Source organism: Telmatherina bonti, assembly GCF_933228915.1.
Source record: "Telmatherina bonti genome assembly, chromosome: 10".
NCBI classification, from domain to species: Eukaryota; Metazoa; Chordata; class Actinopteri; order Atheriniformes; family Telmatherinidae; genus Telmatherina; species Telmatherina bonti.
This window is the reverse complement of record NC_136628.1, coordinates 29,038,111-29,109,782: the sequence shown is the minus strand read 5'-3', so window position 1 is coordinate 29,109,782 and position 71,672 is coordinate 29,038,111. Positions and strand designations below refer to the sequence as shown.

Sequence of the window (71,672 nt, the reverse complement as noted above, 5' to 3'; positions counted from 1 at the left end):
TTTAGTTCAGTTGCCTTGCCAATAAAATTTCCCAAAATTGTAGACATAATTCCCCTTTGTACTCTGCAACTTGTCAGAGTCTCTCTGGAAGAATTGCGTAAAAAAATCTCTTTTTTCAGGTGTTAACTTGTTTTATTAGCCTTGTCGGGGTAGTTTCTTCAGAAGTATGAGTTGGATAAACGGATGGGATCAAAATGTGTGAGCCTCCATAGCCACATAAACCACTCGATGCTGCATGTTTGCATATAGAGATGCAACATCAAATCATCAAAAGACTTTTAAAAGTAGAACAGCACTGCTCTGTCATTCTGCTACAAGGAACTAACTCTGTGGGAACTGTAGTTACAGCATGTGTTATGACCCTAGAAATTGCACATTGTCTTCTTCTATACCACTTGCACAATATTAAAGCTCATTTTGTAGCATTATCAAAACATATGTACAGCTTTGGAATAAAAGATGTGATTCTGGAGTTGTATGTTAATTTGTTTAAACCAGTAACTTGAACAATCCCAACCAGATCAAAGAGGCTTTTTTGGGTATAACTATGTTTTTTGTTGCTCTACAGGTGGCTGCTGTGGTTCAGATGAGAAAACGTATGTCGTGGGAGGCTGGGCTTGGGCTTGGTGGCTCATCTCAGACATCCAGCGGTAAGACCTGTCAGCTCTGAAACTCAGTCTAAAACCTTAACTATTGGATATGTGTGGGTCTACATATATAACGTTTTCTTTAATGAAATCTTAATTTTATTTTATGTCTTTTTTTATTTAAGTGTGGAGTTATGCTAAATATTTTGGAGTAGCTAACGTTATACCTGCAGAAAAAGTGTTCAGCTCATTCTTAAGAAGGAGAATCAGGGATGATTAGCAATGGAGGAACTAATATTCCTGCTCCTCAGAGGTAATCTACATCACTAGGATAGTATAAGATAAACAGTTTAAAAAAAAAAGAAAACACACTGACTAAAATTTTGTAGCTGTTTAAGCGGATGGATGGTACGTTGAGGATTTTTTTGTAATTGGGCAGCTTGTTGTTGCGTGGTTGTCTGGGTTGCAACATGGTCATCCTCAGCCTTAACATCATAGGAGCTATTTTTCTGTTATGCTTTCTTCTGTAATGTATGCGTTTCCACAGCTCAATTGCCAGTCAAGCCATTCTCCCTTAAGTTTTCCTGTTTTTCTCAGACAACAAAACGAGGTAGTGACTAAAATCCTGCCCTTTAAGACTGCTCATTTACCAGCAGTCCCAGATTCTTCAAGCCACACTTTGTTTAACAAAAGCACTAAAGAGAACAACTTCATTTTTTTTGCTTTTGGCTGTGTTTACATGTGAAATTGGAGGAAAAGTTTGGTCACATGTTCGCTGTGGTTTAGTCAGCTGAATGTGTGACTGCCAGCAGAGACGAGACAGCAGATCCTGACTCTAGTAAAGCTGTTCTGTTTCGTGGTTAGTAGCAACAATGAGGCCAAAAGAATGACATACACCCATACTGAGTGCTTCTTTTACAAAAATTCTGTTTGAAAAGTTTTTAAGTTGGAAAACATGAGGAGAAAAAAATGAGTGAGGCTGGGAGGTCTGGGTTGTTTGGTGTGTTAGAGCAGATACTAACACTGCCAATGGTTGAAATGAAGAGACAAATCGTACATTAAACTATAGTTAGCTTAATGTATGCAAATTAGAAAAAAAATCTGAACTTTGCAAGTTAAAAGCCTTAGTTTTAGTAGATTTGCATTTTTTTGTACAGATAGCAGAATCTTTTTTTTTTTTTTTTTTTAGATAAAAGAAACATTTGTCAAATCTAAAGGCTAAATAAAATGACTCTGATTCACTGTTGCCTTCCTTGATAAGACCGCCTGCAGTGCAGATGTGTGCTCACTTACTTTTTTGGGGGTTTTTTTTCAGAATGATTTTTAAAGCATGTTCATTTTGAATTTATTCTTTCCAAAAGCTCTTTACACAATAAGAATTGCAGTTATTTCCCTATTTTATTATACTTCACTTAAAATCACTTATTGATGATGGATAAGAACAAATATCCTTTAAAAAAAAAAGAAGACTGTTTATGAAATGCGTAAACATAGCTGCTCAGTGTGGCTGTTTCCCTTAAAGGCTGCCCCAGTGAATTAGCTTCACTCATGCCATTGGAAAGATAAACAGACAGATTATAATGCTAACGAGAGAGAAGAGTAAAGACATACGAACTAAACTACCGTCAGCCATGAACCTTGTTGTTTTCTGAACTTCCATTCTGAACCACTGAAACAAAATGAACATAATATGGCAATAAATTGTATATTCTGTTTGTTTAATTATGAATAATTTGGTATATTTGCCTTTCTGTCAGGGTTTACTACCAGACAAAAACAATATGTTTTATTTATTCTTTTTAAAAGATCCTGTAGAAAAAACAAATTCTGCTGCTGACCTTTTCCAAAAAGCTGGTTATTAAAATCTGCTTTATGTAGACAGTGCTAAATTATGGGGAACATTTTTTAATCCTGTATTTTTATGTGTGTTAGTGGTTTAGAGGCAATTAAAAAGCATTTTAACCATAAAAGCACTGATAAATGTATTCTTTTAAATGGACTGTGGAAGACAGTAAGACTTAAAATAAAACAAAGACCCCCACTCTGTCGTATGTGTTGATGAAGCTCCTGTTATGAAATAATTTGTTTGCCTACCTCCTCTTCTGCTTTTTAACTCGCTTTGCTCTGTCTGGTATTGATCTCTTCTGTCTCAACGTTACGACATCTTCCTTCAGCATAGTCCACCTACATTAAGTGCTGCTGTTGGTCTTCATTTGCTAGGACATGTAATGGCAAATGCTAATGTTGATTCATGTAGTTTTCTCTGTTTCGAAACAAACTTTGCCAGTAATCTTTTGGTCACATGGAGTTTGGACAATATCTCAAATGATTCCTTGACAGCGATGCTTTGGGTCATTCCAGAATAATGATGTATGCTAAAAGCCCCGTGTGCTGGACAACATATCAACAGCAGTGGGAGGAAATGCGGCCTCCTGCTCGTGATGTAGTAATCATCTTAATGTCCAGGCCTGTGACTCATTGATCCAGCTCTTCTGGAAAGCAAAGGAGGTGGAGTGTTTAAGCAGAGCGTCCATTATTAGAAGCTATATTCAGCCTACCTTCTCTTTTACTCTGAAGCTACAACAACAGATAAATATCCAAGTCAGCGCTTAGAATAAAAGATCAACTGTCTCCTTCATAATCTCTGAAACTTTATCTCATATAAAGAGGCCAGATGACTAGTCTTGAAACAGTGGATATGATTACTTGGGAGGGACTCTGTGTAATCTTCATGCAAATTTCATCTCAGAAGAGCGAGTGGGGATCAAGAGTCCTGTCAACACGAACTCAAGTATTCATCTGTGAATGATTCTGTCTGTCACAGAATCTTTAAGTATTTATCAGACGCAGAGTTAGCTGTAACAAGTCACCAGCAGCACATCATTCACTGTTTTGCTGGTTTTGGGATTGAAACCAGCAAAACAGATTGTGTCTTTTGCCTCTTCTCTCTTCCCTCTTCCTCTTGACGTTGGTTACTGACATTCCTAACAGCTGTTGTCCAACTTACTGTTTTGCCTCTGCCGTTCCCGCTGCCTGCCTGCCTGCATAGAATGTCTCTGGAGGTTATGACCATCCTCTGTCGCTGTGAGAATATCGAAACCTCGGAGGGTGTTCCCCTGGATGTGACAGGGGTGGCTCAGGTAATGCACTTTAAAAAAAAAAAAAAAAGGCCAAAGGAGGAAGAAGGACAATTGCTGCACTAACAAACTAACGGTGTCAGTGTGTGCTCTCATCCCTCATTTTTGTCCAGTCAAAGGAGGCAATCAGCTGTCACTTCATGGCTTTTCTAATTATCTGAGCTCTGAGTCACCTTTGGCAACGGGGTCTTTGTCAGATATTTGCAGATTTTTATATGAAGATCTGAAGAGTCCATTGACAAATCACATCAAAACCCTGAATTACGATTTTATTCAAACATTTCGATCTTGGATATCTTCATGTTTCTCTGTTGCTAGTGATCTGGAGTCCTTGGGTGAATGGTTTCACTTTGTCTTGTTTTTTTTTGTTTTTTTCCCTGTTTTGTGTTCTTGTTTTCTGTTCCTTCCCTTCATTTGCTTTCCCTGCAAACATGTAAATTTTTATTTTGATATTTTCCAAATTCTTCACAGGATAACGCTTGAGATTATGACCCTGCAGCCCAAGTGTGAGGATGTAGAGACAGCGGAGGGTGTAGCTATTACTGTCACTGGGGTGGCTCAGGTAAATCATCACACTTCTCTGGGCATGCCAGTTCAGACTCCACTAACCCCCACCCCTTCTTCTTTTCTCTGGCATCAGCCCATAATCACAGCAGAAGTAGTGTTTTATACACAGGGCTCAAGATGCACACACAGATGTTGGGTCAAATTGTTGATTGCATGATATACCCTCATATTTGGGTCGATTCACCTTACTGAACTCCGACAACCAAGCTGGGGCTAGTGTTCTGTTTGCTGTTTTGTTTGCTTGTTTGTTTATTTTAGGGGATATTTGGTGTTTGTTTTGTGTTGCTTTTGATTCAAAGTCAAACATTATTTTAAATGTTTGAAAGAAATATTTGAACTGTCATGAATAGTTCAAATTCATAGTCATTTTGGCACTTAAGACACCAATATCTGGGACAAAAACCACTGCCGAAAGCTGATTTATTGCCAGTTTAAATTAATTGTCGGATCTATCTTGTTTAATGCCAAAATAATCTATTTGTACATTAAAAACATATTAAAAGCAAAATCCACCATAATACAAACCCAATTCTAATCCTCTTCTCCATCATGTGCTTGACTACATCGGGTATAGAGAGAATAAAAATACGTACCAGCAGTTGGAAAGGCTGCGTTTGTGTTGTTGTCAACAGCTTTTCCATGAGCCAAAGAGGCACCTCAGTCATTATCCCAAAAAAAGGCTCTGCCATTCCTGCCGTTCCCGAGCAGGTTCTAGATGTAGCATGGCAAAGAGCCAGAGATGAACAAAAAGTTTACTGTGAAACTATCAAATGCAGCGAATTGGTTCAAGATTAAAAAAGGTTAAAGATATAAAGTAGTGACAGAAGCTTCAGGTGCTTTCCCCCATCCCCCCGCATGTTTCTGAATCTGCTGACAGTTGTCAGAAAACATGTGGGAAGTGTGCAAACTATCTATCTCATTTTGTGATATAAACAAAGTTTATTATAGTGAGGGCACAAAGCAAACATTTCATCATCACACTATATAACGTGGTGTCTGGCAGACAGGGAACACATGTTTGTTGAGAGTAAATTCTAAACCCAGTTAAGCCCTGATGTTGTGCAATCTTTGTGTCTCCATGCAGCTATATACTAGTTTTCATATCTACGGAAAAGAATAAATTCTTGTCTATGGTATGTTTGTTTATTTATTATGGCAAGACCTCATGTCATAATCTTTTAATAACAAGCTGGGCCCAGCTTCTACTCAGCCTCAGACATGTTTTCTCACGTGGAAGCTTGCTTTTTCTCCTAAAGAAGTTGTTCTCGTAGCAGTAATCTCTGCATTTCTGTCTCAAATGAAATCATTTCCGTTTCCTTTTTTCTTTTGATTTGTCTGCATGCCAGTGATGTTCATTATTAGTTCCCTGTTTTGACCGCGGTCTTGTCGATGTTCCTCTGTGTTTTCCTACATGTGTGTTGACAATGAAGCTACTGTCTGGAGCTGAACAAGCCCTCTCTCTCACATAGTTCAATTCACAGAAAGGCTTATCATGGGCACTATTTGATTGGTCCAGAGCCATTGTGGGGCGTCTGTGTCCCATGGTAACAGTCCTGTATTCCTCCTGCGCTACAGAGACACTGGACTAAAGGGGGAGGCACCTAGCGGAATTTATTTAAAGGAAGCAAGAACAGAATCTTAATTTAGGATATTATCCTTATAGAGTAGATGATTTAAAATCCAACCACATGCAAATTGCAAAGAAATTAATTATGTCCTTTTATTACATTTAGCCTCATGACTTTTGTTTATACTTTTTAAATCCACTTTGACTGCTCAGTGGATGATTCACAGTAAAAACTTCTCATTGCAGACTTAATGAATCCATCACCTCAAGAAAAACCTGTTGCTGTTGTGAAATTGAATCTCTTCTGTCACAGTGGAGTTTGAAGAGGCAGGAAAAGGAGTGATATAGCACAATGTTTAAGAGGGTGTGGAAGCAGAACAGGAGTTAAGGTCAACAGATTACATTACACCCAAATCATTGTGAAAGGCTCAGCCATGGCACGACTCCCCCTACTGTCCGTTTGAGCTAGTCGATGTGTGTTTTTTAGTGACTGGCTTGCAGCCTTCTCTGTTTTTTGACTGAGTTACCTTGGAATGAACACAATCTTTCCCGACTTTGTGTTGCCCCCCATTTCTGGTTTGAGTGCATGTTTCAAAACAAAACCATGTGCAGACCTCTCGCCTAAGGACCCAGCTCACTGTGTTTTTTTGTTTTTTGATTATTTTTTTTCTTTTTTTACAGCTCCTGTGGACTCCAGTGTTAACCCAAGTGTTTTAAAATCTTTTTTTTATTTCTTCTATGTGAGCTCTTATAATTACTAACTGCCCTCATTTGTATTTTTTGATTCTCAGGTTAATGTTGCTCATATTTCTTGGGTTTATATTAATTCAACGTGCCAATATGTTTTTTTTTTCCCCTTGCATCATTCTTTGAAATATAAATTATCTTTTAAATTGTTTTTGGCCTTTTTTTTTGACACTGATGCCCTTTTGATTGAGATGTTAAATGTTACTCAATGTAATTATTGATCAAATTAAGTATTTAGTAGAGAGTACAGTTTGTTCTTTAATATTTTAGTTTATAAATAATTTAAAGTTTGTACTTATCATAAATCTCAAAGTAGCACGTTTTAAGTTACGTTGGAAGCTGATTATTAACCACAGCTTGACAACCTGATTAAAATCATGGATGTTGCTGCAACCACTATCAGGTTTAGCCAGTCATATTTTCTCTTTAGTCTTCTGTTTGTTTGCCAGGAATACAGAAGTTTTATACTTTTGAACTTCACATTGAAGAAAGCAGATTACAGACAAGCAGTCCTGCTTTTGCAGCATCTGCTGTGAGACTCCAGCTGTGCCACAGATATACTGTTGAATTAGAAAGATGTATTCACTGCTTCCCATCCTCTGTGCTACTCTGTAATATCTCCCAGCATCTTTATAATGCAGTTCTGATGGTTTAAAACTGAAGGTGGAAGAGTGATGTGTTTGTTGTGTGATGGCACAAAAACTAATATTTGTTATGTTTCCATGTGTGCCACACCTTTGTCGATGAATGTGTGTTCAGCTGAAGATCTGTGTCCATGTTGGCGCTAGGTGAAAGTGATGACGGAAAACGAACTGCTGGGTTATGCCTGTGAACAGTTCCTGGGGAAGACTGTAATGGAGATCAAGAGTGTCATCCTGCAGACCCTGGAGGGTCATCTGCGCGCCATCCTTGGTACGTAGCTTCTCAGTCTGCTTGGTCACCATTTGGTGCTGATAGAAAGTACCAAAGTTATAAATCTGTATTCATTTGAACATTTTGACAGCCACATACTTGACGTTTCTACTGTATTCTATTTGAAATAAATGTGTAGTACACCAGCTTGTTGTTTTGCTGTATCTGTTGATACACAATGTATACTGTGTCTTAGTAAAATTATGCAAGAAATAGTAGTATAGTAGTATAATGTTTCACTTTGTTAGCCACAGTCTTGCTTTTAAATTAGTTTGTTTTGTCACATCACAGCACAAGTAAACATATTACTGAGGGGATTGCCACAGTTGTATTACATTATGCTAATAGCAGTGATACATGAGACTCTAATTAGTCTGAAAATATGCATACAGTTTTGAACTACTTCAAAGTATAATACATAAACATTAAGATAAATAGTGAGTATTTATCATATGGGATTTATCTTCCAGGCACCCTCACTGTGGAACAGATTTACCAAGACCGAGACAAATTTGCTTCTCTGGTGCGAGAAGTGGCAGCACCTGATGTTGGACGCATGGGCATAGAGATCCTCAGCTTCACCATCAAAGTATGAGATGTCGAGTTCACTTTAATCTGCCTCTTTTCGTATTTGTAGTTTGAATATTTTTGTTACTTGCTGGACCTTAATATTTCTTTCCCCTTCTGGCAGGATGTGTATGATAAAGTGGACTACCTGAGCTCTCTGGGTAAAACTCAAACAGCTGCTGTCCAAAGGGACGCAGACATCGGAGTGGCAGAGGCAGAGAGAGACGCTGGCATAAGGGTAACAGGAACTTTATTAAGAGATAGGAGCTTAAAAGAAAAGCAAGTTGTTGCTAATTGTTTGCAGGTGTTGACTTTATAATGAAACCAATCACCGGTTTCGTCCCACCTCCTTTATATTTCTGCAATCTGACATCTTTAGGAAGCTGAGTGTAAAAAAGAAATGATGGATGTTAAGTTTGTTGCGGACACAAAGATGGCCGACTCCAAACGAGAACTGGAAATGCAGAAAGCCTCCTTCAACCAAGAAGTGAACACAAAGGTATAAAGTTCAGCCCAATGACTGTCTTTATGTTTTGATAATATGAAAGTGGATATGAAAAAAACTTAAATCTCTTGTTTATCTAGAAAGCAGAGGCTCAGCTGGCATATGAGCTTCAAGCCGCCAAGGAGCAGCAGAAGATCCGTCTGGAGGAGATTGAAATTGAGGTGGTGCAGAGGAAAAAGCAGATCACAATTGAGGAAAAGGAGATTGACCGTACTGAAAAGGAGCTCATCGCCACTGTGAAGAGACCTGCAGAGGCTGAGGCCTACAAGATGCAGCAGCTGGCTGAAGGCCAGAAGTGAGTCCTTTAAACTTACCAGTTGTTGCCTTCATGAATCAGCTGTCACGGTCCTCAGCATGTAGGCAGCTGTGTTTTAAGATGTTTACATTGACTTTGTCACAATCCGGAAACAAAAGCAGAGATGTAGCGTTAACAGTGCCCTGGGAAGAGAGGAGGGAGGAGGCACATGAAAGAAAGAGGGAAAAGTACCAAGAGCTGGTGGAGGATTGTCAGATTGGAGGACCAGGTTTATGCCAGTGGAGGTGGGCTGTCGGGGATTTGCTAGTCTTTCCCTGAGCAGGGCTTATGGCATATTGGGCATAACAGGTGCCAATAGAAGAAGTGCTATTGGCAACAACGTAAAGGCAGCAGAAATAGCCTCCAGATGGCTCTGGTTGAGGAGGGGAGAGCAGTGCGAGTAGTTGAATGCCACTTGGACACAGGCCGGGGTTTGACCAGCCCTGGTTGGGTCACCTGGCGGAGAGTGAGCCGAAACACCCAGTTATGCCAGAATACAACACTGATGATGTGTCCAAGGTCTGCATCTGTAGATGTTTTCTTGAATGAATTAGTCATCATCATACATAAAATACTACCCTGTTTATCATAATAAATGGTTTTTACTCATTTAAATACTCTGTTGCATTTAACACACTAGTGGCCATGTTTACATGAGAGTTTTAATTTGGAAAAAAAAAATTAAATCTGTTTTAAAGAGATGAAAAATGACCACGTAAACTCCTAATTCTGAATGAAAATGACTGTTCCAAATGACACTTTATACTAGTAGTAAACACTGAACGCTGTTGCATGCTTCGCATCAAACTACTGAATAAGAACAGAGGATCTACATTTCACTTCAGAATAAATAAAAACACTGATCTTTATGTACACAATTAATAAAGAAATGAAAATATGCTGAGTCAGTAAAGATTGATTGATAAAATCTATACAGTGCTTTTGAATATTGATATTGTCACACAAAATATTGCGATATATCAGTGTTTTCTAACACCCCTACCACCATGTATACTAATCGTTCTGCGCATCCTCTTGTCCCGTCGCAATGACGAACATATTCCTCGGTACTATGTCTCCCTTCTCCTCCTCCTCGTGTTGAGCTAGTGCTTCAAAATTATCATAAAAACCAAAGCAAAAACAGTACTTATTTTCTGGCCTTCCATGTTGTAGCTGAAAAGAAAAGAAGCAGGAAAAGGAGTTTGTTTGTTTTTTCAGTCCATGTAGGTACTTCACATCCCCCTGTCCAATCAGAACCCTTCCCAACACTTGGATCTAAATGGAAACGAAGTAAAGGCGAGTAATTGGGTTTCCCATGTAAACATTAGTTTGGAAATACTATTTACATGGAAAGCCAAAGGAAAATAGTCTAATCTGGAATGATTTCATTCAGAATAATTAAATCTGAATGAAAAACGGTCGTGTAAACGTAGCCAGCGTGGGATTATGTTTCACAGCATCACTGTTGTCAAACAGTTTCTTTCACTCTTCTCTGTTCTTTCAGAGAACCACTTAAATCTATGTGACTGGTTAAAACTAAGACAGCAGCAGGAAATGAGTAAAAATCACAGAAACCACAGCTTTTCTATTTATTTAGAGAAGTGCGTAAAAATCCCGTGTAGTCAGAAGAGCTGCTCTGGCATCAACATGCTTAGTCAAGTCAAAGAAACAATATAACTTCCTACATTCAATTTTGTGTGTTTTGTTTTTAGTTTAAATGCTAAAGGACACTATTGACCTGCAGTGTGCATCCCACTGCCGTGATTTTCTGCTTGGAAACACTGAAGAGTATGTCTGATAAATGTCCTTAACCCCTTAAGGATGAAGAAGGTGCTAACCGCCCAGGCTGAGGCTGAAAAGATCCGCTGCATCGGTGAGGCGGAAGCTGCCTCCATTGAAGCAGTGGGTAAGGCAGAGGCTGAGAAGATGAGGCTGAAAGCTGACGCCTACCAGCAGTACGGCGAGGCTGCTAAGACTGCTCTTGTCCTGGAGGCTCTACCCAAGGTTTGTGGTTTCCTTTAAATTTACAATAGCTTTTTAAAGAAATGCACAACACTTCTGGAGCTTAGATGCAATGATCTTCACCACCAAAGTATTTGGTCCAAAGTCTTTCTGATTTTCTTGTTTTTCTGTGTTAACTCAAACTGTTTCATCTCGAGCGTGGAGCAGCATCATCTCATCATATTTCATAATATTTTAGTTCATCTGTTGGAGAAGATACAAGATTTAGTTTTGCAGCAGCCGTGAACAAGGCCTCCATCGCTCAGAGTGGCCTGAGGTGCAGGCCTGTTGTAAATTGTGTTTGAGGAAGCAAAAAGATATAATCTGTACGTGAAGAAAGAGCAGTGGTCTGTTCGCAAGATACAAACATCGGTGGCTTGCTAGTTTGACAAATTCAGGTCATGTCTCAGCAGCACAACAGACTTTTGTCACAGCAGAAAATGAAAAGAACTGGTTTAATGAATGACAACAATGGCTACGTTGGTCCTCCAGTAAACTTCACAATATCCCTGACAATGGCGTTGAACCAGTTCCAAGTTGGGTTTGTTTTGTTCCACAGCAAGATCCTTCTGTCTCTTTAAACGTTCAATACATGTTTGAGTCTCCTGCCAGTGACTGTAGTGCAGTGACTGTTTAGCCTTGTTTCCTCCTACTGGTGAGTGCCAGGACAGGACCAGTAGGGTGTGGAGATGGTCTGTAAACTGTGAGCCCATTGTGTTCCCACAGTCAACTGTAACCTTACCTGAAGGAGTATCAGCCAGTTAGAAGTAGACATCTCAGCTACATAATAGCATAACGCCTTAAACCTCCTTAAAGTATAGCACGACTCAGACAAGGAGAATGGCGACCAACCAACAGTCTTTCTTCTTACAGCACATCAAGCTCCACCCTTTCAGGTCAGATTGGTTAAAAATGCATCTTGACCCGAATCGCACCAGTTGCTGGAAATGCAGCTTTTACCTTTTCAAAAGCAGCAACCTGTCTGAATATCTGCATTTTAATTCATTAACATGGATGTAAACAACTATTGGTGTTTGCGAAGGTTCTCTGATGGCTGGTGGTAAAAAGAAATCAGGATTTACAAACACCATCTTCAAGCAACTTTCTGAACACCAAATAATAATATAAAAATACCCAACATTGTCAATAAACGGCTTCAAACGCTGCTTAAATTTTAGGTTGCAAACAGTGATTGTGAATCCGGCTATTTGCTGCACGTTGGGCATCTGAAACTGGCACAACTGGTGGAATAAAAGACCAGAAGTAAAATGAGAAGATCACAGAGCTCGTGTTTGATGTTGTTATTTTCTGTTTTCCTTGTGAAGCTGACTAAAACACTAAACTCGCTCTGGGACATTTTATTTTATAATATTTTATTAGATTTGGTTGATCTCCCCCATCAGTATAAACATGGGAAACAAAATAAATGCTGAATACACATCCATAGAAAACTTAATTATCAGGGTTTGTTATATAGAAATGATGGAAAAATGAAAACATTAGTTGTTGCGGGCTACTTACAACCACACCTTCCTCATATCTATCCTCAGTAAGTACAGTACAGTAAGTACAGTAGTGTTGCTGTGAACGTTGCAGCCATGACGAACTGTTGGATCATCTCATTTATTTCATAATGAAAAGTCCAGAGTATTTGATGCTAAAGGAGATAAAAGAGAAAGCACTGCAGCTCACTTCCTTTGTATTTTGAGAATTGGAACAGTTTCTGGGTCATTCTACTCAGTTCAGGAGGTTCCTGAACAAAACACGCTATCCAGACATTTTAACGTTAGTTTCCTCACCCCTCCTTGATGGTTATGAGGATTTTTTTGTCTTTAGAAGAACTAAAATGCAAAATGTTTTGTTTTTCAGATCGCTAATAAGGTGGCGGCACCTTTGTCCAAGACTAACGAGATCGTCATCCTGAGTGGAGAAGGCAGCCGTGTGACTGGTGAGGTAAACCGTCTACTGGCTGAATTGCCCGTCACCGTCAACGCGCTGACTGGGGTGGATCTGACGAAGGTGAGAGGAACACTGCTCTGCAGGGGCGGATGATATTTCTTTCATGTCATTTTGATGGTCATGATCAGTTTCATACCAGGCTTCGAGTTGCTGGAGGTTTAGAGTGACTGAAATAAAACAACATGCAGAGCATCTTCAATTTACCGTGGTTACCAGTACTTTAAATAAATGTCAAATCTGAGGTTGTGATTCATAAAATTAATACTTGTTTCAGTTTCCAAAGAATGAAATAATTTAACATTTTATATTTTTACTTCTATTCAATGAGATTTATTTAACTAGAGACACCTGATTCTTTATATGGTGAAAATATTTGGATGTTGATGATTTCCTAAAACGCCACATGCCTTTTCACAGCCCCATATTTCAACATCTGGCGATACTGAAGTCATCCGTAGAGCATGTGACTTTTGATTCAGAGCAGGACTCTAATCCTCCTCATCCAGTAGATTTGTCATGGATTCAAGTTAAATTTAGCAATAAAAAAATAAATTAAAAAAATAGAGCATTCATGCAAGCAGAAATCACATGAATCTTCTCTCGGCCTTGGAGTCTCAGAGCAAACTTCTGTTAGAGAATTATTACTATTATTATTATTATTATTGCTCTCAATTTGAAGTGTTCTGCCCTGTGATCCCACAGATCCCTCTGCTCCAGAAGATGAGCGGCACTCAGTTCCCAGCAGCCGTGTGATAAATCAGGTCCAGGATTCTGAATCTTGTTCTGTGTATCTGCCTCAAGCAAGACAAACAGATTTTTTTCCAGTCAGAGATCCCTTATGCAACTGCCTTTGACCAGAAACACTTGACACCAATGAACCAAGAAGTTTTTTTATCATTATTTTTGAAGAGGTTTTAATTTTCTACAGGAGTAAAAGATAATAATAAAAAAAAAGATGTATGTGATGTTTATTGTACTGCACTAGTTAGTCAGGTTAAAATGCTGCAGTGCTGTTAAGTCATCTAAAGCAGATGGATGTTTCATGCAGATGTTCGAATCCAGAAATATAAAGTAAAGAATATAGAGAAAAGTGTATGTAAGTGCTGTAAGTTCCCACCCGGAGTTTATGTGCACCGGATTCCTCATGTGATGTGTCATGCTCACATTTAGAGGTGGTGCAGAGAGCCAGCTTATGCCTCTCGTAGACATTTGTTTAATGCCTAATGCTTAATTAGCAAAGTAGCTAGCAGTACATAAAGCACTTCTTTTTTTTTTCTTTTTTTTTAACGCAGTGAATGAATATTTTTTTGGATCTTCGTTCAGAGCGATTGCAAAAGTTAGTTTTTCCACAACATCGATGATATTTGAACCAATAATCCTTACCTTGTAGTGGATTATCATGTCGCCTGTCTTCTTGTTCTGACATTCAGTGCCTGTCCGCCACTCAAGTGTCCAAACCTTAGAACAGTGGTTTAGGTTGGATTTAGATCACTGTTTTTAGATGGATGATGTTTAGAAATTGTACTTTATACCTGTGGTATAAAGTTACTAGTGTTTGCTCTTTTCTTTGCCATGTATTTGGACACGTAGGTAATCGCAACTCAAACACAAAACCCAATTTATGGTAGCCTTAAAAGAGACCCTGGATAGCTGCCAGGACTGCTAACCTCTTCTGTAATTACCTCAAGGAGCTCACGTTAGACTATCAGGAGCTGAGATTTTAATGTCTTTATGAGTTCTCTCAGTATTCCAGCTCACAAACGTTGTCGCAAATGCTCACTTTTTACTCTTTCTGTTTTTAATTGCATGTTTTGTAGAAAGTCTCGTTGCTCTGGCCTTTTGGGGGGTTAGAAGTGGCCATTGGCCACGTGTTTCCAAAGGAGTGTTTGAGTGTAAACCTCGCTTAGGGGTTATTATTTCCATTTAAACTCGTAGGAAAATACTGTTAATTTGGAAGTATTCAATTCCAAATTATTAACTCTGAATGAGAAAACATCATGTAACTGTCCCCATTGTGTTGCAGATTTAACTTCTTCCAGCTGGTGGTGAGGAAGCAGGACTTTAAGGTTTTAAAACAAGCATGTGATCAGGCTGTAAACACTGCGTTTGGTGTTTGTGCTCGGGTAATCTCAGTAGGGCAGACGTAATGTGAAGAACATGCGTGGGCTGAGCAGCTGGACCAATGACTTTATCTGCTCCAATACACAAAATCAGAAACTAGTGTAGTTTAAATCCTACATACAGTCTTTAAAATGTGATCAACTAAAACATTAGTCTCATAATCTAATATTTTTCTGATTGGTTATATAATTACAACCAACTTTTTGGATTTCATTAAAATTTTATGGCTTTAGTTTAGAGTTGGCTGTAATTTAATCATTGAGTTACGTAGTTTACAGCCTATCAAATACAACTTAAATATATGTTTAGTCAATTCTTTGAGCAACAATCGAACATTTCAGACGATGGTTTATGGCTTCATGCATGAACATGCAAGTTTCCCCCTCTAGATGGCAGCGTTTCAGAAGGATTTACCTTGACATGCAGTAGGACTTCAGGCTGATGTTTTATGTCCTCTTCATCTAAATCTAGATTTTATATAAATATATCATCCTCTGTTATTTTGCCACATTACCCCACGAGCTGACTGAACTGTTGGCCTGCCTGTTTTTAATTTACCTCTGAAAAACATTGTGAATAATCTTTAACCACTTATCTGTTTGTTTTGTTATGTTTTGCCAGTGAGTCACACAATATTTTTTTCTTTCTTTCTGTGAAATAAATGCATGTGTAGCTGGTCTGTGCAAATTTCAGGTTTCTGTTTTTGATGCCACATTGCTTCCCAGCTTTGTTTATTAGTGCTTGGCTCACCAAACACACAAGAAAAATGCTAATGGTTGGAATGTAATGTTCTTTTTTTTTCATCTATAATGGCCAGTGATTTAAACAGATCTTGAACTTGAATCCCATTTTAATCCAAGTGAACATTTTATTTGTAATTTTCGTCCTTTTACTTGGACATTAAAGATGGAAATTCACACTGGTTTGGATGGTTGTACCTGCTTATCATGGATTTAATCCGTGCTAAACCATATAAAATGTTACCTCTGTAACCTAAATTTTGTAGCTGAGGCATCACAAGTTCCACACATCATCCTATTTCAGACATTAACACATTACAATCAGACTTGTTAACCGGCTGTGGACCCTTTGTTTACAAAGTGCCGTTTCTCTGAACAAAATGTTGGACCACCTTCCTTACAGTGGTCCTTAAGTAGTACTCCTCGGTGCCTTTGTTAAAATAACGAGGTCATTCGTTCATCAGTATGCAGAATGACTGTAACTATTACACATTTTAATGCACTAATGCAATGTTCTTTATGACTGTGTTATAGGATGAAGACCAATAGGTTATGTGAATGTGATTATAAATGGTGTTCAGCTGTAATTATTACACTCTTGTTTTATGTGCTTTATGACGTTCTGTCCTACAAATGTATAAGGGAATATAAAAATACATATAGATGAGCATATAAACATGTTTATGTAGTTAAATATATCATTTTGCAGCATTTCCATAGAAAACATGGACCTCATTCATTCTTTTTGGCCATTATATTTGTGCCAAAGAGTACAAAGCCTGTATTTGCATTGACTAATCAGAATTCTCGTTACTCCATGTAACATTTTAATGACCAAACATTGTAAACCTATGCCTTAACTCTCATCTTCATCTGACACATGTTCACCTGTTAAACAGAAATGTTGTTTGTTTTAAATTAACACATTGAGGGTTTATCTTGTGGCTTCTCATGTATCACTGTTCTGTAGAGAAGTGCTCCGGCATGGCGACTTTAGCATGTGTTCATGTTATTATGTGTTGTGTGCCACCTTCTAATAAATGTTACATCACCTGTCAAGCCTGGGTGTCTGGAGAATTCTTAATGGTTCAAAGGTTAGTTTATGGTAAAGACAAACATTTGCAGGAATTAAAACACCACCATCATCATCATTATGGTTCAGTGGATGCATGTAATGGGACACTTTGGATCAGCAGGTAGGTGACGTGACGGCCTCCAGGTGCTGGTTGCCACCAAGTTGTACAAACAGTCAGAGGTCAGGATTTAGTGTTTGAAACACAAACAAAACCAAGCATGGTTACAGAACTATTTTAGCTAATGGCTCAGCACACTCAGGGTCATTGTTATACATGAAGGAAGCAGTCATGACCACTTAATGTCAAAGGTAACCACAGCAACAGGTGCCAAACAAATTGGCATCCTTGTCAGGACATGTATTCTTTAAAAGGAGCTAAAATGTAAATTTAAATTATTTTAAAGATGCAGTATGTAAGGTTTTCAATTTTTTTTTTTTTTAAATTAACTAAAAAATAACTACAATTGTAATTAGATAGGTTTTTTTTTTTAAACATGTAGGTTCCAGTCTGTCCATATTTGATGTGTTATTAAATTACAAGTTTAATTAATGACAAAGACCCTTCTTAAATGTTTGCCTACCAGTGTAAAAATGTGCCTTTTGTCATTAATTAAACTTGTAATTTAATAACGCATCAAATATAAACAGACTGGAACCTACATGTTCAAAAAACTTTCAAATTATGATTGTAGTTATTTTATTTAATATATTTTGAAAATATTGAAAATCTTACATACTCCACCTTTAAAGAAGAAAAATCATACTTGGAAATCTGAGAACACTGATGTTAGTTTCTGTGGATTTGGAGATGTTTATAGTGTAAACATTTATTAGATATGTGGAATAGCAAACACTGCTTTGCTCTAAACATGCCACACAAATCATTTAAAAGCTTATTCATGTTTTTATACTAACATCCAGCAGCAGCCTAATTATTTCTGAGGAAAAGATGGCTGTGAGTTTCAGAAGACCTTCAGTTGTGTAAAAGTTAAAAGAACCAGAAGCCGCCACATCTTCAGAAGTGAAGCCAGTGAGGAGAATAAGGAATGTTGCTGTACTTAGGCAAGCCAGGACTCCAGCAGTGAGAAGATTCACTGTTATGAACACAAGGCTTTTTAAATGTAACGCAGCACAAGCAGTTCAAGGAATAGGTGGCTCATATTAGAAACCAGGCAGGACACATTTCAGTCTCTCCTGATCAACAATTTGTTCATCAAATTTAAATATAAATCACACCAAAACCAGACTTTTATCAATCAGCTCTGATGTCTAACTAGAAACCTCATAGGTCAAATATACAAACTATTTTAATCAATTTGTCTTAATAGACAAGGAACAAATTTCCCATTTTGAAAGTAGAGTACTCAACTCCAGTCTTTATTGGATTCCATTTTAGCTGTGACTGGGTTTTATGTGAGTTGGGAATCTGTAGCAGCCGTCCTGGGAGTGACTGCAGCTTTTCTAACTAAATGTTGACCCACGCGCAGCATCAAGAAGGGAGTGCTCCTTTTGTAATCATAAAAGTTTGATGTTCCAAACCGTATGTTTTCTTCTAAAGATACAACCAGGCTTAAATTATTCATCAAAAAGGATGCAATGCCTAATTTATAGAAGTATCCATAACTGAAGTAGGCCATTATGTAAAAATCTTATGGTAGCATCGACTGACTCTTGCAGAGTCATACTGACTGGATCCGGTTTTTCATTTCTCTGTTGTACAACAGGACTGGTGTGGCTTGTTGTGTCAGGATGGCCTTCAAATCTAGTTTTCATCAAAGAATAGACCTTATTTTGAGGAAAAACATGAGGAAGAATAAAAAATATCCTGTGCAATCAGTCTGGAGTCAAGGAGTCTTTAAGCCTCTTTCTCATCTTTGTGTTTTTGGTTAATTTTTTAAATGAATTTATTTAGTAAAATTCTCATGCATATGTATAATAAACCTGCACAGAACTTCTTATATCTGTCTGACTTTGTGCAAAAATGAAATTTTATTTAGTAAATAAATATGAATTAAATTAATTCTGATTATGTGTTTCACTTATTTTTCTGTATTGATGTTGCTGCCATGCTGTTAAACATCCCAAACAGTGTAATACTGGCCATATTACAAGATATTTTGTGGCTCTTTTATGGCTTTTAAACCAGAACGGCACCCTGAAACAAAGAACAAAATCAGTAGTTTCTCTATCTATCTATCTATCTATCTATCTATCTATCTATCTGTCTGTCTGTCTGTCTGTCTGTCTGTCTGTCTGTCTATCTATCTATCTATCTATCTATCTATCTATCTATCTATATATATATATATATATATATATATATATATATATATATATATATATATATATATATCTTAACACTTAGTATAGCTATATTTATTGGAAAGTTGGAGAACTTAGTCCAGTTCTTTGCGACAAACTTTATGGTATTAATTCTTTTTATTATAACATAGGTGATATTATGGGGTGGGAAGGGCGTAAACAAAAAAAAAGCCTGTAGCACTTCATGGAAGGATCTGCGTCCAACTGGACAGTCCACCAGCACCTTCCTATGATGTCCTCTACTTTTTGATTTCATGCTTGTGTTGTTCTCACTCATATGTAAGTCGCTTTGGATAAAAGCGTCTGCTAAATGACTGTATAATAGAATAGAATAGAAGAATATTAGACTAATATATTTTCCATTTTGCGTATACATACACAAGTGTGTGTGTCTGTGTGTGTGTTGCCCAATAAAAAGCGGACTGCCCCTTTGTCCTCATAAACATTAAAAAACTTATCTATGAATGCAACTGGAAAGTTGTGGGAAGAGCAGAAGCATTTCTGCAGCAGATAAAGCTGCTGGAGGCACAGCCAACCACCCAGATAGTCCTGCCTCCATCTTTATCTACGCTGCCAGGAGGACCCCTCACACCCCAAACCAGATCCCACACCCTTGTCCAGGATTGTGTTGTCACAGCAACTCTTATGTCCTACCTAACCCAGGCACTTCCTGAAGCACACGTGAAGGGTCACACATAGGAGCTGAATTACTGGAACTGGACAGAAACACTAAGAATCACGGCTGCTTGCACTTATGTAGGCGTGATAAATGATGCTGACCTTAAAGTAATGCATGAACACCTGAGCATACCGTGAGCATTTTTACATTAATGACTCTCTGTTGGAGCAAGGACATTCATCAGAGCTGCATAAGAAGTCACGATACCTGGAAAAGATGTGGCTATAGGGGTTATCCTTGTTTGTTCACAGTTCCATAAGCTCCTGCAACAATTATGGACATTCGAAACATCGCCAAAAACATGTCCAGCTGTCTTCATTCAAACTTAAATTTGGGATCACTATGAGCTCAACACCTGAATAATTATGGGGCATGAAAACTGTGAGTTTCTAGAAGATGGCAGGAAAGCTAAACCCACCCCAGCAGGACTGAATTCTGATATAAAACTAGTCTATTTTAGGAAAAAATTTATACAGACAGTGTCAGGGATTAAAGACAAACAACAGCAGGAAACACAGTCTATCACAGTCCAGCCGTAATTTGATGCAGCGAAAGTGATGTGCAGCATCACTGTGACAAGTCTAATACAAAAATACATCTCAGCCTTCCATATCCTGGAACCTAGTTCAGCATATGAAAAAGAAATACTCTGCCTTTAATAAGTCAGATAACATGACATCAGCTGACATATTGTGGTATTAAATTCCAGTCTACGAAACCATCTCACATAAATCCAAAAGCTATGAGATGCAGAGGATTGAGGAGACACTGAACACTGGATTTATTACCTCATTGTGAGATAAAATTTCCTGCATTTTTATAGCACTGACACTGTGTTTTAGCCTACTGCTGGGTTCTTTTAATCATCTGGAAAGGACAAACCCCTGCCTTCAATTCAAAGCCGAGACCCGTGGATTATCATGTCTTAAACTGAGGTAAATGCAAACTTAGCACATTACACAGCATCACTGATTTGATTAAAAAAAACTAGGTCAAAATGAAGAAAAACAATAATTTAAATAGATTTCTGCACATTACCGGGCCCCACTCTTTTTTACCATGTTGTTTCAGATCATTCAGTTTTCCAGGCACTTTGGTTTCTTTACCTCTGCCTGAAGCGAGCTCCTTGTAGAGGAGATACAGTACAAACGATCTTTGCACAAACTAAGAAGCATAAATCATCATGTGTAACATATCAAAATGTGTGATCGTAACAAAGAAATGAGAGCTGCATTAACCCCTCCAGAACTTCTGCTAATTTCTGCACCTCACGCGAACCAAGAAGAAGTTGTGTGAGCGCAGAAATCATCACAATAAGCTCATAAAGTCACGAATCACGACTGACTTTTGCTGTTTTGTGGTCAGCAGTTTTATTCCATCTCAGTCATGAAAGTACTGGTAGTTTCCATAAAGATGAAGGAGGTTTTATAGTGAAGTACTGCTATTCCTGTTATGTATGATCTTTTACTTCTGGAGTCTCGTGATGTTTTTAAGGTGAACTTCAGGGTTGTCGCCTTCCTGTTATGTTTACCTGCCTTAACACAAAAATGCTCAGGTTTGTTTATTCCTGTGTCTTCTCTGTGTTTTACACCAGTGTTTTTTTTCTTTAGCTCCCCATCGGACTTTACATCACTAAATCCTAGATTAATTGTGGCGCTATCCTCTGGGTTTCACTGGAAGTAATGTGGTTTTCTTTTAGGAGGAGATAACTAATTACACGAAGAACTAATTCATTTTCCACGGTTTTCCAGGTGAACTGACTTGACAAAAAAAAAAACGTCTTCATCCAGACACTTCTGCAGTAATCTCACGTTTCCGTTTCCCTTTGAGACAAAGATTATACGAACAGCCCTTGCAATTGTGAAGATAGGGAAGATGGGTTTGGCATTTTGGACAGAAAGGAGAAAAATAGGTCTCATCTAGAAGAGATGAAGTCCTGCCACAACATTTTAATCAAATTCTAGTCTGGACTTTGATCACTGCAACAATTTGATTCTTGTCTTTTTCAGCCTTTGTATTGTTGTAGATTCACTGCTGTGCTTGGGATCATTTTCCTGTTGCATGACCCTGTTTCAGCCGAGGTTTTTCCCATCAGAAGGACCCGCATTTGACTTTAAACCACTTTGGTACACAGAAGACTTTCTGGTCCACTCGCTGACTGCAGACTGTCCAGGTCCTCTGGCCTCCACCATTGCGTTTGACTGTTGGTATGAGGTATTAATGTTTGGTTTTCATCTAAAACGGCATTGTGCATCATAGTTACAGGTAAATATCATCACCTCAGCATAAAGTCATTGCTTTGCTCCGGATCAGAAAACTGACTGAACTCAGTTTTTCACACCGTTGCCATTTCAGTTTAATTTAATGTTAAAGACAAAATAAAATAGTATATTTATTTTTAAAATATTCATAGCTGAAATAAGCTGTTGGACAAAACTAAAACCTAAAGAAAGAAAATACAGGAAACATAAAAAGAAAAAATACAGGAAACATAAAACATATAATACCATCAGACATATATAAATACAGGATGATGTCAAATGAATCATATCATGTGTTATTGCTGATCTTGGGTCGCATTCACACAATTTTTAAGACCTTTTTAATGACCAAATGCCTTTTTTTGTATTTGTATTTTAATTTGTGTTTGTATTTTTTTTTTTTTTAACGTATATGACTAAAGAAAGTGGAAACTTCCAAATAATTTCATTAAAGTTGAAAGAAAACACCAGAAAGTAAAAATGAGAAATGTTAAGGGGACCTTTGATACTTGGCAAACCCGGGGACATCTTCACATGACATCAGCTACCTAAATAAATACTTTTCTCACAGAAATTTTGTCAACATGTTTTTTTTTTTATTATAATATTTATTTTTAAATAATGGATTCATTTTAAAAAAAAAAAAAAAAAAAAAAAAAAGGAACCGTGTCATTTTTCTGCATGGTCCAGCCGGGTGTAGTAAGGGCGGGGGCCATCATTGGACCGAGGCAATCAGGTTTGGAGCAGATAAGACAGAAAGAAAAAAAACTGTCTGGTCCACCCCAGATGTCATCACAGTATGCTAATGAGCTGAGAGGACCTTTAAGTGTTGAAGCCCGACAGCCAAAGTAGTTAGATGTGAGTCAGACATGGACGCCATACAGCATCAACACGCTGCGCAGAGGTGAGTAGATGACGGCGAGGAGGCGAATTCAGCACTAGAAACCTTTTATTACATCAGTTTCATTTGCTTATGTCCTGTTTACGCATCATTTAAGAGTTGTGTTTAATTTATTTATTTTTTTTGGCAGATTAGAGACAAAAGCGGCACAAACTGGTTGCTCCCTCTCATGTCTTGTGCCCTGGACAGGATATCATCTTATACTGTAAGTTTATTAAAGAGACACTACAGTATAGATGATGTACTATCCAGGGTTTCATTCCACCTCCGGCGCCATCGGCACAGACTCGGGGCCCGACTGCCTGAAGCCTGAACAGCCTGCAGAGGAGGGCGGTGAAACCGTTACCATTACTGAGTTTTAGTAATGGTAAGGGTTCTACGGCCTTCGCTCAATTACATCCAAATCAAGAGGACGGAAGAACCCACAGACTTGTGACTGATATGTAATGAGTGAAATGCAAGGAAAATAAAGTTTATGAAGTTCTCTCGAATGATTTTTGTTGTTTTTCTTTTTTGGTCCAATTTAATAAAAGTCTAAATATGTAAATATGTTGTACTTGAAGGCCAGCTTCTACAACCCTACTGACAGGCACCAGCTTTAATATCTGCAAACTGCAGTTGGCTTGTCTGAGTAGTGATCTCTGCCGTGCAACTGGCCTGTCTAATCACTGGATGGCAGGCGTTGGCGAGAAGGGAGAGCTCGAGGGGCTGACACAGCTTCTCAGACTCCCTCCTTACCTCACTTTAGGCCATTGGCTGGTTATTCATCAAGATGCCCCAGATAGAGTAACTGTCGAGTTAACTCACAGGCAGCAGGAATGAATCTAATCACCACTATCTGACCCATTTTAGCATCAGGTTAGTGCTCCACTTTGCCTTCCATTAGGGAGACAATTCAACCCTCTGGGGCAAAGCTGGGCTTTATGAGAGCCAAAAGAGCAAAGGAGGATACCATGGAGGGGATAAAAAAAAAAAAAAAAAAAAAGGAAGGAAGAAAGCACCAGAACAAAACGTGATAGTGGCAGGGATGGATGGACACACTTCAGAGGCAGTGGAGTAGGCTAAAAGGATGTGGGAATGGAGGGAAAAAGGGGTTGGATGGTACATCAGGGGCATTTGCGTGAACATGACTGTGCAGGTCTCGCTTCAGTTTATCTTGAGCGCATGTTTGCACGAGGCGCCCGCCAAGTAAAAAGCTCAGAGAGCCAAAGATAAAGCATCTGCCTTTATTTACAGCTCGCCAAACCTGCTCAGCAGTGAACGTGCAGTCAAAATGGTGTCTGTGTCGTTTTCGTTACCAAAAGTGTATTCTTGAATAAAAATAGGACAGATTACTAAACAGGGTTTATTTTGCAAGTATTTCATAGAAGACATGTCCATATGAACACTTTAAATGAAATCTGCTGGGACTGTGGGAACCCATGTTGCTGCTGAATGGAGATAAATTATGTAAAAGTCATAACTCTGATAACAAACGTCCTTTTGCAGAGGAGGTGGCACGTCAGCAGGACTTCTTGGCCTCTGGAATATGCAGGTCCATGTCAAGATTTATGTTTAAATCGTATCCATTTGTTCAATTCACGCCCTTCTTTAGCTGTCAATCAATTCCAACGGAATCATCTCAAATCCAGCAGGATCAGCACCAACTTTTCAGGTTTTCCCCCACATGTCTACTTCACTTGCTGAGCTTGACAGAGAGCTTCAGCCTCACATCCCTCAGGTACACGCGGCTGAGGTCCTCACCTGCCTCTCGGGCCATCCGTGCCACCAACTGGCCTCCAGTGCCGATCACCATCTTCTGTAGATGCAGCGAACAAAACAACATGAGAAGCTACTAAATAAGTTTAATTCTAGAACAGAGAACATTTCTATTATAAGAAAGTGTAGATCTGGAGCACTTGTTAGCAGAGATAACAAGAGGCTTCAAGGTCAAGCTTAAGTATTTATAATGGGAAAACCTAGAAATAAAAAACAGGAATGCTTAAAATATTATTCCATCAAGTTGTTTGTCCATCTTTCTTATATAATAACACAGATTATATGTTTATTTAAAAAGAACATTTTCTTTTTTAAATGCAAAATTAAAAAAAAAAAAAAACCCAAACATTTGTCTTCTTGGAGGGTCAGTGGCCTTGGAACATTTTAGCTCCACATATGTGGCTTCAAATATTCCTCCTCATCAAATATGCATAGTTCAGAAAGGCTGATCAAATATTTATGAGTTAAAAACACGAGGAATAAGGGGTTTGGGATTTGGAGGAACGACAAAGAAAAGCCAATTCAGAGCCATTAGGAAGGATACAGGTGTCAGTAAGACAGCGAGAGTTCACTCCCTTCAGGTTATGTTCAGCTTTCTGAGTTGGATGAAAATAGTTCAAAATTTGGCAGAAATTAAGGAAACATTCAGAAGAAAAGTTGAAAAAAAAAATATTAAAAGTTGAAGAAGAAGCTAAAAGAGGACTTTTAAAAAAGAAAACAGACGGGCCTATTTACAGTAAAATCCAATAAAAGTGTTTTTAAACTGTTTAATTTAATATAAAACCTCAACAAACCCATCAGGAAGGCGAAGCCGAGCTAAGCACTTTGATTGACAGGTGGCCTTTTAACAGTGACCTGAGATAACAACTAACATTAGGGTGCTTATTTATCTATAATATATAGCCTATAGTCACAAGAAAATCTGTATCCATCTAACAACGGAACAGTTGGAACGATGCTGAACGACACAAAAAGCATCCAAACCTGCAATATAACCTCATCTGATGCAGTTTGGTAAAGATATCTGAATTTCTTTAATGTTATCTGATATGCGCTTTATTATTTTCATTGCTTAATCTTTCTTTTCTAACCCTTATCTTCTGTTTTTATAATAATTTCAATGTTGTTGTTACTTGTGCTGCCATCATGGTCAGGACACCATTGTAAGGGAACTGGTTTTGTACCCCTGATCAAATAAAGGTTAAAAATATCAAACAACTAGATGGATGTTTAATACCTTCTGGTCTCAAACTAAAAACTATGAAGTCTGAATGTACTTACCATGTGTGTGTCTTTCTTGGTGTAAAGTTTTACAGAAATATTAAGTTCTCCATCTTTTCCATCTTGCCAGAGCTCAATAGACTGGGGAAAAAATAAAGGGACATCTTTAGGGGAGAGAAAAAACAACTTGGAAACTATGAGATGTAGTGAACAGCTGTGGAGCTGAGGCAGGAGAAGCTAGCTGTTAGCATAGAGCAGCGGCTATTACAGTTGCAGTAAAAATAAACTGCAAGGCTGCAGGGTATTAAAAAAAGAAATAATGTCAAGTTTCGAAATGACAGACAAAAAAATGACCTCATAAAAGCACAAGTGAAGTAGTCTGGGACCAGCAGATGCATCAATCTCAAATGTCAGAACAACTATTAGTTGTTTATGATCGGTGGAGTGATATGTGACGTGTGTAATGAGTTCGCTGTCAGGGGGTGACTCAACAGTGCCCCTTCAGAGGCGGTTCATTAGTCACCTGTGTCATTGAATAGGGCACCTCCTGGGGCAAATACTCCAGCAGCTTTTCTCTGATGATGTTGTTGCAGATTTCTTCTGGACTCTGGTCAGTCAGGACCTCGCTGTGGTACTGCCACGACCCTGGCTTTGCAGCCTTCTTAAAGTAGCTCTTTAAGAACAAAGACATCACACGGATGAAACCGGCTCACATGTTTATAATCTTTACAGATAGAGGGGAAGTTCAGATGAACATTTTTATTCAGTTTTTCTTACAATTTAATGTAACAACATGGGTCTTAGATGTTTTCAATGTTAACATAGAAGCTACGGGGGCCAACTAAGGCCAAAAAAGCCTTCTCAGGCGTGACCTGTCAGCAGGCTCCGCCCACCTTTGCTCTAATTTTGTGTAACATAATCATCAACGGTCTTATTTATTTTTCTTTTTAATCACAAATTCTGAGCTACAATATGGAAAACTTGCATTTTTCTCTGCTATGTTACATACATTACAAGTTAGTGCAAGTTACATCCAAGTTAGCACATCTTTAGCATTACAATATGACAGTTTATTACTTCAGGTTATGTGTTTCAGCTCTGTCACCGTTTACCTTCAGCGTCTCCACGTCCTCTTTGTCCACAGACGACAGCATGAAGACATCCTTGAAGTGAGACCAGCCCTGCTGGCTCCTCAAATCCATCAGCTGCTCTTTGCTCAGCTCAGAGGTGGTCTCTTGTCCATCTGCAGTCTCCTCCTCAAGAGATACCGCTGAATCCCTCTCTGGCTTCTTTTCAGCCCACGGAGGCTTGATTACTGGCCTGACCCGTATTTTCCGCCCATTCACCACTCCACACGTCAGCTGAGCTGTGACATCCAGAAGCCTGTCCTTGGCCTTCACCTGGTCCACCTGAAAGACGACCAGCGATGAAGACATTTGTAAGATTCTACAATGTAGATGAGGGCAAAAACTATCTGACTGATAGTTTTTGATTTGGTTAAAGTTACAGAAAAATGCAGAATATCTGCTCAAGATTATTTATTCATTCATCATTCCACCAGATTATTACCTGCAAGAGGATAATAATATAAGGTAATACAAGTAAATCTGCCACACTTTGTATCATCAAACATAACATTACGTGTGTGTTTCCTTTATTCCAGTTTATATCAAATTTATTTTTATATTTGTAATTTTACAGCTGGTAAATCACAAATCTGAAAACAGATCGGTGCGTTAATCTGCTAAATAAATTTTAAGTTTAATTTGTGCAAAAATGAGATGTTTCTGCATATCTAAGCATTTAAATGAATGAATGAATGTAACTGAGACTTACAGATCGTTGATATCAAAGTGTCACATTAGAAATAAAAACAGGCATTGATGATGAGTGTTAAAAAAAACACTTATTTTGACTTAGAAAACCAACATTTTTCTGCCTGCATTCCTCTCTAGCCTTATTTGGGATACAGATTTTTAGTTTTTACCACCTCCATTTAAACTACTGGGTGAATGAAATAAGCGGACTTTTATGGTACTGTGCACAGACCTTGAAGAGGTAAGCACGGTCCATTACTGTGGGAAATAATACCTTATTGAGGACCAGGATTGCTGGGATATGTGGATGCTGGGCCAGACATTTCAGCACCTCGAAGTCAAGCCTGCTGCACATCCATCGGTCTGTCACATCCACCATGACTACCACTGAAAATGGACACAGTTCCAGTTACAAGCCTTTGAAACTCACTCACTTATTCCACTGCTCACATCAAAAAGGAAACTGCAGCTCAGGTCTAGATGGTTAATGGCTTGGAGAAAAATATATCATACTCAGGTCAGCTTCTTTGACAGTCTTCCAGGGATCCACAAGTAAAGACTTCTCTAGATGGTGCCTGTGAAGACAGAGGATCCATTCATATATTTCCCTGGGCATTAAAACCGCATGGAGACTACAGACTTTGAATAACACCAAATAACTAAACAGGAAAGGCACCTTTTGACCTTTGAAGCGGTGGTGAGACCAGGGGTGTCCAACAAAATCTGCAAAATATATTCACATAGCTATCACAGACGCCTTTTCTTACATCTTAATTTATTCTTTTATATCAGAGAAGAGGGGGAAAAAACTCTTACAATCTGTGTGTCGTCTTCCGTCAGGACACCAAGTGCTCGTGACCGTGTCGTGTGCACCTTCTTGGACACAGCAAACACCTTTAAGCAAAGAGTTATTTACTTGTGAGTATCAGCTCTTCCACATTAACAATGATATGCTGCAGCATGCAGGTTTAGAAGACAGATGGTGACCTTCCTGCCAAGAAGCTGATTAGTCAATGTGGATTTCCCAGCATTCGGAGCACCAATTATAGCCACTCTCAAAACCTTTGAGTCATGAGGCTGATCAGGATGTTTCAGTAACAAAGATAACTGTTCACCTACAAAAAAGCACAGACATTTGCATTTAAGATAAGTCACATTGATGGTGAGAGGACATCGGCAACTTCTGGAAAAAGGCCAAGCCTGAATGATCAGACCAGTTTAGAGGCATAAATCTCAGAGACAGCAGTCTGTTTACCGCCGTCTGACGGAACTGAGGCTGGAAGGCGATAAATGCAGCCGTCCGCCTGTGCCGCTTTGCCTTTCATCAGTCTGCTGAGAAATGCCTCTGATGTAATAAAACAAGCAGGAGTGAAGATGAATCCGTTCCTCCCTCCTCGGCTGCACGCAGCACTTCCTGTAAAGACACCAACATCTCCATCACTTTGATGCTCGCAGCACAGCGAGATGACTGATTATGCTTACTTTGATGCTAATATGACACAATATAGTGATGGATTCGGATGCTTCTTTTGATGAAAAAAACTGATTTTATCATTTCGATCCCAGCAACATTTTATTCTGAGCAACTCGGCCGTTGGGAATTGCATAAAGTTGTGTTATGCGTTTCACTGAATTCCATCATGACTCTTTTAAAAGACATCATGATGATGCTTTGAACACTTAAAGCAAACAAAAGCACTACTTAAAACCTTCATAATAAGTATTCTTACGTGTTGTCAGTGAAAACAGAGTTTGATTATGCTGCTGCACACAAGATGTATCCTAATTCAATTTAATTTCCAAGGACAAACACAGGAGATTGCAGTTTTCCTGTCTAAATGTTACATTTCTGGACTCTGATTAGCTCCTTATTTAGTTGTGATGTCAAGAAATAATATGTGTAGATTTTTCTATCTGCAGCTAAACAGCAATGAAACTGCTTGTGTCAAACTCTGAACATACTGCACATAACTTTGTGCAATGATGATCAAACATGCACATTTAAGCACCAGTGACAGAACAGTTTTGTGAAGAGATGAAGGAGAATGTCCTCATTATTCTGGCTCCCTGTCAGTGCATGATGAATTACATATTTCTGCTAATGACAAGCTTTAATGGTCTTGGATCAGTTCATCTGTCTGGCCTGTTGCTGCCTTATCATCCAAGTCAAACTCTAGGTTTAAGGTACCGAATCAGCAGCTTTTAGTTGGTTTGAGATCCAGATCTATATCCAGGGTCGATTGCAGATTTCATTAGAAGTTTCTAATCTCAAACCAGCCCTCCCCATCAAATCAAGAGTTTAAATCTCTACTGAGAACATATTTATTTTTAGTGTCTTCCCAAAGTATGCCTACTTTTGTCTTCCTGTTTCTTATGTTTCTGTTTGTATAATTTCTTTGGAATAATAGAATTGTAGGTGTAGGTTTCTTTTAATGATTTTAATATACAATTTAATTAGTTCTTATACACACATTAGTAAAGTCTGTGGCAAAGCATGCTTTCTTTTTTATATCTTTTATACTGCTCTCTATTTTTAAAACATTTTTCTGCTGTTTGTTCAGCACATTGATCAACATTTTCTGCTTTTAAATATGTTTTACAGACTAAGTAACTTGAATATAGTGTAAAATCTGAGGTGATGTATCAATCTTTGCCTCTATGTACTAAATTTTGGTTTAAAACAAACATATTGTTAACTTCACTTTACTGCAATTACGCAACACTTTCAGTTGTTATTTATCACACATTATTTATTAGTTTAAATTTAGTTTTTATTCTTTGTTTAAAAGTAAGCTTCCCAGGAATATATACCAAGCACAGTACTTCGTTCCCAGACTGCAGGCTTACTTGTGGTTCCTAGAGTCTCACAGAGCTGAGCAGGAGGCAGGGCCTTAGGTTATCAGGCCCCTCTCTTATGGAATAAGCTCCCAGTTAGTGTTAGGGAAGCAGACACCCTCCCCACCTTTAAGACTCAGCTGAAGACTTATCTTTTTGATAAGTCCTATAGCTAGGGATGGTTAGCATCCCTTAGTTATGCTGCTATAGGTTTAGACTGCTGAGGGACATTTCTCTGTCCTATATCCCCCCCAATAACAGTGTTGCATCATTAACATGTATGTCTCCTGTCTCAGCAGGTCTCGGCCGGGATTAGCAGTTCCTGTTGTCTGTTGTCTTTCTGTCTTCTCGCCCCACACAGCAGAGGCAGATGGCTGCCTGTCCTTGAGCCAGGTTCTGCCGGAGGTTTCCTTCCTGTTAAAAGGGAATTTTTTTCCTTCCCACTGTCGCCAGTGTGCTTGCTGAGGATGGGAGATTGAGTTGGAGCCTCCAACTCAATCTGTTGGTTTCCGTATATATGCTATTGTGAATTAGCTTTTATTATGGTTTTTTCTTCCCTGTCTGTAAAGCGTCTTGAGATGGCATTGTTGTGATTTGACGCGATATAAATTAAGTTGAATTGAATTGAATTCTACAACAGCTCAAATGAGTAGCTGATCAACTGAGCAGTCTAATGACATATTAAAAAATGTGAAAATGTGAAGAACTGTAATGATTAAGTAGAAAACGTGTAATGACATTTCTAACTTTTATAGAGAAATAGCTCAATTAATTAATGACTTAACAGATTGATTTACAATAAATAGATAAATAATTCACTAAGTGTAGTCATACACACAAACCTAGCCTTAACCATAGATAAAAAAATAAATAAAATTATGCTTTTGATAATAATAATCTATAATTACAGTTGTCTTCATATTTATTCATACGCTTTCATTAAAAAAGAAAAAAAAAAACGTCTGCCTGTAAAATAAGCTGAAATTGACTGAAGTAATAATAAATTTAAAAAAAATTATGAAAATCATTACATTATTTTTTATTTTGGTTCAATAGAATTTTTTTTTTCAAAAAGCAAACAAATAAGATAATTTATTACATATTACATCACTCATAAACTAATATTTTGTTGAACAATCCTTTAATGTTTCCGCTACAGTCAGACGTTTTCTGTTCCTCTCAGTCAGACTTCTGCACCTGTTGACAGGTATTTGTCCCACTTTTCAACAGAAAAATGCTCTAATTTTTCCAGGACCAATTTTTTTGTTTGCATTTTTTTCTTTCTTCAACTCAATTAAATGAAAAAAACAGTGTCTTATATTACTAAATTATATTTTTACAAATTTTTATTTATTGTTCCTTTTTTAATTCTCCAGTTATTTGAGTGACTGTTGTAAAATCAGCCTTTTCTTTAATAAAAGGGTATGAATACATATGAGCACAACTGGTTATTAGGAATGCAGCAGGTTCTGCACGCGACGCCCCGCCCTCTAAACGTCATTGCCTGTTTCCAGAGTAATCTCCAGTTTTCCTTCTTTGAAACCATTATATACAACATAACTTACATCTCCCACTAATAAAATAAAAGCTAATAAAAACAGGTATGAGGATGATGTAAGACTGACCCGCAGTGAGAAGCCATGACGCACTTTCCTCGCGAGCAGACACGACAAGCCGTCTGGAAAAGATGCCGCACCCTCTGAAAGCCCGACCCCACACCCTAAAGGCCATTCAGCTCTGAAGATCACAGCTGCTGTATTGCAGCTTCTATCACTGTAATATCTCGTTGAAAGTGCGATCCGCTTGTTTACATTCACATTGTCTACAGAATGACACCATGTTGGTTTAACCAACGACGAGCACCTTCAGCTTAGAAGAGATTTTCTGAGTGTTGTGTGTAAACTACAGCGCCCCCTACAGAACATTGTGTTTACTGCAACATTTCAGCTGTAAAAAAAAATCGAGATCAAATCAAATAAAATCAAAGATACTTTATTTATCCCCGAGGGGAAATTCAAGGTTCAAGCCAGCTTGTCCAAGATTAGACATACAGACATTTACATTTGACAAGTTTACAGAACCGAACTGAAGCTCAGGCCCTGCAGCCAGTTTTACTGGCACTGCCTTAAATTATGTTCTCCTAAAAACATTTACAGTAAAATAGTAATCCAGCTCCAAATCTAATGACTTATTTAGATAAGATGAACAAATGAAACATGTCTTGCCTGACTACTACATGTCCAGGGTGTTTAAAATAATAACTACAAATTACTGTAAATACTGTCCAAGCTAAAAAGGATTACCTTCCTTTATAATAACAATTATTATTATTATTATTATTATTATTATTATTATTATTATTATTATTATTATTATTATTATTATAACAATAAAAAGTTTAAATTTTAAGTGACGTGATTGTGATTTAATCCAATTTATAAGAACTATGGGAGTTTTTCACAAAGAAATTATTCAATGAGCCAAAGCTATTAAATTATTTTACATTTGCACTAATACAGGACAAAATTAAAACAAATTTCTCAGTGGTAAAGAATCTGGAAGCAAATCCTCTGTAACTCTTAGAGGAGCCCAGGGGTTTTAGCTTTTGAATCACCTGTCAACATCAAGTAGGTACTTTTGAGGTTGAAATCAACCAATGCCAAATTCTAAATCAGCTTATTACAATGCAGAAAGTTATGTACTGACAGGATCTTTTGACAGGGATAAAATTTTCTAGATTACTTTGTGAGAGATGCTGTGCCTGTAATAACAAATCAGACTGCACTGAGCCGATTTTTTCCATCTTGTCCCTTGAGTACACAGAACAGAGCTTATCCCTGGGGGTGCTTGAAGCACAGTTGTGACAATGTTGTTGAGGATATATTGAGCATCAGTGCTTAAAGCAATATGCCAACGCGATGAAAGCATTGCATGCTGTCATATTCACTCCCTTTAACACTTCAGTTCACACTGATAAACTGATATGATGACTCTAACCGCAAGGTCTGTAAGGCTAATCACTAGACCAAAAGGGCACAGTCTGCATATTGATTGAATATTGTAACATGTTGTTCTCAACCTGTATGGCAAAACCAGGCAGAGCAGATGTCTCCCTGTAGTCCATCAAACATGCCGGCTGTTTGTTAGTCCTTGAGGACTTGCTCAGGTTGGAACAAACACCTCCACTAGGGAGAATGATGAAGGATATCAGGTAGCTCACAATCTGTCATCATCTAACTCTAAAAGCTCAGCAGCAGTGGAGGGGCAACAAAAATGGAGCTTTTAGCAGACACTTACTGCTGAATTCCAATTGAACCAGAAACCAAAAGGATATTTGAGGATCAGTAATGTTTGAACTTTTTCTACATCTGCCTCTCTCCCACTCTCTGCCTCTCTCAAATTCATTCAAGGCCCTTTTTTCCCTCTGGGCTTTCCTCACATGGCCACTTCACGTGGGAGTGTATCAGAGTTCTTTCTATAACTGCATTAACTTTGGCCTTCAGAAAAAGCTCTCTTAAAAAAAAAAAAAGAAAAAAAAGACAAAAATGCTTTGCCTGCATACCATTTAATCATAAGCTGTAGCCCACTTTGCCATTTGAAGTGCACTTGCCAGTGAGATCCAGCATGTTGTGATGGAAAACCCTTTCTCTTTCCAAGCAATTCAACACACCGGTGATTCCTAATCAATCTTGTTTTCTGTAATCCAAGTGGAACGCGTTGCATTGATTGGTCAAATCTCCCTGAATATACAAAACCAGTTCTGCAGCTGAAGCAGGTGACATCAGACGTTTTGCCATTTTAGTTTCTGCAACCTCTCATGTCAGTTTACTGAGATTAAAGATAAAACAAAAAAAAAACAAAAACGCAAGCTTCTGCATTAATAAGGCGACATTGCTGGAATAACAGAGTATAAGTGCAAGGCATGGCCATGTCAACAGGGAACAAAGGTGGCAAAAAACAATCTGTCAGTGCACTGGAGCATCCATCACTCCATCACTGCTGATTGCAGTGAGAGGCGTGATGCTGCACAGCCGGGTGACTTACTATAAAACAGACTCCCCTGAACTTTATCATGCTGAGAACTCCAGCACAGATAGGCTATTTGTAAAGGATCCCACTGATTAATGAATATATGGATGCTTTCTACATGTGAAAATGAGAGAGCAGTGGGATTTTACCGTCACATTTTATATGACACCCTGAAGGTCCCTCGATTCAGCAATCACTGCTCCATATGTCCTCGCTCAGGCTTCCTTTTAAAAGAGGTGATTTAGCTCCAAAACTACCCATATAGGTCACAGTGATGCTCTGATTGTACAATTTCTTTCTCTCAGTGGGGGAGATAAAAGGAAAAAAAAAACTTTTATTCATTCTAGACTTGCAATCGATGGAACTTGTCTGTGAAGTGGATCAATAAAGCCTCCCTTTGAAATCATCAATCACGCCAGTGGTGAATTTAAAAAGCGTAATTAGGAACAGCGTTCTTAAACATCCTGTATTGACGTCTTCTTTGGTATGGAGAAAGACACCATTCTGCATCATTAACTTTGTATTATTGCCTGATGGAGCCTGCTGCTGCTACTTCCCCACCTGCTGAACTCGGAGCGCTGTGTGTGATTGGGCTTTCAGACCAAATTCTTCCTGCTTTCACTTGCTGATGGGGGAAGTAAAGCTTGCTGGCTTAAATTGGCTGAAGTATTGTAATAAGGCCAGTCTGTACTGGAACCCAAGTCATGTGACCCATCTTTCACAAATGCATCATATCAGAGATGGTTGTGCGGTTGAATATGTGTCATTTTCGCTGGCTCCATCTTATTTGATCATTTTTGTGCAGCTTCTAACTTGACATGACATTACATGGTCATGAGCACGTATTTTCAAGCATTCCCATAACTCGCTCCAATCTTCATTGTTGTCCATCTGTGTCTCTCTGCGGTAATAAAACCATATCAATACTGTGGAGAGGGCAGGTGGGCGATTGTAATGGAGTCATTTATTTTAGTTGTCACAGAAATATAAGTCTTTGATTAGGGAGCCATACACATCAGGCTGCACAAATAGAACCTTTCATCAAATCACAAAGCATGTGACACTATTGACCAAGAGTCCTCTCACTGGGCTTAATCTTTCCCAACAAGATTCATAATACAATATGAGACAAACACAGTGATGCAAACTGATAATGTAATAGAGGTCAAGCCAATTCTTGAATCAATATACAGGATGAAGATGAAAAAAACTGCAGCCAGTAAAATGTATCTGTGTGAGAACAAGCCCCTGTATATGTGTGTATAGATAGATAGATAGATAGATAGATAGATAGATAGATAGATAGATAGATAGATAGATAGATAGATAGATAGATAGATAGATAGATAGATGGATGGATGGATGGATGTATGGATAGATAGATAGATAGATAGATAGATAGATAGATAGATAGATAGATAGATAGATAGATAGATAGATAAAGGTGTTATAGAGAATTTATATTGTCAAATAATTTTTAAACCAATTAGTAAATGGCCAAAAAAGAAAGAAAAAAATACAACAACAACATAAAAATCCATTATTTTCTACATTGTACACATGTGTGGACCATAGACTGTATAGTCTGGACCTTTGGTCTGGTCTGGACCTATGGTTTGGACCTATGGTCTGGACGCTGCACGCGGACTGTCCCTTTAAACCGCTCTAGAGCCCGGCGTAGCGCGCGGCGCAGTCTGTAACGCTACCAGTTAACAGCGCATGCGCCGGAAGTTGCTGCCGCAGACAGCAGCAGGAGCAGTGATTCTGCCAGCGCAGGGCATCGGGAGAAAATCTGTCCCTTTTAAACCATGGCCACGCACTAAACGATGCCTTTCGCCGAGGTATACGGAGAGTAAGTAGTTGCATCTTCACGACACGCCTGCTGCCCGGTTCTCCGTGGCATCCTGTAAAAACCGTGGCGTAAATACTAGGAGAGGCTGAGATGGCAACAATGGGACTGTGTATGTTTCAGACTGTCTGGCTAGCTTAGCAAGCCAGCAACCTGGCCAGTCAGCTGGCACTCTGACTGAGCAACCTGCAGGTTTACTGCTCTGCTATGCTTCCCCCTTTATTGTCTGTTTGCATATGACAAAGCCTCTATATAACTGTCCCATACTGGACAATTCACATCTTTAAAAGCAGCCGAAAAATTGTTGTGAAAAGCTGGTGTTTACTGATTGAACTGGGATTGTGTTGAGCTTTTTTTTTTTTTTTTTTTTTTTTTTTTTTTTTAAATATATATAGCTAGTTGTGTTTTTGGAATTTAACAACCAGTAGTTATTAAGTGGGGTTAATTTCTAAACCAAATGATTGCCACAAATTGGTCAAAGTTAACCAGGACGATTTTAATTCTGATACTTTAATGAAACCTCCTCGTGAGAAATTGTAGATCGGATGAAATGGATGAAACCAGCTCAAAAGGAAGTTAAAGGTAGTCTTATTATGACTGTGCGGCTTTTAAAGTCTATATTTCATTCTGCTTGGTGGTTTCTGTTGCTAGTTTTCAGTATAATCAATGAAGACGCGCGTGCATGTTTATCCAAATAGAAAATGTCAGCTGCTTTTAGCGGACGTGCAGATCCATCGCTCCCTAACGTGACTGTAAATAGCACCTCCTCGTGTAGCGACAGGGGAAAAAGTGTGTGTGCACCTGCAAAAGCAAGTGTTAAAGGTGATAACAAAAGGTTGACGTCACCGGGCTCGTCCTGATCCTGCCGCACAACCTCGACCACTGAGGAGGTGGAGGAGGAGTACAGGAGTAGTTTCAGAGGAGGACAGCAGCTGTCTTTTTTTTTTCTCCCCCCTTTTTTTTTTGGTTGCTGTAATGGTTGGTGTCTGGAAGGAGAAGGTCTATCTCTGATCAAATTTCGGGTATCCTAAGGGCGCACTTAACTAATGGGATCCTATCGATGTTTCTCCCCCTGTAAGGCTGATCTTTACGCGGCGGAATGTTAATGTTGCCACAGCCTGTCCGTGTTGTCTTTGGCTGCTCTGAGTCTGGCTTTATTGATGTAATCGCTCTTTAATGTCATGGAACTTGAAGGATTTTTATTAAAGCATACCGCAGTAGAGCAACTCCTCTGTGACTGACGGGACAATGGAAGTTATTGCTATTACTGCACATGGTAAGATGATTAAAAAATTGAAATATTGTGGAGAAATGTCTGATAAGAGCTTGTTTTGACACATTTGCATGATCATTTTGTTGCTTTGGAAAAAAAAAAGTCTGTAAAAACTCCTTTATCTTTCCATGACAAAGGTGAGACTGTTTAATTTAAAGGAGCAGGGAGGATGTGCTCAGTGATATCCTGCGCTTACTCAAACAAGACCCTGATATTACTTGCCCCAAAGTGCAGTTTTGCAATGTAGCTTTCTCCCCCTACATTTTCCAAAGAGCAGATAATTAAATTTCAGACCTTGTTGTTGGGGAAACTCAGGCCCCTAGACTCCCTGCAATTATCGTGCAGAAGGAGCCTTCTTTGCATTTGGGTGCTATGTTTCCCAGCACAATGAAGATTAATTAGGTCTTAGCAGCAAATTACTGTAAGGCCTCGTCCCATCTATAAAATGCGGTTCACCTCTAATGACAGCAGCCTGGCAAATGCATGGAAAGATCTGTATAAAATGCCTTACATACTTTGTAATTCATAAGTTTTAAGTCTTTTATAATACATACATTCATTTTTTACACAATGCCATGATTAAGTGTTTGACGAAGAGGTTTGGTTTGAGTGTTTTTTCTGTGCTCATGAACGCATCCTTGCTTTTATTTAAGCCTGAAAATGACATTCATGTTTGCTCTTAGTTATAAAGCCAGGCAATCAGTCTGAGTGTCAGGAGCAGGTTCATTTGTTCATGTCATGCTGGTCAGCAATGCAGAAAATTACTGCGTTCCACCAAATTGAAATACCACTTGAATGCATGTGTTAATTAGATCTCTGCGTGGCTTTTCGAAGTGTCTCTTCTCCTCTACCCATGAGTCATGTGCTGACTCTTTGACCTGTCACTGCAAATCCACAGTCTTTGCTGAGGGCAAACTGACAGAAAAGCAAGCTTGTCTTGTTTATTTTTTCTCTCGGCAAGCCACTGACAAATATATTTGAACATATTGATCTAGGTTGTGGGTACAGGAGGGTAATTTTCTCAAGAATACTTGCATTGCATCAGGGCTGCTGTGGCTTCTCAGTTTACAGCTGTTTGTAGACGATGAAGTATTGCAGGGAAAAAGCAGATTCGGCTTGTTTAAGGTGACTTGAATGGGAGCAATCAAACCGAGGAGTGAGTACGACTGTTATCCACACCTACGCAGTTTTATGGACACCATTGTTTCAGTATCTAACGTTCTTTTTTGAAGGCAAATGGCAGGAATATTAGTGATTGATGCTTAGCTATCCTATAATAAATCAAATGTTTGTTGTGTCTTAAGTAAAGCCCAGATGTTTTGCAGTGTAGAAGGTTTTCCACGTGACAGCCAGAAGATCTGAATCCTAACATTAGGCTTGTTTCAGACAGCAGTAATAAGAGGATAACATCAAAGCTCTGCTTTATTTCTCAGAGACTTCAGAGCAAGACTATGAATAACAGATCACACGGTACAAAGAGTGAACCAGAGAACTTGAGTAGCTTTTATGTTTCAACTGTTGTTGGATTTCAGTGGGAGCTATTAAATGCATTGATTAGTAACGGCGCTGATTCTGTGATTGTTGACGGTGAAATCACTTGGCTAACCAACATATTTTTTTTTGAAGTGATGATTTTTCTGTGCTGGAATGAGCCACTTGGCTGATGCTCATTTTGGGTTATTCAAAGCCAGTGATTTGATGGAACATTTTAGTGACGGTACTTGAATTGGAAATGTGTAACCGTGTGCTCTCTCCCAGTGCGATACATTTAGCTTCTTTCATATTCCAGCGGGAGCATGTGCATGCTAAATCTCTCCCAGGTGTTGTCGGAGCGTTTCATCTGCAATAGCAGGTTTTAATTTTCCTCAACCAGTCATTTTAGAAGTGCAGCATTTGAATATCATCCATTTTCTAAATGAGACTCCCCCCTCCCTGCTCTTGGGCAGCAGGGTAGAGACTTTCCCAGGTGGTGATGATTTGCCAGCCAGCTCCACCTTTCGCTCCTCAAGTCACCAGTGCAGCTGTCAGCCCACACGCTCTCATTGAACCACCCACCACTTGGAGAAACTCTCTGTGAGGCCACCTGATGTCTTCAAGTGTGGTTTAGGACTCAGACCAGATGTTTGGTAGCACGAATGTCAGGCTTAGAAATGATAACCGCACCCTCGTGATGCATATTAGATCATGTGTTTAGGATATGATGGGCATCTTATTGATATCAGAGATAAAGGAGTGTCTTGCGGGGCTGAGGCTGCAGATCAGCTGCTGCATGCTACCGACATCGTTTCATGTGGGTTATTTTATTTTGTCTGCATTGAGTGAACGCGATAAGCCTCATTCCAAGATACACTTTGCGTCTTTGTTAGTCATATTGTTTTCCTTGTGGCTTTTTTTGTGCATAGATTTGCATGCTGGCTGACAGGCCCAATTAGGGCTAAAAGCTGCACTCTTGCTCGGTAGTTTGTGCAATCAGCAAACCTGAGGCTTCGAGCCAAAGAGTGACGTTACAAACAAGAAGACCAAAGGGATTTCTGAAACAGTGATGTCCTTAGCTTAGGGGTAATCATGGAGGAATCTAGACCCCCTGGTGACATTTTCAAGAGTAAGAGCAGTCGGTGCACCAGGATGACTCGGTCCTGATCAGACAGATGATTGCCGGAGACACTGCAGATGACAAGGTTGTTTATCCGCCTTCATCTTACAGGAACAGCAGAGGAGCAGCACAGATACCGTTATCTGTTTATGGCACGAGATAAGGACGTCTCAATCGGATCACTGACCCTCCACTGACGTTCTCCACCCGAAATACCAAATGCTCCGTAATAAGAGGTTGCCAGGCCGGTCCCATGTTACTCTTAAGTAATCCTAATAGATTCCATTAGCATGTCGGCGGTTATTGCTGCAGTTTTCCAATGTCCATGCCAACTGTACATATCAGGACATCATTAGCTACCATCAGGGAAGCTCAGAGTCTGACCCTGTCTGCGAGGTCACAAAGAATGCCACAACAAAGCTGCAGTAAAGCTGCAGGGGATATCATGTGGAAGGGATAGAGGCGGAGTGAGCTCAAAGTGTCATAGCTGGTGCAGATATTAAGATAAGGCGCAGCTACAAAAGGATTAGGGAAGGAGGAGATGTAAAATACGGTCAGATAATTGGGCTTTATTTTGAATATTTCAGATGGTTCATTAGAGACTAAGATGGTAAAGTGTTTGGCCTCCATCTGTAGTTTAAGTGGCTTTGTGGGACAAGCTCTGCAACCTGATTGAAGAGTTTTATCTCAGTCCTTCACTAGCTGTTGACAGTTATCTTGCAGTACTAAAAACACTGAGCTTGTGTTTTTTTTTTTCTATCTTCTTACCAAAAGAGTAGCTGTGCTGATGTTATGTTTGTAATTCTCTCTCCTTAATGTTGACCAGGAACCGGAATGATTGAGGATTTGTGTAGCTGTCCTCTTATAAAAATGACAAACCATCCGATGGTTCTGGAGGCATGACCAAACCGTTTGAGCTCAGAGGTTTCGTCCGGGTATCTGGATCTGTGCTGTGGACGGATGAAGGCTGAGCTAAGAGAGCTGTTGTGGAGAGCGGTCAGTGCAAGGCACTTTGCCATGACCCTCTTATCATGGGTTACACCACTTCTCCAGGCCTCAGTGTGTGGGTGTGTGTTTTTCTGTGTGCGTGCAGTGTACTGGAGAGCAAGCGGTGCTTAGAATGGGGTCCTTTATAACCTTCTAACCCTCTGGTCCTGTTTGCAGCCATTGTTGGACTCAGTGAATGGTATCTCCGTGCCTTGAAAAGTAACCAGATGACATTCTTCCTGTTGTTCAAAAGGGCCCGAGGTTCTGTTGTGAAAAGCGACTGAAAGGATAGGCTAAGACTGTGACCTTCAGAGGCTAATCTCTGGCATGTCATTCAGTGCCTGTTTTGAAACAAATGCAGACCTCTCTCCCTGATAGCAAAGTACCGATTCAGACAAGGCAGAAATTCTTCTGAGGTTTTCAGCAGTTACACTTAAAAAGCCTTCAAGTTCGTTTTTTTTTTTTTTTTTTTTATTGGACTACCTAAGGAACCAGAGGGTGTTTTGTAGCAGTTGAGCAGAATCATTATTCCAGACAGGCAGAGCGTCTGACACCTTCATTGTCCAAACATTCTCTCCAGCCTGTGACTGAGCCCTCTGTGCACAGACCTGTGGCATCAGCAGCCCCTCTGTACTGCATGCTGAAATATCACTGCTGCTGTGAAAAGCAGTGGGGATGAAATGCACTTAGTGAGACAGTAAATATCGTTGCAGCTTTCAAACTAGCTTACGTTGTTTATATCTGCTCCTCTCTGGTGTATTTGCTGTATTCAGCTGGCTGTGCTTCCTGGAATGTGCAGGGATGCGGTTGTCGCTATGCAGGGGGATGTTTGGCTGTAATCACAGTACATAGTTCAACTGTGTAGCAGTTCAACTCTGCAACAGTCACGCCGGAGTCGCTTTTCTTGCAGGACTTTTGTGCAATGAGATCGCTGCTTGAACAACATGAATATTTACCATTTTTGCAAGTTTAAAAAAAATTTTTTTTAAATATTTATTTAATATTCAGATGATGCTATGATATATCAGTAAATCCCACAGACTTAGTCTGTGTTGATGCATAAACAGCATGTCCAGTTCTCTCAAACCATCAGATGTGTGTACTCTATGCTAAGAAAAGGGCTTCGTGAAAAATGCACTTTATAGACATTGATGTGTCTGTTGTAGTCTACAAAAATCTAGGAAAGCTGATTTAAAGACACTTTCCTTTCTTCATGCCTCCTGTGTTAAAGCTGCACCACCTGTGTGGGGTTAAGATTGGGGTCAGTTCTCTTGCAGGTGTCTGTTGTCCGGGGCCTCTTTTTCAGGAGCGTGTTGCGCTGCAGATTGACATGGAAAAGAAAAGCTGTCAGGTTTTTTTAAAAATTTTTTTTATTTAGGGCCTCTTTTTGTCAGACATCTTTCAGCAATAAATGATTGGCATATCTCCCGCTATTTCCCCCTTCTGTTTGCAGCCATCGAGTTTGAGAGCAAATAATGACATTGACCATTGTGGGTGATGTATTTGCCGCCCGCGTTCATGCGCACACATTTAAAAAAGGCAAGGTTGTTTACCAAGGAAGCGTTGGATTAGAAAAGGAAAATGTCAACTTTTATCATGCTCCCGCACAACCATTGCACATTAGTCAGAAATTGTTCCCTGAAGTAGTGTAACATCCGCAGAATGTGATGGAGATAGAAGCAAAGGAAGGAGGGTGGGCCACGTTATGAAAGACATACTTGAAAGTACTTGTGTGTAAAGAGTCCTGAGGCAGGTCGTGGATTTTTTTTTTTGTGTGTGTGTGTGACAGAGAAGCATTCGTCTTGCTGTGTATCTGACATCTCAGGGTCTCATTGCGAGGGTTTGCCTTAGCTGTGTGTCGACTTTCTGTAATTAATAGCCACTACACCCCCCCCCCCCCCCCCCCCCCTCCTCCCCGTCACCCCATCAGGAGACCAGGTGCTGCTTAGATCTGCTCTACCACTTTAAAATATTATTAAAAGATTATTTTTCAAAAGTACAAGTATCTATATAAATCATAATTATAAGGGTTTGGTGATAAAAGTATAATAAATACAAATGAATGTGTCAGAATTTTTATCACTTAATGTTTTTAGTTGTTTTATTAACCAGAATTCAGTTAAAGAGACAGTATTCAGGGAATGATGTCTTTCGGGGAATGTGGGTGGGTTCTTTGCTCTATGTCCTTGTGTGTGTGTGTGTGAGTGTGTGGAAAGAGCTTGTGTCTTTTTTTTTTTTAAATGCCTTTTTATCCACTGTTTGTTTTAATCCTTATGACTTGATTTTATCCTGTAAAGCACTTTGTGTTGCCTGAGGCATGAAAAGTGCTCAAGAAATAAAGTTTGATTTGATAATAGAATAAACAAGGTGATAATGTGGATAGAGGTGTACTAGAAGATTTGTATTATAGATAATCGAATATTTAGGTTGATATCCAATTATGAGTAAGCGTGTTTTTGTGAATGAATAGTTTATATGATGCGATGTAACATGAGTGGACATGACATGCATGCATTTAGTATGTAAAAATGGATGTAAAGAGATGGATTTGAATATGTAAATAGCTTGTATTCCAGAAGTGCGGATGTGCTGTGTAACTTTTTACAAGTTTTTTGTTTTGAGGTTATAATTGTGCCGGACCCCCAGGAAGAATATGGGGATCCTAAATAAACTAAACTAAACCGCCGAAGTACAGCAGATACACTGCTTGTGAGTTTTGCCGTTGTAGGGGATAAAGCTCACGGATGTCAGCAACATCTCTCTTACTGCACACAACGCTGCTGACTATGTACATGTAAACACACCAACACACACCAAAAACAAAGAGATGAATTTTAACGATGCACAGCTGACGGATTGCTTGTTGGTAAAGGATGTGGTTCATTTAGCCCACTTTGCGTCAAGCCCCATTGTGTTCATGTCCTGTGCTGTTTAGCAGGGCTTGCTGCCCTGACAGATTGCCATCCCGATGGGGAGATTTACCCAGCCAGCTCTGCCAATGGCACTGACACCATCATTAGGCTTTGATCAGCTGCAGTCTGCAAGGGGAAGAAGAGAGAGTAATATTCTTGATCTAATTACTAGGAGACATTTCAGGCAGTGTAATGTGTGATTTAACCTCTTGTCAGAGGCTATAAAAGGAAGCTGGGTTAATCTTCCCGGCAACCTCTTTTCCCACACAGGGGACAGTGCCTTTAAATTTCCTTTTTTCCGTGAACCTTGTAAAAAAAAAACAACAAAAAAAACCCCAGAATGTCGGCAGGGTATGCCAACTCACTACTGCAGTCTTTTCTTCTTGAAATCGCTTCAGCCAAGAGTTCTGTGACCTTTCGAATGCTGGCAACAGCTGATTCACTGGAATACGTGCGTTTTTGACAATTGCAAGTCGAACAAAAAAATCCGTCCTTTTGACTTTTCTATTCCTCTGGTTTGCTGCCCCTTTTGTTTCTCTCCATCTTCTTCTGTCTCTTTTCTTTCTCTCCCTCGCCACCACCACCCACACATTGCAGCGTGATGAGTACAGGGGACTTGATTGAACAAATAGATTGTAAGTGGAATCGAGGGGTTTGGGTTAATCAGTCAAACATAGTTAAACAATTCTTTAGACATGAAGGGATTAGTCTTGCTTGCGCTGAGCTCATCAGAGCCCATTCTCCTCAGTGCTGGCTGGGCTTTTAGGGCCAAGGGCCACGGCCTCTCTGGCTCCATGGAGAACCACACACGCACCCCTCAGCATGCTCCATTGCCTCTGAATGCCCCACCACTCTCCTTTCCCTTTGTTACAGAGTACAATTGGAATGATGGATTAGCAAATTAAATGCAGACCTTTCTATTCATGGCCATTCCCGCTCAAAGTCTCATTCACTGGATCTATCACAATCCTACTTTAAAATGGTTACCAGGTTCACCAGTGTGTCCTCTAATTCCTCCAGAAAGTGTTTTACCCTCAAACACATTCTGGTGGGGAAAAATAAAAGGTTAAAACCAAACTGAGGTGATTCAGTTGCTCTTTCCCAACATAAAGGCTCCCTGTATCTTGTTTTTACACGATGACTTCCTGCACATTTTCTTCCTTTTTTTTTTTTTTTAAACTGACTGCTGATCACACTGATAGGAAGTGGCTCCGATATGACAATGTGTTGGCAAAGGCAAAGTGCACAGCTGCAGCCAGCCTGAACCTGCTCTAAATGAACTGTCGCTGTCTTATCCACATTCCTGAGAACAGAGCATCCACCCTGTTGGCCAAGAGATAGAACTTGTTCTTCCTTCAGATATCTGCATCTTCTTTAACAGTTTTGATATGATAATTGGTGTTGTGTCACTAAAATAACTCGTACTAGTCTTTTCTTCAGACCTGAGTGAGATTTACTAGATTTTTATCACCGTTTGAACTCGTACCTGTTTGTCGTTTCTGGTATCTTAATGTCAGGACAAGAAAACCTCCAGTTACTTAAACATGTCAAGCTGACATGACTATTTAGTTTTGATTGGATTGAAATTATATTATATTTATATAGTTATTTTTATACTTTAAGCCACATCCTAAAGGGGCTGAGGTCCTGCAGGTTTTCCACGTATCCCTTTTCCGACACATTGGCTCACGTTAATCGGATCAAACAGCCAATGAAGTTCTGCAAAGTGACTGATTCATGTGAGCCAGGTGTGTTGGAACAGGGATACATGGAAAACCTGCAGGATTGTGGCCCTCCAGAACCAGAGCTGGACCCTGCTGTTCTAGGTTATGAGAGTTTTCTTACATCAGCGATGGATTCATCATTATTCAGCTGTATGTTTGTTTTTTAGTTAAATCTAAATATAAAGTTTTTTTTGTTTGTTTAGTGAAGCTTAATTCTCATTGAAGCTCAGCTTCTATTTTATTTTGTCTGTTTATCACAAAACAGAAACGTGGTTCTTTGCTATTTTCTGCTCCCTTTGCCCCACAGTCCTGTTTCCAGCACAGTGTGGGGGGGGGTGGATTGCTGGGCTATGAAGAGACCCCAATTAGCAGGACTGGCAGGCCTGCTGAAGGTCACCCCCCGAGCTTTGGTGTGGGAAAAGAGAAGGGCTGCGCCGGTCAGGAGTAGCTCTGACACTGATGAGGCTCTCAGCTGGACACTGAAGCTTGCACACAAAATAAGCAGACTTTTAAACCTCAACACCTCCTTCATAATCACTCTTTTTTTTTTTTTCTTCTTCTTTTGTTTTGTTATGTTTTTTTTCCCCCTGCATTGCACAGCGCTTAGCCAAAAGTGGCTGTGGATTTTGTGAAAGGTCAAGTGTTCTCGGCAGATTGTCATAGTATACTGCGACCATATCTGAGAGATCCATTTGTCATTAGTTCCAAAGTCCCCTACTTCATCAGCCCGTGTCTGGTGTCGGCTATCTCAGCCTGATTGATGGCTGTGTCCTTATTGCAGGGAACCGGGGTCGATGGCAAAAAATTTGCTGCTGGGTGCATTAATGCTGTGTTCAGTGGCATAGACCTTTGAGCAAGCCTCATCAGTCTTGAATCATTGGACAGCCACAGGAGATCCGTATAAGCGGGCATGATGCAAGAGAGAAAAAGAGAAGGATCGACAGGAAAGAGTTTTTATCAGCAGAGTTAACTCCATTACCCGTCTGACTTTGTCTCACTGGTGCAGGCGAGAAGAAGATATTGAAGATTTGAAGTTAATCTCGAAGATTTCCAAAGTACCGCAGCCACAAACAAGATAAATCTTCGTTTTTATTCACACATCCTCAGACGCAGGCAGTGCAGAATTTAATTACTACCAAATCACAGTTAAATTTGGTTTTTCTCCAGTGATGTACCACAGAATTAGTCTAAACACCTATGCTTCACATAAACAAGTCTATTTTGACGCATCAGTTTTGTTTGCACATCCAGCTGGGTAGATTTGTGGCTTTTAATGCTCATTTTTAAATATTTTTCTGTCCTAGAAAGTTTGCAATATATAACAGGCTGTGATTGAATACCAAAATGAAGCTTTTTAATTAGTAATTTGATTATTTTAAGAGAGTCTTAGTCTTGTTTGGAGAATTTTTGGCATACTTGGTTGCCTTGAAACTGTAGGGGCTGTTTTGGTATATCTACTTGTACCTGCGTAGGAGTATAAAAAAAAAACTGGTGCCATGACTACAACAGGATACACCTACATTGTGTGTAGGCTCACATTTAGACAGACAGATGGCCTTTTGAGCCTGGGAGGGCCAGATGTTCCCATGCAGACACAGAGGTGAAATGTTTGCCATGCCGAGCCCGTGTTTGCCTGACTCTCCACAGAGTCACCGCCTGGCTGCCTGGTACCCCGAGCTGTTGTCCGCTGGGGAAAGAGCTGGGGGTGGACAGGCGCTCACGTAAGAGAAACCACAAATGTCTTGTGTATTGCCAGAGGCGAAAAGAAACGCATCTCGCACAGTACTGTCCAGTGCAGAAAGATCTCCATTTGCCCGGGCTGGTCTGCAGAAATGTAGGAGTTCTGTTTGGTTTTGCTGGAAGCCACATTACCATGGAGTCGGCTAACCTTAACATTTTATAGAGGGAGCTTTTACTGGATGCAGCACAGTTGTATATCAGCATGTAAGCATTTGTTTTTCCACCATTATGTAGTAATATTGTAAACACAATAGTAATAATGTGTTGTTTTCTGGCATTTTTCTTTACAAAATGCTTTTGACAAGCAGGATGAGGCGAATTAAATGGGATGGATATCCACAAAACCTGAATAATAAAATGCACGATACATTTTCCCCACTGGCTTTCTCCAAGAAACAGCAGACCTGTATCTCAGTAATCCCAAACTTCAGACTGAGCCGGTGCACCTCAGTGGAGATCCCAAGCTTTTTCTTTCATTTGCATTGAAGAGGTTCACCGTAAAAACTGAAAAATGATCCCTGTCACTGGGAGATTTTAAGATAAAACTTTTATTCTACATAGCAGAGTTAAAGATGGGGCTAATATTCTTTTAGATGGCAATATTAATGAATGTAGCTTTGATTCATTGAAGTCTTTAAATTCCTAAAATGACTGTAAGTCTTATGTCCTAGGCATTTTTTTTTTTTTTTTTTTTTTTTTTTTTTAAATCTCTCACGTCGCAGTTGAGACTTCAAGGTGACTGAAGTGTAACATCAGTGTGTCACGTTGTTTTATTTAGTGTTGAATATTTAAAAGCTAAATACTTTGTGAATTTTCTGTATGTATACAGCTGGTATGGGAGAGAAGCCAGTTAGTATAATAGCACAGTGGCTAAATCTCTCACAACAGCCACGGTGTAGCACTGGAAGCTGTTTTTGTGTGTTAAGCCCTTTCAGGATGATTTGTGAGAGTCAGCGCTCCCACAGTTCTGCCTAGAAGAGCTGCACTGCTTTCTCCCTCATCTAAACCGGCCCAGCGCGTGCAAACAGGCCAGGACTGGTAATGCTGGGTCAATAATATGGGTCTGAATGGGACAAACACACCCCCCTCTCCTGTTAAGCACAGTTTACGTGTCAATAAGAAGGTACTGAAAATACCAGAAGAGGTCATTACTCCTGCCTGGGAAAGTCACCAGAGTGTATGAATTTGCATTTGTGTGGTTTCCGATACATGTGTGTAAAGCGAGACGGGAGAAGAGACAGGCGAACAGCTGCATTGATTTCATTTTGTTTGCTGAGTACTCGGTGCAGAAATGTAAGCCGTGGGAACACCTGGAAAATGGGAGAGGAGGAGGTGGCGTCGGCGGTGCCGCTCCTGGCTCTGTACCAGGCAGACATACATGCATGCGCAAACACACATCTCACATGTGTGAGGGCAGCTTTGGGATCCCAATCAGCAGCACTTAACAAAGCTTTCCTCTTTCTCCCTTTAATCGCAGGCTCAATTTGTCACTGGGGTGTCGAGTTTCTGATAAGCGCTTTGACTGAGCGAGGCGAGATGGGTGTGGGGGAGAACACAAAATGGATGCACCTGCTAACAAATGAAATCAAACCACTCCATCTTCATTTCCCCCTTTTTTTTTTTTTCCCCGCCAGCTGGAACAATGCTACCTCACTTTAGTTCCAAGCACATTGAGTTATTTCCCGCTAAGCAGGGAGCAGGCCTGAGCGACTTACTGTAAAATCCTGAGAAGGAACTCAAAAGTCTGCTTTTAAGCCCTCTGATACGCAGCAGGGCCCAACTTCCGATCTTTAAATAAGCTTTATGTAAAATGTTCACCATGTTTTTGCCAGAATAATAATTGCTTTTTGAATATATTGGGGGAGATGTAGTTTGCAAGGTATTTTAATTACATTAAGAATCTATTAGCAAGTCAATCAACTTTTTTTTTAGCTTCCTTAGTCCTGTTTGAACCATGAAATTCAAACTTCCAAAGGTTTACATGAAGCACCATAAAACACTCAGTTATCTGGAGTCAGGTGGTTTCTTTCACTGCACCTACCATAACACACACACACACACACCTGGTGGATATGTAGTGATCTGGTATCCGTGTCTAACCATGCTGTTCCAGCCCTGCACCAAACTGAGCCGCCTGGCAACGAACACATCGATTAGATGGATAAGATGAATAACACAGATGGTGCCGTGGCACCACCAAGGAGATGGAAGGATTCATGTTTATCTCGTTACTAAAAACACTCGCTGCAGTTGTGTGATGAAGTGGCACCACTGTGGTTGGAGGTGCAAACTGGAATGTCCCAGACTAACAGCCTGTCCAGGGTGTACCCTGCCTCTCTCCTAGTAACAGCAGGTATAGGCTACCAGCTCAGCAGTAATCCTGCACTCTATAGGTGGATGGAAGGAAGGAAAGTTCCCTTTTGACATAGTTTTAATAACTTTGATGATCCAGAAACTTTATAATTAACACCATCTGGTCTTGATTGTCTTAATTCCATTTGAACATAACTAACTTTATTCCCATAAGCTTTGTCTGATTAGACAGCATTTAGTTAAGCTACTGGCCTCATATGTACTCCTTCTGTTGTCCCGGTTACATTAAAGAGCTGAACTGATTGATCAAGTGGTCATCAGAAATGGCAGATTTTCACCTTGACCACCACCAGTCAGCGATGGACCAAAACAATTCTGTTTATTCATTTACTGAGTTAATTCTCCGTCAGGAGATGCACCGATCTAGCAGCAGTGGCCCCAAACAATCTTTGGCACCTTGTTTCCTTTCCTCTGTTCTATTGGTTTTTCCTTTGCAAAAATACAAGTACAGCAGTTGTTTTCATTTTTAAGATATATGTGCGTTCTCTGATGCATTTCTGTGTTTTTAAATGAGGAATAAAGAGAAATAAGCTTATAAGGGTAAATCTGTTTTCAAAAGTTTTCTTTTTAAATAAATTCCTGTGTACATAAAGTTGTTAAATTTCATTTAGTTTTTTTTTTTTTTTTGTTTGTTAAAAAAAAATTACTTTTTATGTGGCTCCTTATAGTGACTGTAAGAATTTTTTTTTTTAACTGAAAAATATCTTTTTAAGAAAAAAAAATTAAGTGGAAGCTTAAAGGGTAGGAGAAATCCAATATGGTTATTTGTTACACTAAAAATAGAAGATAAACTGGGTGAGCAACAATACGGTTAGAAATAGTTCGGGCAATTGAAATTCATTCATTCATTTTTGATACCGCTTATTCCCATTCAGAGTCGTGGGGGACTGGATCTTATCCCAGTAATAAACTGATGGGTGGCCGGTTACACCCTGGACAGATCGCCAGTCCATCGCAGGGCTGAATGTCAATCACTCTCATATATTTTTTTGTCGCATATAAAAATGCGAGCAATTTGAGAGGAGTCCTAAGTGTTACGGGGGACATTCTGAGATATAACATTGCTAATAACTCCTGGTTTATAGGAGCAGCTTGGACTGATACCAGACGATATAATAGATGAACACTTTTGAGGATTCTGCCTCTCACAGCTAAGAAAGCCATTACAAGCTGTCTGAAAACGGACCCAGGTGAAATGAACTTCTGGGTAGATATTATAGAAGAAATATGATGAGTTTAGCAAATGGCCTTGAACTAAAACAGACCTATCTGCTGGAAGAGGAGAAAAATGCATCCTTATGTTGTTTTTTGTGTTTTTCTCATGTCTATTTATTCGTCTTGTTGGTTTATGTTATTGATTAAAAAATAAAGTCAGTTTCTTTATCTGATGTAACATTTTGCTCTTACAAATCATCCTCTTTGAATAAAGCTTGGCCCTCTACGAACTTCTTCATGAATGATTTTAGAACAGCCTCTCATTAATTCAGTCAATCTTATGTACTCATCAGAACTCACGAGTTGTATTAAGCGTGTAAGTAAATCAAATCCAATCTCCAGAATCGCTTCATGGCTTTTTTTTTTTTATTACATGTCAGCATATTTTTTCCTCCATGAACTAGCTGAAGTCTCGTCATGTCTGAGAGCAAGCTGACTTTCTCCTCGCTGAGGCATACTCAGCTTCTGGCTGTGCCTCTCCATGGATTTGCAGCAGATAAATAAATAACTAGTCTGGCACCCCTCACTTTGGATCGCCTCTGTTTTGGCAGGCCATCCACGCTGCATTTTCTATCAGGTGTAAACATGTCTGTCAAACGGCACAGTCGGGGGGCCGCGGCGTGTTGGCATTCATGACGCCATGCTCGCAGCACTGCCAGCTCTTTCTGTCCGCCCGTCTGACCTTGGCTGGCCTCGCCACGACTGAGCACACTTAGCCGTACCCTTCACATTTGTAGACCTGGCTTAAGTTGCTGCGAGTGAAACTGACCCCAAGTTGAAGAATGGACCTTTTTTGCTGGCTGTCCTTGCAGTGCTCATGTGGTAATGGCCGTAGCGTAGCTGCAGTGGAGCTAGTCGGGTCAGGACCAGGGAACTCGCTGCTTAATATCCTCTCATCTCGCCAACATTCCTGTCATCTTCTCTACTGCGAGAAAGTCGTGGCCATCATCAAAAAGACTTCACAAACTACTGATGCAAAGACAAGAGAGAAGGAATGAGGTCAGTTTGATAAGAAGCCTCATACTTTCCAAGTGTTTCCTTTTTAGTTTCACGGCCCGGCGATGTGACTGTGAAACCAACTTTCCGTGTCTGACACGTATGCAAAGACGTAGCCGAGTCAGTCGCGGACTGTGCAGTATTCTAAGGGCATGCTGTCTCTCTCCGCTCCATATCCACAACCTCACCTCGGGGAACTGTCACTTTTTCATCAGTCAGTTACGAAGCGTTCACACTGCCTCCTAGTTCCTTCACAGACCCCCCCTCCCCCCTCCCACCAAAGAAGAGCAGTTTCAAGTAGCTGTCGTCTTCTCTCCCACACTACTGCAGCGGTTTTCTTGCTTGACAGTTTTATCCCTGACACACTGTTTCTCGTGACTTGGAAAATCACTATTTTACTGACTCTGAATATTTGGTGATAGTTTGGCTGGGTTGTCTTCTCCCACTCTCACCCTTTCTCCTCCGGTTTGAGGTAACAGCCCATGTTGACGAGGGGGTCCCGGCTCTTGAAAAAAAAAAGCAAACGGACCGCCCCCCCCAAACGTATCGGGATGTGCCGGAGTCATCAAGATCCATTGTGTGAAACCGTGAACCAGCTGAACATGCCCACAGCTCTCTGCAATCCTTTTCTACCTCTGTTGTTTGCAAAGCCTAATGGGCTAATGAAGGCCAAACCAAACTGTTATTTCTTTCTAACGTGCTCAAGAGCCAAGGCTTTCTTTCTTTTTTTCCCCCTCCTTTTGACAGAATGCCGTGGCTTGGTATCCAAGGGTAAAAAGCCGTTCTCATCTTCCTGTTCCTTTTCTTTCTTTACCTTCTATTCAGAGACTAGGCTTGCAAAGGAAAGTAATTTCTCTCTCTGTCCCTGAGAGAATCAACACAGTGAAGTTGCATTAAATTTCTACTGCAACATTTTTTTTCTCTTTTTTTTCTTGGCTCTATTTCAGACCCATAACCTGGGGGTAAACATGCAATTAAAATAACAGCAGCCTGCTTTCTCCTCGACTCTCCTCCTTCAGCCATACACTCAAGTCATATACAACATGGCGACTCGCCTCTCCTAATTGCCTTTGCTCATAATTGCTACAGAGAAACTTCTAATATTCAACCAGCCAAACGTACTTTCTCACCTTTTTTTTTTTTTTTTTTTTTAAATTCTTTCATTGTTTTTCTCCATTAATGTTATTTGTGTCTTCCTCTAATGAGCTAATCTCTTGTGTACAGTTCTGGCTTTTTTCCTCATGCATTTGCTGTTTGTGGGTATTTTAATAGATGATTTCCAAAGCAATTAAACTGGCGCTCCAAATCTCCAACTATTACAGATTATCATTCATGGAGGATATTGATTAAAACATTTATGTAGAGGAATGCAGCCAACTGGTCTAATTTAACTAAATGTCTCTCCTGTTCCTTCCTCTATTCTTCTTATTTTTCCCTTTTTTTTTAAAAAAAAAAGAAAAAAAGAAAAACCTTTCAGATGGCTTTCTTTTTCTTCTTTCCCGCTCAGGAATGAAAAGAAAATATAGGTCATCTTTTATAGGAGCAATTTGACACATGACACAAGCCATGCACATCACTTGCTCAAGTCTTGCTTTGTCTGCTCGCTTTTTATTTGTCTATAATGAAAGCCACACAGTTATTCACACACTTTTATTGCAGCTCTATAAGTAGCCGGTGGAGACTTGCCGAGTCACGGGGGCCCCCGCTAATACTTTGAGAACCCCGTGGTGTCTGTCTGCACGGGGCTGATAGTGTGAGATGCCTGGCTGAACTCCATCAAGCCCAATCCCGGCTCTGCAGGCCTGCCCGGCCGGCTCTGCTCAGCCTCCGCAGATTCAACTCTGTCTCCACTCATGCCAGGAAGGGCTTGTCGCTATATCACAAAAGCTACTAAGCCACGGGGGTACATACTTATTTCCCTTGGTGGTTGGGGAAGCTGGAGGGGCCCAACGCCTTGCTCACACCAGGCTAAAGCCCTCGCCTGGTGCTCAGGGGGCAATTAGGAGTCCAGCAACTGAGCCAGTCAGTTGTAGAGTGTCCCTGTCTGGATTTGACTCAGTCAGGTATAGTCTTCCAGCTTCTGATACAAATAGTGCGTTAAAAATGCCTCTGCGGGGGTGTGCGCCTTTTGAAGAAAGTGGCAGTGTTTGGTGTGTGATACTATATTTGAAGACGCTGTGGCAGTGCTGCTGATGGGCGAGTCGGTAGACGTCAGGCTTCTGTCTGTCGTGTTTCATCTCCTCCTGCTCCGAGCTGTAAAGCAGTGTCAGCTTGGGCATTACCATAGGCTGACCTTTGCCGCCACACTCCCCACTGCACAGTTTTCTGACATTCAGGGGCGCTGTGGGGGGAAGCGGGGAGGGGGGCTGGCCTGTGGGCTGTTTCTGCCTGTAGTGTGTTGACGTGTGTGTGTGTGTGTTCTTATAACAAATGATCTGACAGTATACATGGGTGTTTTGTTTCCTTTTCCCCGCATCATTTCACTCTTTTGTCATTTGTTTTTGCTTTTGAAAGCTTTTTCTTTTTACAAAGACTTCGTTCTTTCTGATAGTTAGTTTTCCCTCCACCCCATACCTGCATGTTGTCAAAGAGATTGCTGTTATCTTCGTGTGAAATCTTGGCAACCTCATAAATGAAAGAGAGTTGGAAATCTTGCCTGCTGACATCAAGGCTCCATGTACCTAAAAATCCTTCCAAGGCCAGAGGGAAAAGAATAACATATCAGGCCAATTAAAGTTAATGCATGGTGACACGCTGAATCGAGGGCAGGGATTGCTGCCATATGGCAGTCCAGGCTGTAAATCAGAAAGCGGGGGGGGGGGGGGACGAGGATGTGGAGAGTGGGAGGCCCGGTAATAGAAAAAGGTGACGCTGCATCAACGGCACAGAACGCCTCCAAAACGATCGGATCCATCTCGGAACTGCAGCAGCACCACCACCCACCGCTAACCCACCCACCAGTTCCTCCCTTCCTCCTTTCCCCTTGCCACCCCGCCCCCATGCAGCACCCCAAGGTGCAACACCCTCAGGTATCTGTGCATTACCGGCAGCTTCATTAAGCCTTGTTTTTTCTTCTCTCGCTGGGAGGATTTAAATGAGCTGTCATCCTGACCTTTTTGAGCTCCTGCTTTTTTTTTTTTTTTTTTTTAAAGTAAGTTCAGCCCCCTGCCACCCGTCTTTCTCTCTCTTTCCACCTTCCTCTCCCCCTCTGTCACTCTTTTCCTCCACTTGTCTATTCACCCTGCAGGGGGTAAGATACTTTTAAGCTATCACCCTGCGGCAGACAGGCATGCCAAGGTTGTTTTGTGGGTAATTGCTTCTCTCATAGAAGCTGTTTGTCTGCGCACACTTGCCGGCCTGCTCTGATGCCACGTAGCAAACGGGGAGGGCACGGACTCCATAGACTTAATTTGCTCCCTGACTGTTCCTCGGTGCTGATTAAGCAAGCATCTGCGGTGTGTTGAATACAGCAGCAAACCAAGTGGAGCATGGCAAACTGTTCTGCTTCTCCGTTATATCAAGTTATAGCACAAAGCGGTCAGCATTACGGTTCTGTTGCTGTGTTTGTTCATTTCTTAACACAACATTGTGTTTTTGTGTTCCAAAAATATAAAGGCCACTAGGAGGACTGGTGAATCGGCTTGACAGTCAACCAGCATCAGGCCTCAGGAGTGTGTTCTTTTTGGCTTTTTGGGGTCATAAAGTGTAAAAATGGATGCAGAAGCTTAGTCCTTTTAAGTGTAGTTATTAGGGCTGGGACTATATGCTTTTGTTTCAATTCGATTCCGATTTTTTTTTTGGGTGCCGATTCAATTTAAATTGCTATTCTCAAAATTCTTCAATATTGATTCTTTTTGCTAGTAATTTTTCTTGATTTCAGTTAGGAAAAAACAACACAGTAGCCAGATCATCATTCTGCTGATATAATGCCCAAGAAGACAGGTAAAAAGATCAATAAAACCAATGAAAATGACAAAAATTTTATAGTGGATTAATTTGATTTATTTGAAAAAAAATTGATTTTTTTTTAACAAAAAAAAAATTGATTTTTTTAACAAAAAAATTTCGATTTTAAAATTGTGAAGAAAAAAATCCTGATTTCCGATTTTTCGATTCAATTTTCCCACCCCGAGTAGTTATATGTTTTGTTATTCAGCGGCGCCTCGGTTGTCCGATAATGAGGCTAAAATGATGTATAATGAACGTATCGATAGGCACAGCTCCATAAAGGCCAACTGAAAAACAAAGCTGAATTTATCATGAACAGTGCTCAGTAGAAATAACACACTGATCAACATAAAACCAAGTATTTTCTCATCTGCATATCATTCTCTCAAGTCTTGGCTTTCAGGAGCAAAATCTCGCCACAGAAACAAACTATTTGCATATTTATACAATTTTTTTCACCAGGTGTGTCATTTATGCTGCTTACCTAAAATCCTCTCAAAACCAACTCCAACTCTCATTTCTGGCACCACCTTACATCAAAAATGTCTTAGCTTTATTCCAGCCAAACAGGACCATTATTTCTGTTCTTTTAGGAAGGACCTCCAACTTTATTGTCACTTGTTGATCTCTGGCGGCTTCTGATTGGACAGCGCTGTCAGTTTAAGCCGTCTAATTGGTTGAGGATTTGACAGGATGGAGCTTCATCGTAATTTCTGGGTCAAAATAGAGGTCTCTTAGCAACGTAGTAGTAATGGCAACCTTTTTTTTTTTTTTTTATTTATTAGGAAAATGTGCTAAATAACTGTTATCATATATACCTCATTGTGGATTTACCACAGGCAGTCTTTATATACTCAGTCTACATTTTAAACCTCTCAAACTGGATATTTATGCTTAAAAAACATCCATAGATCACCTGAAGGGTACGTTATCGCTCACAGTTTAACCCCCAAAGCTGCAAACCACCGATCTGGAGAAGCTGTTGACAATATAAGCCACAGCGCTCAGGGGCACCAGCGACCTAGCTGCGTTTTAAGGGTTTATTTCCTATTCCATGCTATGACAGAGGCGGAGAGGTAAAGTCTAGGTAGTGGGGCTCAACTAGGGGAGGAGGAGGAGGAGGAGGGGGAGGAAGAGGAGGGACTGGGTTGATTTTTTTTTTTTAAACTGCCAGTCCCTGAGGCCCAGTCTGTCCGTTTTACTTCAGCTGTTTGATGTTTAATTGAAGATGTTATTGGCATCAAATGTCACCTTACCTGATGCTCCAGGTGTGAATCAGTTTCTAATTGACAAAAAACTATGTCTCCCACAGTCCTGCGCCTCCAGGGAGCAGCTCCAGAGTTCTATTAGTCCAGACCCAGCCTCTGTATCGCCACGCACCATGTGCTGCCTCGCAGTTATATCTGACCTCTCCCCTCTTTCTCCCTCTCTCTTTTTCATTTTTTCTCTCTCTCGCTCTCTCTGCAGTGTGAGGAGAAGTGTGTGTCCCATGTTACATTAGTGTCTGTGTGAAATGCTGGCCTGTCTGCCAGGGCCAGGTGACCTCCCCCTCCAGCTTCTCCCCCACACGCAGATGAACACTGGACTTCAGAAATGTAAGTAGTGACATCAGGACACACACACACACACACACACACACACACACACAACCACCCACACACAACAAACCAAGCTGTTAAAATTCTACCTGCCGCCCCACGTTTAGGTCTGTATGCCAACCCTGGACAGTTTTTTCTTCTTTTTTTTTTTTTCTCTACAGTTTCTTGTTAAAACCAGAGAGAATATTTTCTGTGCATCAGAACCACACAGATCAGTCTTCAGGGAGAAATTAGGACGAACTGTGCCATTAATTTGCTGATGAATGGTAAAGTGGCTCCCTCCGAGGATCCGTCTGCAGCGACAGTGTTGTCCTGTGTGCTCACTGCAACGGCGCCATCTCGGCAACGTGTTAAACAGAACCATCTCTCGCCTAATTTTCACCATCAGGAAGAGTCAGTTACTGTCAGACTTGCAGACAGATTGCAGCTGAGTGCTTTTGCCCTGCTGATCTTGTAATGCGAGTGAATTTAAGATGCAATCTGCTGCCCTGGTTTTAACAGCAGACTTGTCAGTGGTTGCCATATTCAGTGTGTTTTCAGTGTGTTTTGGATTTTACAACTCAACTGCTGACAAACTTGGGCTCTGTGGAGTGTGAGGGCCAGCAGCACAAATGGGGAGTTCAAGTCAGCAATTACCAGCAAAAGCTGGGAATGAGTGACGGTGAGGTGGGGGAGATGAATGCATAATGAATCCAAACTGGGATTGTCTCGCTCTTGTGCTGACTTGTCATTGTATTTATGTGCAAGTCATAATTTATAATCACATATTTGGTCCAACTTAGGCTTGATTATAATTGGGAAATGATGAGACTATTTTAAATCAAACATGCTTATATACAAGATCAATCACTTCTCAGATCCATTCTGTCTGTCAGCTGTAGCTAATCGATAAAAAAAAAAAAAAGTCTTCGTTTACTCCCCCTTCTTGCTCAATCTTTCTGAGTGGAATCTCAGCTCTTGCCTGACCCATTTCTACTGCAGCTTTTTTTTTTTTTTTTTTTTTTGTGAAATGCTGCCGCTCATCAAGACTGTAATTTCAGAATCACAGTAATCAGCCAACCCCCAGGAGATCAGCGAGCATGAGGGAGTCTGCTAAGTGCCAGCGTCTGTTGCCTCACTCAGGCAGGCTTGTGACATGGCACAGCCATCAGCTACACTCTTTCTCTGCTCTTCCTTTACGTGACACACTAAGATGCATCAGAGCACAGGGTGCAACTGGAGTTCAATTTGTTTTGCGTCCACCACTATAATCCATTTAGGTGATGGAGCATGCTCCCCACTGCATGCTGATTCCTGGAAGTGTAATTTTTATTCAATTTTTTCCTCATAATCATTCCCTCGTAATGCTTCTCCCTTTTCATCTGTTCTTTCCGTAGAAATCGGGTTACATCAAAAGCCGCAGATCCTTCGTTTAGAGTTAATCATTTTATCAGTGGAAGTTTGTGCACAATCAGGTTGTTCATGTTTAGACATAATCCAGCACCTGTAGATCATTTCCTGCGTGTTAGCAGGACGTGATCTCTGTTCAGAGCTCGTCTTTCCTCCGGAGCCCCGTCCTTTGCTCGGCACAACAGATCATCTGACAGCTTGACTACACAAGACGTGGCTTTTAGGGAAAATTCTCAGACAAGTTGACACTTAAAATCTTTACTCTGTGCTCTGACAAGTTCCTGCAAAAATGTACAATATTTTTGAAATCTTGAGTCAGACTAGAGTGAATCTTGAAAATAGTCTTTAAAATGAGGATTTTCTTAGACCAGGGGGTGCCTAAAGTAGGTCCTCGAGGGTCTTGCTTCCATTAAATAGATCCAACGGACATGAAGTTCTGCACAGTGAATGATGTGGGCGGCTGTAGCTCAGGAGGAAGAGCAGTTGTCCTTCAACTGGTAAGTTGAGGGATCGATTCCATTTCCCCTGAAATGCCGAAGTGTCCTAGGGCAAGACACTGAACCCCAAACTGCCCCCCGATGTGCCTATCGGGGTATGAGTGTGTTGAGTGAGTGTGTGTGTGAATGGGTGAATGTGACAAGTAGTGTAAAGCGCTTTGAGTGGTCTGTATGACTAGAAAAGCGCTATAGAAGTACAAGTCCATTTACCATGATTAGTTTAAGTCAGCTGTGTTGGAGCAGGGATGCATGGAAAACCTGCAGGATTGCGAACCTCTGACTTAAGACGTTGTCTGCTTTTTCATTAATTAACAGTTCAGTTCTTGTATCTGTTTTCAGTGGAATGGAGTTTGTTTTATTTGTTAAGCCTTTTAAACACGTTTATTCAGTCATAAAAGATGCCGAACGCAAAGCATAGACTAGTGTTGTGACCACAAGAGAAAAAAGTTAGCAAACAATATCTAAATATGCTCTGAAAGTCACATAATTTCTTATTAATTCTTTAAATGCGTCTTAAAAGGCTGCGATATGCTAAATTACACAAGACCTGGACTGAAAATCTGCAGCAACAGATCTGCAAAAGTGATGAATCTTCCTCAACATTATTAAAGCAATGTGGGATTATCATGACAGAGAGCAGAATGCAGACATTTTAAGAGGAGCATTGAATATCCTTCAAGAAGCCTGGAGAGCTTTTCCCAAAGGCTAAGAAAAAGAAATAGACAAGGAAACTCTCCTGTGAGGTTTCAGGCTGTGTTGAAAATAATGTGCTTGTGCTTAATATTGACTTTCATGCGCATTTTATTGGTCTAAAATCTCTTTTTTTGCTTTACAAAGTCTGTTTTCATATTTTTTTTGCTCATGTTTAAATAAATCTTTGCAACTATTTTCCATGTTCCTGGAAAGATACATTAAAAATGAAGGGTTTCTCATGACTTTTAGCCAGTACTGTAATTAGCTTCTTTTTGTTTTCTTGTTTGTTTGTTCCTCAGTTCAAGTCTTCTGGCTTATTGTGGTACTTTGATGCTTAGTGTTGTGCTTTAAAAAAAAATCTTTTCTTTAGCACTTTTCCTCCACTTCACATCCACCAAGCACTTACCAATCACCGAGCAGGCCTGTCCTCCAGGTGAAGTTATGAGGTTGCAGGTTGCTGTCGGAGACAAGGCCAGAGCAAACGCTCAATTTATCATCAGGGATGGACTGTTAACAGATGGTGGCTGTGGAGTGTAAAGGCTGTTGGAGGAGACAGAGGCTAGATCAGGTGGGCCATGAAGAACACAGCTCTCCTTAGGATGACTCAAAGCGGCTCTTGTTCCTTCGTTCTCACAGGCAGAACAAACCGAGTACTGCTGGGCCACTTCTCAGTCACAGCTGAGATCATAAGTATGTACTTTTTGTCCCTCCTTGTAGTAGTTAGCATTTTTTTTGGAGGCTGTACTATATTACCCTATCATCACTGGCTTACTCACACATCTGCAAAAAAAAAAAAAAAAAAGTGGTGGTTTCATGCATGAAGCCAAAAACATGTCTGATGTGACGCTGTGGCTTCAGACCTAATTTCCTGCTCATGTGCAAAAACTGCAATTTGCAGCAACATGAGCTCCTGCTTCCCGCTGCTTAAACCTTGTTCAATAAAAACAGTAGTTTGAATAAAAGAAACCCTAATTAGCGCCTGCTGACTGTGCACTTGTGCTCCAATCAACTCACTTGCAGTGGGATAATTAGCGCTCGGCCAGAGTGGCCCCCTTTCCTCCCATTTCCTCCTCGGGAACGTGCTAAGCTGGAGATCTGAGAGATGATGCACTACTTGCCACCAGCAGCCGCCTACAAACTTCACTTATATTCCTCATTAACCCTGCCTTGATGCTTTAAACTCTGAAGCTAATCCAGGTTTCAAGGTTGAAATGCTAATAAGCTACACTTGCTTACCAAAACCCGCGATCAAGAGCAGACAGGAGCTTTTAAAAGATCTAAACAGCAAGAGGTCCATTCATGCACCGCTCAGGGAAACTTATTTAAACAGTAATTAGCTGATTTTATTTTACATTTCATTGCAGTAATTTGCTTTTTTTTTTTCTGTCTCTGACAACTTTTAACAGTTTATAATCCCTTCTACAGCTTAATATTTTACAGTCATTTCTCTGTTATTGGTCCGAATTTAATTTATCAAGAATTAAAATTTAGCAGAGTTATACTGTACACACAGTTACATGGCTGCTGTTATTCCTGGTCTAAGAGCGTAGAAAAGTTAAGACGATGTGGAAACGTTATACGTAGTTTTAAATAATTTTGTGTGATTTAGAAGCTTTATAACGAGATGTCTTGATCACAATCGTACTTTTATGGATTAAAGCGCCTATCTGTGGCACCCAGGGTAAAGGGATAGTTGTTGTATAAGGGATGAATAAACATTTTTAGCCTCTTTTAAAAGCTAGTATGATAAAGTTTTTCCTGAAGAGTCACTTTTAGTGTTTCTGAGACTTTGTAACAGATGTTGGAAGACACAGTTTTGGCCATTTTCTGGAAAATAAAATCAAACCGAAGCCCGATGCATCTAACCAGGTGCTTTTCCTCACAAATAAAAATTCTCTTAGTTAGAATTCATTTTGTCTCTGTAAATACAGCTCATAAAGTTCACATTTCATTTATGATTCTTGTGAAGATACGGTTTCTTTTACTTTACTGCGGAAACTGCACATCTTCATTTTCAGAGTATCATTTTATACGTCTGTTCTGGATGAGCTCATGCACAGCTGGCTAAAGGTATACAGGGCACAAAAATTAGTCAACACCCACTCTTGTGTTATATTGTAGCTTGGAAGGTAAATTAGTTTAATTTTAGTGGAACAGGCGAAGCTAATGACAATCTGAGGAGGCTGGCTGTTAAACCATGACACGTCAAGAATATATGCATACCAGCTGCATTTATAAAGGAGATAATGTGACAGATTAAGTGACAGAATGCTTCAGCAAACTGGGGGGGGGGGGTAAACGTAGAACAGAATTGGATTGTCAGGACTTTTGTTGGTAAGGGGGGAAAATAGTTTTTGTTGGGAAAACAACAATCAGCGGCTTACCAGGGAGCTTTACTGTTTAGTTGCATCAGTGTTATAATGTGTGCTTTGATTGCTGTTGGCACTGACATTACCCACTATGATGAATCACAAGCTTTCCATCCGTATGCCCCACGTGCGCCCACTCCCACTAAACACTTGTGTAAACTGCAGAGTTGTGTGGAAAGCAGCTGACGGGCCTTAAAACAGGTTAATTACTTCAATCACACTGGCTTGGTGTGTGAAGCTGGCTTGTACCATGAAATATGATACAAATCTGTCAGGGATTTTATTCATCCATCACGAGGTGGTAGTACTCTCCTCCCTCTTGTTTCTAACCCCTTTCACTGCAGGTGATGAGAGGGTTTTGCAAGCGTTTCGATGCCAGAATCTCTGACTGTACGGTCAGGCTTTTGTATTTATTCCGTCCATTTCTATCACTAAGAAACATCTTTTCTTACAAGATCATAAATCATGTCAGCTGTTTGACAGGTGAAACCTATCCTCAGCTTGCCGTCTTGCTTGTCTGAAAGTGTTCATTTATCTGCGTTTGCTTACCCTGGCATTTATTCAGCGCCAGACATTGGGCCTCGATGATGGCGGGTGTCAAGCTCCAGCTCCTTGGCCCAGACCTCTGCATTAATCAGGCTGCCATCAGCAGGCTGAACACTTAGTTACAGCAGCCCCCTGTGTGCCGCCCCATACCAGCCCCTGCTCATCACTGCCCATTGTTTCCTGTTCACAAATAAAGCAGGAATTAATTAGCCAGTTGGCACAACTGTTGGTGCTGCCCTCCGTTCAGCTCTGCGCCTCATCCCACAGGCCCCGGTCCGCCTGCTGTGAGGCTGAGCATAACGGCCAGAGACCTCTGCCAAAATTTCAAATGACTTGTTCACTCCACAACAGAGAGAGGTAACCAGTATGCTGTGAAGACATCTGTTTTACCTAATCTAAAAAAGCCCCTTTGTCAAACAGAGCGCAAATTAAATGCAGCTCGGTGGCCTGTCAGACCGCCGTTTCCGCGCCTCACATCAGCCCCGCAGATGTCCATCAGTACAAAAGCTTGAGTGCAAGTAGGTCAGACTGGCGAGGATGAGGTGAGTGGGAAAGCGTAGCATTCTCCACAACAGTCGTCACTTACTTACACTGTGTAATTAAGCTCGATGCACGCACACAGCGAAATCCACTCGGATTGAAAATGCACGACTGTGACACATGAACCGACGCGTTTTAAAAGGAAACGCTCCCTCACACGTACACAAACAGGTAGTCTTGTTCATGTTGTCACTTCAGTATTGTTAAATTTAGCCACAGTGCTTAGCAGGTGTAACAAACGTCTGCGAGCTGAGGCCTGGGAGGTGTTCCTGCAGATCAGAGATGCTGCTTCTGTATCTGATTACTTGTCTGCTGTCATGGAGCTGTGTTTCCTGCGTCTGTCTCTTCTCTCTTTCTTTTTTTTTTATATCCCCCTCTCCATAGCAGCCACAGAGGACCTCCACATCTTGTCTTATTTATTGTTCATTTCATGATTCAGTAGCGACATCACATCCTCAGATAAGCACTTCTTCTTGACGCGTGTCCATAAATTAGGGCCAGTAAAAGCCCTTGACCTCATAGCCACCACTTAACCGATTTTTCTTTTTAGCTGGGAATGTGTTGTCTGAAACTCTTATTATTAATATTATTATTACCAAGACTGCGAAAGAAAGCCTCTCTTCTGTCTCATGAGATGGGACTTTAGGTAGAGATTTGGAATTTGAGAGCTCTTTCCAGTTCAGCTTCCACTCAGATTTCCTCTGATGTGTTTCTTTTGTGCCATATACGCTTCTAACTAGGTTAATTTGTCTCATGTATTGTGCCGCCCCCCCATCTCATCTCACTCCTGACCTTCCTAATTCTGTGTCTTATTTCTTCCTCTGTCTCAATCTGTCCTGTTCTCCGCTCCCAGGGGACACCATACAAAGGATGAGATCCGCTCCGTTTCCAACCCCTGCAGAATTGGATGCATATGCTAAGAAAGTGGCCAACAACCCCCTCACCATCAAGATCTTCCCCAACAGCGTCAAGGTCCCTCAACGAAACCACGTCCGACGGACGGTCAACGGCCTGGATACGTCAGGCCAGCGCTACAGCCCGTACCCTTCTGCTCAGGCCAGCGCCAAGACAGGACTCCTCGCCATCGTCAAGGCGCCCACAGTCAAAGGTATCCTGAAGGATTTTGACGGCAGCCGGGCTCGATTGCACCCTGAAGTTATCATGAACCCTCCTTGCGGACCTTATCAAGTGGCTTCAACCAGCACTTTAAACCACCACCCACCTCTGCCAAGTCTGCCGCGGCCCCATCAGAACGTTCCCCTCCAACCGCAGGATCTGCCTCAGACTTTACACATGCCCCTCCCCCAGCAGCAGCAGCAGCAGCAGCAGCAGCAGCAGCAGCAGCAGCAGCAGCAGCAGCAGCAGCAGCAGCAGCAGCAGCAGCAGCAGCAGCAGCAGGCTCTTACCCAGGCTCTCAGACACCCTCCTCCTTTGGGCCAGCATCCCCAGGGTCCATCCAGACTCCAGACTCTGTCTCAGCACCCAGCCCTGAGCCACCCACAGGGCCCTCCTGCGGTCATGCTTCAGCAGCAGCAGCACCTTCAGCAGCAGCTGCCACCTGGCCTGCAGGGGAGCAGAAAGCTGCCAGATGGCGACGCGCCACCTAACGTTACCGTCTCTACCTCAACCATTCCGCTCTCCATGGCTGCCGGGCTGCACCAGGGCCGCCAGGCTGACCTGAGCACCATCGTGCATCAGCTCAACCAGTTCTGCCAAGCTCGGGCCCAAGGTGCGGACGCCACCTCCATGTGCGAGGGCCAGATCGCCAACCCCAGCCCCATCGGTCGCAACCTGCTTATTAGCGCATGCTCCAGGGTGTCCATGCAGAGTAACCCTGCTACCCCCGGCTTCCCCCCACCTAACTGCGTCATTGGCCCTCAAGAAAAAGCCACAGCTCCAATGGGAGCCCATCCCCAACAAAGTGTGGCTGCCATGAACCACTTGCCTTCCAACCACACTGATCTCAAGCAGCAGCACCTCCAGCATCAACAACAGCTACAACACAACGCACAGCAACAGCAGAAGATGCGCTGCTGGAGTCAGCATCCGTTGACTCACGGCGGGACACACCTCTGCAAGCAGCCTGCCAGGGACCCATCCTTCCACTTTAAGGGCATGGGCTACCCTACAGAGGTGTGTGTGGGTCAGCCTTACTTACTGAAACCTCCTGTGGAGAGGCCCACCCCCTCCCCTCCCGTCAACAACAACAGCATGCCCGGCCCCATGAACCACTACAGCAACGGTCACTATTTCCAGTCTCACATTTGGAACAGCAGCATACTCCCCACCCCCAACAGTGACAGCTCCGGGTCTCAGGACGTAGCCATGTCATTCCACGGAGCGGGCCCAGGAGGGTGCACCACACTGGACTGTGGGCCCCCTGGGGCTCCCCATTACAGGCTAGGAACAAGCTCCTCCACCTCCTCCTCCGCCCAGACTAATCTGATGCAAACGGCAGATTACTTGGGTGGGGACTTCCAGACGCCCTATTTCCGTGATCAGAATCTAGGGTTAATGGGCAAGATGCACAGGCCTCCTCTCAGCAGGGTAGGTCCAGAGGTCGGAGATGGCAGAACCGCTCTCATCCAGCATCCAGGGTACAGATAAGCTATGGCCTTGTCTCCATAACCGTTATGACTCCCTTTGTTTAGTCTTAAAAAAAAAAAAAAAAAAAGAAAAAAAAAGGAAACATATTAATTAAACCCAACTGATAACTTAAAGGACAACTAGTATTAAAGAGGATAAAATAATATATTTAAAGCAGAACAGTAGTTTGTTTTTTTTTTTCTGGTTTTTTTTTGTTTTTTTTGTTTTGATTTTCTTCTTGCAAGTGATCAATTGCTGATTCTAGTTTTGCTATGGAGTGCTTTTACCTTAAGGTAACCTTTTTGAATGTGTGAGTGTGTGTTCACATCTGTACTGTTTCCCTGCTTCTTCCTCAATCATCTATTTTAGGTGCCTGGATCTGAACAGATCCTGTGTTATTTCTACATCGAAACCAGTCGGTAAAGTTTCCTTATGCATGTAAGAAAGCAGTAAACCTGATCCCATGGAGGGGGAAGGGGGGAGTACTGATTTATATTTATTTATCTTTTTTTTATTTGTATTTTCCTGGACCATGTCCGGCTTTTCTTTCTGGCTTTACGAGACCAGTCTTTCTTTTGGTGGTGACGCTCCGAATAAAAACAATCACTTCAGGATGAAACAAGCGATAATCTTGTTTCAGTGCAAAGCCATCAGACAAGACCGCACATCTCACCCGAAGTTTTAACCCCGCTCATGTGTGTTTATTTATTTGTATGATAAGACTTAAAAAGATTCATTCCTCGCGGTTATTAAAGGAAGCATGTAATCAGGTTCTTTGTACATTGTTGAAGTTCTAGCAGGGACAAAAGGTGATGCTGTTCTGCGTAAAAATGCTGCAACGAATTCAGGTGTTTTAACTTTTTGTCAGTGCCACGTTTGGCAGCGAGATTGTGAAATGTTTAAGGGCAGAAATCAAATAAAAAGATGAACTTTCCTACCTTTTAAAATGGCCAAAGTCAGGACAGCGAGGTCGTGTCGGGAGGAAGCCGTGCCATTTGATGTTTGCTTGCTTTTCTGATCTTTTGCGTGTATGCGTGTGTGTGTGTGTCAATGACAAAATGTATTACTTGAATGTTGAGACTGTTTGTTTCCAGGTGTGGAAAGGGATTTTTCGGCTATGTGGACGGATCTCCGCAGCAGAAGAATTAAGTGTTTCTCGTGTCATGTTGAATCTAAATCCAAGACTAGCCAATGAGAGTTTCAGTGAATTGAGTCGTTTGTACTTTGCTACTGATTCTGATATAAAGCGTGCTTGAAAAGACCAAATTGATCACTTGCAAGATAAACCGAAGAGGAAAAATTAAACAAACGTTTGAGTTTAAAGTGAAACAGCAAATGCATTGTTTATTTTATTGTACACTGGCTTACCTACTAGACTACTGTAACTTTAAAAGGTTAATGATTGTGTGTGAATGTGGCCTGCTGTGTGGGCAGATTTAAAAGTGTGTGTGTGTGTGTGTGTGAATAATAACACAGTGACATACATGTTTTGTTCACCTAACTCCCTAACAGCCCTTAAAAAGCCTTAAGTGTTTGGTCCTTGGACTTTCCTTTAAAACTGCGCATGGTTTTAATGAAAACCCAGAATAATGAGAAAATGATGAAGATACACAGAAACAGCAATTTTTTTTTAAAAATTGGTTTTATTTTAATTTTTTTAATTTTTGCTTTATTTTTTTGTTTTAATGAAGTTTGGTTTGATACACAGCAATTCCTTAGAGATTCTTTAAAATGGAAAGCAGGACACGGAGTAATATTTTGTAATTATATATTTTTAGGAATGTGTAGTTACTGAGCTGTAACTTTTTTTTTTTTTTTTTTTTTCCTGTTTCAACGTTTCAGTTTGCAGTTGTGACTATTTATGATACTTGATTTGCTTGTTATTTAAATTTATTTTCTTCTGTTTCTTGTACTATTGCTGTGAAAATGGAAGAAGGTCCACAAGCCTTTCTTTTTGTGTCATTCTGTACGACAGGTAAGAAGAGGCAAGAGCGTGAGAGTTGTGTTACTCTTTTTGTAATATTGTAATAATAAAATAAAATTCTAATTTATGCTTTGAAATGGGTCTGAATTCAGTCTTAATCCCACTTTTCTGGGTAGCTCGCTGTTCACACAGCGTCATCATTGGTTGACCATCTGAATCACACATGGTTTGTAACTTCAACCACTTGGAGCAGCGATTGCTTTGCTTCCATCTATCCAGGCCTGCTTTTTGCCAAATGGCAAGAGGAAGTCCAGTAGACAAAGCAAGCTGTGAAGGACGCAGGACTATGTGGGTGCAGTAGATTTGGCTTGTGTGGCTGTGATGCAAATGGGGACTGGTCTCAGTGGGAGAGCTGGATCAGCATCTCAGCGAGCAGAATTACCCCATGAGGGGTTTGGAGGCAGGTGTCTGCAGAGGATGTGCATCCTGTTCACATGCAGAAACGGTGCCTTGACAAGCCTCTGGATGAATTGTTTAATTTTCCCCACCTTCATTAATTCTTCTTTTTCACATAATTATGTCAAAAACACAAACATTGAGTCATTACTGCTCATTCTGGTGGAAAAACTGCCTTGAAGACTAAAGATGGAAAAACAAAGCTGATACACTTGAGCATCACTCAGTCAGAAAATCAGTTCATTCATTTGGCAGTTAAATTTCTTGGGAAGTGAAATGAAATGCAGTGTTTAGATTAGAGTGCCTTGTTGCTCATCCAGCCAAGCTGAGCAGCCATTGTGAACCTCTTTTATTGGCTCTTCAAACGGGGAAGACGCTCATCTCTGTGGACTGATAAGTCTGCCCCCGCCTACTGCTGGCGAAAAAGCCTCTCCAGCTCCTCCCTGTGGGAAAAGGAGAAAACGTTACAAGATGTGCATGACTTTCCTTGCTTAAAATGCATGTGGCAGTGTTTCTGTACCTCTGTTTAGTCTTCTCTGAGGGGACTCTGAGCCAGAAGTCTGGGTGCGATCCCAATACCCCGGATCCTCATCGATTTTGCTCAAGTTGATGTTCCATTTGTTCCAGTTGACTTCCTCCACTCTGAGACGACAAGAGGACACGTGCTCCAATTACTGTCTTCTGTGTGACACATCAGTCATCCGTCAGCAGAGGCAAATGAGTGCAGCATAGTGCACATCAACTGATCCTGCTCACACAGCTGCAGGCTCAACCTCAGACTCTGCTTTCCACTTACTACTTGCTGAAGTTTGCTTATTCGGCCGATCAGGAGATCAACCAGTAGTGGTGAGCAGTTTCACTTAAGTGATTTAATCTCTTCAGAGTAAAAAAAAAAAAAAAAAAAAAAAAAACAAATCCAAAGGAGATGAAACAGCAAGTCTTCCACATCGATCCACAATTTAACATGAAGGTCAAACAGGTCATTTTTCAGACTTTTTGAATTGCTTTTATATTCATATATATATATATATATATATATATATATATATATATATATATATATATATATATATATATATATATATATATACACTAATTTAAAATCAAGTTAATATTGTACATTTCTGGTAATTAATATATAATTAAGTCTAATGTTAAACAGTTGAGTGGCACTTGTTCATTACTTGTTACACTTAATATGGTAACAAATAATAGTGCATTTGTTTGTTTGACTGATATAAATAACCATGCGTATAATCTGATATACTATACAAAAAAACTGATTTATTCAATTGATCCAGTACTAAAAATGAAGACTTTCTAAGAATCATGTAGACCTACGACAATAAAGAAGTATGAGATAATTCTGTTAGCTTCTACACCAGACCTTGTGGGTCAGAGTCCGCTCTTTATGAACATATTTTTTATAATAAGTATCTAAACACAGTAATGATAACATTAAGGCTTCTTCTTTACCGTAGAGTAACATATAATTAGATGAGTGTTGATCTGTTATGTCATGTGAAAATGCAAATGCAGAAATATTTTCTGTTTCAACGTGAACAGCAGTTTGCTTTTTGCTTTTCCATCAAACACCTCACAGTTAAATTAGTTAAAACTTTAAATCAGTTCAACTTTGAGAGCAGAAGAAAAACTATTTTGTTTTCAGAAAGTTTCTTCTTCTGACATGTGAAACACAAAGACCCCGCAGCACAACCCAGAGGATGGACTGCTCATGTTCTGGGAGCAGAGACCCTCGGACCACTTCAGATTTTCTCTTGTTTGCCTTCCTTCTGATTTGCCTTTCATTTCTTTAACATCCTTGTCTTGGTTGTTTTCCTGAATCACTGATTTTTAATATCACTGTCGAGAAGACTGCAAAGACTTTTATTTTTCTATCTTATTTTATTCTACTTTTCCATTTTATTCTGTGTTGTATTGTCTTTTTATTGTATTGTATTTTAGCATTTTTAATGGATTTTTCCTTATTTAATTCTTCCTTTCATTTTATTTTATTTGTTGCCATTATTGTTCCTTTAATTATTTTTTATCTTCTATTTATCTGTGTTTGAGTGTTGCCTATGTATTGTTACATTCTGGTAAAGCTGGTTCTATGGCGGTACTCTATATGGTACTTCCCGTTTGAGTGTTGCTTCCTGTTTCTAATTTCACTTGCATTAGCAAATCATTAGCTCCTGGTATCTACAGGGTGAGTCTATAAAGGCCCTAGTTAATCTTTCTTTCTCTTTCTATACAGCTGCAGCTCTACCATTTGGTAAAACCTCTGTTTTCTTGTCCTTCTTTTTTTGGTTTTTCTTTCCTTTTTATAATAAAACAATGACAAGTCTCCTCCCTGGTGGGGTGTCCATTGTTAGGTTCGGTGCTCGAGCCGTAACAGTAATATTTTCTAAATCTCAGAATACTAAAATAAAAAGAAAAACTTAAACATCTGACTTTAAACCACAAATGTCAACTTTATGATTCAACACAAGGAAATTTAAAATAATTATTGAAGAAAAAAACTTACCCAACATAATATTACAGCTATGCATGATTGCACTAAGCTGCACTGTAATCCATCCAGTCATGCATGTTATGTCATCCCATACATCCCATACGTTGTCACATCCCAAACATAAACTATATTGACACATATTGAGGGAGGCAAACCTGAAACACCAGCGGTGAGCATCTCCATTAGCAGTGCCAAGATTTCTCTTCACCCCACAGCGAAACCTCTTCTTCAGACAGGAAGGCAAACTTCTCTCCATGTCCAGGATCGTTCTCGCCCTCTGAGAAGAATCGCAGTGACTCATCAAACCACCATTCCCTCCAGGAAACACTCCCATGATCTCCGCACT

General features: G+C 40.4%; 4 protein-coding genes across 4 annotated transcripts in view; 2 read left to right on the top strand and 2 right to left on the bottom strand.

Annotated features, from left to right (window-relative positions):
- Positions 1 to 16,764, top strand: part of LOC306761437 (flotillin-2a) — a 19,132-nt gene extending 2,368 nt beyond the window's left edge. The window contains exons 2-11 of the mRNA XM_079247594.1: positions 569 to 650; positions 4,196 to 4,286; positions 7,394 to 7,517; positions 7,988 to 8,106; positions 8,209 to 8,322; positions 8,464 to 8,583; positions 8,670 to 8,884; positions 10,705 to 10,888; positions 12,755 to 12,904; positions 13,547 to 16,764. Coding sequence (XP_079103720.1) covers positions 569 to 650; positions 4,196 to 4,286; positions 7,394 to 7,517; positions 7,988 to 8,106; positions 8,209 to 8,322; positions 8,464 to 8,583; positions 8,670 to 8,884; positions 10,705 to 10,888; positions 12,755 to 12,904; positions 13,547 to 13,597 — 1,250 coding nt within the window. The 3' untranslated portion in view covers positions 13,598 to 16,764. The remainder of the gene's footprint in view (positions 1 to 568; positions 651 to 4,195; positions 4,287 to 7,393; positions 7,518 to 7,987; positions 8,107 to 8,208; positions 8,323 to 8,463; positions 8,584 to 8,669; positions 8,885 to 10,704; positions 10,889 to 12,754; positions 12,905 to 13,546) is intronic.
- Positions 16,765 to 24,209: 7,445 nt separating this feature from the next.
- Positions 24,210 to 32,412, bottom strand: eral1 (Era-like 12S mitochondrial rRNA chaperone 1). Its single transcript, XM_079247770.1, has 11 exons — positions 32,200 to 32,412; positions 28,995 to 29,153; positions 28,727 to 28,854; positions 28,556 to 28,633; positions 28,416 to 28,462; positions 28,253 to 28,314; positions 28,014 to 28,126; positions 27,035 to 27,331; positions 26,446 to 26,595; positions 25,983 to 26,063; positions 24,210 to 24,741 (listed from the first exon to the last, which is right to left on the bottom strand). Exons 1-11 carry the CDS (start codon positions 32,303 to 32,305, stop codon positions 24,619 to 24,621), a joined length of 1,344 nt encoding a protein of 447 aa, XP_079103896.1. The 5' UTR covers positions 32,306 to 32,412; the 3' UTR covers positions 24,210 to 24,618.
- Positions 32,413 to 36,355: 3,943 nt separating this feature from the next.
- Positions 36,356 to 66,452, top strand: fam222ba (family with sequence similarity 222 member Ba; the record flags this gene model as incomplete). Its single annotated transcript, XM_079247775.1, has 3 exons — positions 36,356 to 36,455; positions 57,681 to 57,808; positions 64,699 to 66,452. Exons 2-3 carry the CDS (start codon positions 57,727 to 57,729, stop codon positions 66,450 to 66,452), a joined length of 1,836 nt encoding a protein of 611 aa, XP_079103901.1. The 5' UTR covers positions 36,356 to 36,455; positions 57,681 to 57,726.
- Positions 66,453 to 69,068: 2,616 nt separating this feature from the next.
- trpv1 (transient receptor potential cation channel, subfamily V, member 1) overlaps positions 69,069 to 71,672 on the bottom strand; it is a 12,840-nt gene continuing 10,236 nt past the window's right edge. The window contains exons 14-16 of the mRNA XM_079247162.1: positions 71,482 to 71,603; positions 69,332 to 69,453; positions 69,069 to 69,254 (exon numbers count right to left, since the gene is read on the bottom strand). Of these exons, the coding sequence (XP_079103288.1) occupies positions 69,172 to 69,254; positions 69,332 to 69,453; positions 71,482 to 71,603 (327 nt within the window). The 3' untranslated portion in view covers positions 69,069 to 69,171. The remainder of the gene's footprint in view (positions 69,255 to 69,331; positions 69,454 to 71,481; positions 71,604 to 71,672) is intronic.

Coding starts and splice junctions, on each gene's coding strand:
- eral1 (XM_079247770.1), bottom strand. CDS start 32,305: ATGGCCTTTAGGGTGTGGGGTCGGGCTTTCAGAGGGTGCGGCATCTTT. Junction 28,127..28,252: donor TGTCAAAGAAGCTGACCTGA/GTATGATATATT, acceptor GTCCATTTTCAG/TGGTAGTCATGGTGGATGTG. Junction 26,596..27,034: donor AGGACGTGGAGACGCTGAAG/GTAAACGGTGAC, acceptor TTGTTCTTAAAG/AGCTACTTTAAGAAGGCTGC.